We start from the raw sequence: 72,089 nt of genomic DNA on the forward strand, positions 1-72,089 counted from the left end.
GGGGGAGAGAGAAAGCACTGTGGGGAGCTGAAGAGCATGGGGGGGGGCTAAAGAACAGGGGGGTCTAGTGCACTGGGGGGGCTAAAAGCACTGAGGGAGGGATTAGGAGCACTGGAGGAGGTTAAGAACTTTGGGGGGCCAGCAAAGAAGTTGTATAGGAGGGGGATGGGGCAGCTGCATATAGATGAATTGATCTTTCCCTATTCTTCCTGCTGGAGGGAGAGGAGGAGAATCAGTTATTCCGCAGGCAGCTGCAGGAAGAATAGAGAAAGATTAATTCCTCTATAAGCAGCAGCCCCATCCCCCTCCTATCCAGCACACACTTTTGCAATGGGCACTCACCTTCTTCCCGCCGAGGCTCCGCCCCTTCTTCCAGCCGAGGCTCCGCCCCCTTATTCCAGCCGAGGCTCCGCCCCCTTATTCCCGCCGTGGCTCCGCCCCCCGCTAGTAGCACAGACTGAAGGAGCTGCCACTGCAGCTGCCTTCACACTGAGGGATCTGTCTGAACACACAGGCAGGATACCGGCTGACACCCCCCAGTGAGTGGCACCCGGGGCGGGCCGCCCCCCGCCCCCCCCCATTGGTACGCCACTGGGAGACATGCTTGGCCAGTCCATCATCTTTACCCTCAGCTTCTTCAGCAAGGCAGTGGTCGTCTTGGAGGTGTGTTTGAGGTCATTATCATATTATAATACTGCCCTGCACGCCAGTCTCCAAAGGGAGGGGATCATGCTCTGCTTCAGTATGTCACAGTACATGTTGACATTCATGGTTCCCTCAATGAACTGTAGCTTCCCAGTGCCAGCAGCACTCATGCAGCCCCAGACCATGACACTCACACCACCATGCTTGACTGAAGGCAAGACACATTTGTCTCTGCACTCCTCACCTGGTTGCCACCAAACACGCTTGACACAATCTAAACCAAATAAGTTTATCTTGGTCTCATCAGACCACAGAACATGGTTCCAGTAATTCATGTCCTTAGTATGCTTGTCTTCAGCAAACCGTTTGCTGGCTTTCTTGTGCCATGCAGAACAATTTGATGCAGTGTGTGGCGTATGGTCTGAGCACTGACAGGCTGGCCCCCCACCCATTCAACCTCTACAGCAATGCTGGCAGCACTCATACCTCTATTTCCCAAAGACAACCTCTGGATATGACGCTGAGCACGTGCACTCAACATCTTTGGTTGACCATAACAAGGCCTGTTCTGAGTGGAACCTGTTCTGTTAAACCGTTGTATGGTCTTGGCCACCATGCTGCAGCTCAGTTTCAGGGTCTTGGCAATCTTCTTATAGCCTAGGCCATCTTTATGTAGCGCAACAATTCTTTTTTCAGATCCTCAGGGAGTTTTTTGCCATGAGGTGCCATGTTTAACTTCCAGTGACCAGTATGAGAGAGTGAGAGATTGAGAGTGATGACACCAAATTTACCACATTCTCCCCATTCACACCTGAGACCTTGTAACACTAAGGAGTCACATGACACCGGGAGGGAAAATGGCTAATTAGGCCCAATTTGGACATTTTTACTTAGGGATGTACTCACTTTTGTTGCCAGCAGTTTAGACATTAATGGCTGTGTGTTGAGTTATTTTGAGGGGACAGCAAATGTACACTGTTATACAAGCTGTACACTCACTACTTTACATTGTAGCAACGTATCATTTCTTAACAACTGTCACATGAAAAGATATAATATAATATTTACAAAAATGTGAGGGGTGTACTGACTTTTGCGAGATACTGTATTAGGTGCAACAGCCAAGGTGTTGGGGCTTGTGGAAATATGAGATCTAATAATAATGAGGTAATATGGACTCAGACTGTAACTTAACTTTAGATTTGATTTGATCTCAAAATGAACTTGGTGACTTATATCAGCAGGTTTAGGCTACTTCGTATTGTAATACAGGAGAGGTCTTCAATGTTTCTAAAGGGCGAGTAGAGTGCTACAGCATTGGTTTCAGTGGTAGGTAATGTGCCCATCGTTGGTGTCAGTGCTTGGAAAAGTGCCCCATCATTGGTGTCAGTGGAAGAACTAGTGCCCCATTGTTGGTGTCAGTTGGGGGAATAGTGCCCTGTATCAGTGGGAGAAACTGTGTTCCAAAGACCTAATACAGGCAACAATAAAGCAAAGGACCAGCCCATTAGCTGCAGTTTGGAGAGGGTGGCTACATTTTAACATACAATGGGACCATCGAAAACAAACATAGCCTCCCTCTAACAGAAATTTAGAGCAATTTTTTAATCAGAGTTTAGTGCCACTTTAACTACCTCCCACCCAGGCCATAGTACATATACGGCCGGACGGGAGTCTCGTCCTTCTGAATGGACGTTCCAGAACGTCCTTCAGAAGGAGAGAGATCGCGCTGCCGCGGGCACGCGCAGCGGCGCAATCTCGATGTGCCTGTGTCCCTCGGACACAGAGCAACATCATTCGGCAGGAGGGCCCTGTGATTGGCCCTCCTGATCACATGACGGCTGTGTCCAATCACAGCCGTCATGTAATGTAAATAGAGCCATTGTAACGGCTTCGATCTCTTCTCCTCCTGACAGATCCTGTCAGTGAGGAGAAGATCAGAGGATCGGTTCTGCAGCCGGGGGGGGATCAGTGAGTATTTCTAATTACTCACTGATCACAGGGGGGGTCTGTGCTGGTAATCAGATGATTGATTACCAGTGCAGCCCTGGGGGGAGGGGGTGCCACTAGATCCACCAGGGATGCCCACCCATGACCACCAGGGGTGCCCACTATGGCCACCAGGGATGGCAAACTGGGCTCAGAGAGCCCTCCCTATCAGTGTTGCCCACCAATGCCATCTATCAGTGCTGCCCACCAGTGCCGTTATTGCCATCTATCAGTGCCGCCCACCAGTGCCCATTATTGCCCACCAGTGCTGCCTATCAGTGCCCATCAGTGCCCCCCATCAGTGCCAATCAGTGCCGCCCATCAGTGCTGATCAGTGCCGATCATTGCCGCCCAACAGTGCCACCTATCAGTGCCCATCAGTGCCCATCAGTGCCGCCAATCAGTGCCCATCAGTGCTGCCTATCAGTGCCCATCAGCGCTGCCTATCAGTGCCCACCAATGCTGCATATCAGTGCTATCTATCAGTGCCACATATCAGTGCCCATCAGTGCTGCATATCAGTGCTACCTATCAGTGCCCATCAGTGCTGCATATCAGTGCCACCCCATCAGTTCCACCCCATCAGTGTCTCCTCATCAGTGCCTGTCAGTGCGGCATCATCAGTGCTCATCAGTGCAGGAAAAAACATATCTATTTACAAAATTTTATAACCTAAACAAAAAAACTTTTTTTTTTTTTTCAAACTTTTCAGTCTTTTTTTATTTGTGCACCAAAAAAGAAAAAACCTGACGGTGATCAAATACCACCAAAAGAAAGCTCTATTTGTGGGGAAAAAATGACACAAATTTGGTTTAGGTACAGCGTTGCATGACCGCGCAATTGTCATTCAAATTGCAACAGCGCTAAAAGCTGAAAATTGGTCTGGGAAGGAAGGGGGTTTAAGTGCCCAGTATTGAGGTGGTTAACCAAAGTTTTACTGCTACAGGGCAGCCGTTCTGTGCAGAATCACGTATATATATATACATGATTCTGCACTTCTGCCTAGGGTGCGCAGCTTCTGCAATGATTTGTCACAGCAGAAGCAGATCAGCAGGTGCTGGCCAATGGATGTCCGCCAGCATCCACCGATCGTCAGGAAGAGAGGCTGGAAGGAGCTCTACCTATGTAAACAAGCCAGAGTTCCGTTCTGACAGGGGGAAGTGATGGATTTTCTTTCCCCAAAAGGCAGGGAATAAAATCCATCACATCCCTTAGTAAAAGCACCACACAAACTACACAAAAGTACTGTCTAGGCAAACATTTAACCCTTTGATCGCCCTAGATCAGGGATCTCCAAACTTTCTAAACAAAGGGCCAGTTTATTGTTCTTCATACATAAGAGTGGCCAAAGTGTAGCCAGTGGGAGAAGAAATGTCCTAGCAATAGGGCAATAGCAGGGGTAAGTAATGCCCCATCTTTAGTATTAGGGGGAGGATTAGTGCCCCGTCATTGGTGTCAGTGGAAGAAATAGTGCCCCATCAGAGCCAGTGGGAGAAATAGTGTCCCATTGTTAGTGTCAGGGAGAAGAATAGTGCCCCATGGGCTGAATAAAGGCAAGCAAAGGGCCACATCTGGCCCCCGGGCCACTGTTTGGAGACCCCTGCCCTACGCTTTCCAGCCAGTGTCATTATTTTTAGCACTGATCACTGTATATGTGTCAGTGGGTCCCACAAAGTATCAAAAGTGTCAGTTAGTGTCCGAATGTCTGCTGCAATATTGCAATCACAACCATTACTAGTAAAAAAAAAGAATAAATAAATAAATAAAAATTCCAGTATATATACCATAGTTTGTAGACCCGTTAACTTTTGTGCAAACTAATCAATTATTGGGATTTATTTACCAAAAATATGTGGCAGAATACATATTGGCCTAAATTTTCGAAGAAATTCGATTTTTTTAAAAGTCTCTTTATTGGGTATGTTTTATAGCAGAAAGTAAAACATGTTTTGTTTTTGTTTTTTGTTTTTTTATATTGCAAAAATAAAAAATACAGAGGTGATCAAATACCACCAAAAGGAACTTTCAAATTGTGAGAAAAAAAAACAACATAAATGTTTATTGGGTACAGTGTTGCATGACCGTGCAATTGTCAGTTAAAGTAATGCAGTGCCGTATTGCAAAAAAAGGGCCTGGTCATTAAAGGGGGTAAATCTTCAGGAGGTCAAGTAGTTAGTCTAGCCTCACACAGCTTGGCTTTCTCTTGTTCAGCCTACAGGCTAAATGGGAGAAAATGAATGGATTCTCCCATCCTCGTTTAGAGTGGGGCACGTGACTACCTGAATACCCAAAAAGTGACTGCATTTGATAGGATGCAGTCACTATTCGGCTGATAATTTTCCCTAGAGCGTCTATGGCTGTATATTTTGGGTATACAAGTATCTGCCTAAGTGTTTTGCTGGGTTTGAAAAACCTAGCAACATGATGCTTGTTGAAAACCCTGTGGCTATTTTGCTTCTCTTCTTTGCTTGTTGATTCTTTTGTTCTTCCTGAATCTTGTTTTGGAGTTTAACGAAGAACTCAGCTTAAACAGCTAAACACTTTGGGTCCTTTCACACGGGCGCTCCGTGTGTCCGCAAATCATCCTATTTTTTTGCGGATGATTTGCGGACATTAATGTAAGTGAATGGCACTGCGGATGTCAGCGGAATACCATCCGCTGACATTCGATTTTCCTCCTTTCAGTTCTGTTCCGTTTTTACGAATGGAACAGAACCCCATTTTTCCATCCGTGTAAAAAACGGAAAGGAAGGAAAATCGGATGTCAGCGGTGTCATCCGCTGACATCCGCAGTGCCATATACTTACATTATGTCCGCATATCATCCGCAAACGGATGGGATGATATGTGGGCACACGGAGCGGATGACAGAAATGTCATCCGCTCCGTGGAAAAAAAAAAAAAAAAGTCCCGCAGCGGACTTAAGCAGCGGAGCGGCCATCTGAAAGGAGCCTTTAAATACACTACTGTGTTTATACTTGCCAAAATATTTGTAATTCAGTTCAACCAGTCTTGTGATTCTGCCACAATGGATATTCAACATGGCGATACCAAAGCATTCCATTGTAGCTTTGAAACTGCGCATTGAACTGTGTGCATTGAATGATGGAAGAGCATCATTGCACTTTACAGGAAGTTCCTGAGCCCTCTCCTGCTGTATTCTGCCTCTAGTACCTCTACCTCTAGCTCCCAGTGCCTGAAAACAAACAATGACATTTCACAGTACATAACCTCCCAGTATCAGTCTGATTCCACTATGGAGGGGTTTGTGGAAAGAAAATATAAAGATACATTTGGCTATACACTAAAATAAATTTTGCCGGTTCAACAGGGATCGGAGGAATTTCCACCAATGTGTGGGCAACCCTGCTCAACAGAAGCCAATCATTTGGTCATGTTGGAAAATGTTATTCTATCAGTAGCTGCAGTCACTGATCAGTGTATTCTAACAAAGTATTTCTCAACCCTTTTTCAGTTGTGGCACCCTTTAACCGCTTGCCGACTGCTCACAGTATATTTACTGCGGCAGTCGGCCCCTCACAGGCAGAGTGACGTAGGTCTACGTCGCTCGCCTGTGAGGCTCTGGGGAGCGAGCGCGCGCCAGCGGAGGCGCGCTCCCGCGCGGTCACGGACCCCCCCGCGCGTGTGACCAGCGGACCCGATGTCCGCCGGTCACTCGGCGATCGGCGGGGGAGAGGGAGAATGTCAGGCAGCTTGTGTAAACAAGCCACCTGTCATTCTCCTCGCTGTAAAGACACTGATCACTCGGATCTAGTATGTAGATCCGTTGATCAGTGTCCTTACAGCTCAAGCCACAGCCAATCACAGTAGAAAGCACGCCCCTAGGGACACACACAGCCCCTCCCTCCCAAATAAAGTTAACCCCTTCACTACCAGTGTATTTTTACAGTAACAGTGCATATATATAGCACTGATTACTGTAGAAATGTCACTGGTAACCCCAAAAGTGTAAAAAATGTCAGTCAAGGGTCCGATCTGTCCGCCCCAATGTCGCAGTACCGCAAAAAAAATCGCAGATCGCCGCCATTACACGTTAAAAAAAAAAACACCAAAAATGACAGAAATCTTTCCCTTTGTTAGTAAACGCGATAACTTTTGCGCAAACCAATCAAAATACGCTTTTTGCGATTTTTTTTACCAAACATAGGTAGCATAAAACAAATTGGCCGAAAATTTTAAAAAATTTTGATTTTTACATTTTTTTTTTGGGGAATTTCATATAAAAAAATGTGAAAAATATTGTTATTTTTGCAAAATGTACGCTCTTTTTTTGTTTATAGCGCAAAAAGTAAAAATCGCACGGGTGATCAAATACCACCAAAAGAAAGCTCTGTTTGTGGGAAAAAAAGGACGCCAAATTTGTTTAGATACAGCGTCGCACGACCGCGCAATTGTCTGTTAAAGTCACGCAGTGCCGAATCGCAAAACACCCCCTGGTCGTTTAGCAGGAAAATCCTCCGGGGCTTAAGTGGTTAAAATTCTGCACAATCTCGAGGCACCCCATTCTAAAATGTAAAAAAAATCTAAACTAAAATAATAGATTTACATATTAATAATAGTATCAACATCCAAAACATGGGCCATCCAACATTAGAAGTGTTTTTTTCCTGGTAAACTGGTACTGACTTGTATTCTAGCGTTTTATTTTCTCCTTCAATTTCTCTTCTTCTACTTGCCAATGTGGCCCAAGTGCTGATGAAGAGGGTAAAAGTAAACAAGGATGCTACGCAAGCACCCGTCATTCTCCTTATCAACCAGCGATGTAATTGGTTATCAGGGTGCCAGTGGCTTGACCTGCACAATGCCCAAGGTTGTCAGAATGCCAGTGGCTTGACCTGCACAGTGCCCAAGGTTTTCAGGATGCCAGTGGCTGGACCTGCACAGTGCCCAAGGTTTTCAGGATGCCAGTGGCTTGACCTGCACAGTGCCCAAGGTTTTCAGGATGCCAGTGGCTTGACCTGCACAGTGCCCAAGGTTGTCAGGGTGCCAGTGGCTTGACCTGCACAGTGCCCAAGGTTTTCAGGATGCCAGTGGCTTGACCTGCACAGTGCCCAAGGTTTTCAGGATGCCAGTGGCTTGACCTGCACAGTGCCCAAGGTTGTCAGGGTGCCAGTGGCTTGACCTGCACAGTGCCCAAGGTTGTCAGGATGCCAGTGGCTTGACCTGCACAGTGCCAAGGGTTGTAATGCTGCTAAGAAAAAACCTATGGCAATTTGTTGCCATGTTTAGGCATTTTTCCTAGGCACCCCTGAAGAACCCAGGAGACGCATCAGGGTGCCACAGCACCCTGGTTGAAAAAGGCTGTTCAAACAGCTGCAGAACACAATGTTGTGGTGGGGGTTCCTGCAAACCCAGGGGGGGGGGGGAAGGGGGGATTCCTGCATCCACATGATTTATGTGGATGAAGGAATCTGCTCTTTTTTCTTTATTCAGCCGGTTGACTGAAAAAAAAAAATCTATTTATGGCCTGCTTTACTTTCTAAGCCCTTAGATAGCATGTATTATATTCATGAACAGCACAGTTCTGTCACTGTGGGCATTTGTACAATTGGCAATTATGGACTTAGGCTAATTATCCTCCTTGACCCCAAAAATAAACAAAATTCAGACCCCGATCACTTAGTTCCTCCATGGGAAATAAACAATTTTCTTTTTAAACAACTATAATGTGTCTTAACGTGACTTACGCCAATGATCCCCAGAACGGTTGGTGACAAACAGATATAATTACACAACTCTGAAAGTCACTTAGTACCTTTTAAATTATTCAAGACGTTCGTGTCCCATGACTTAAAATAGCATAAAGTGTAATTCTTCTGAAATTATAGCTAAGCAAGAAATCCATCCACTGGCTGCTAGACAAGGCTCCGGAACACAGTGTTCCATATAGACATCATACGTGTATGGAGAATAGTGGAGTTTAAGCAGACGTTGAGAGAAGCAATTGTTTTGATATTGCAACATCTGACTCTAATGGCTGAAAATGTAATTATTCCCCTATTTACATTTATTTTATTCATTTATATAAAGCCAACAAATTCCTACACCACTTTATTGATTACATAGAGCCCTTCACATCCCTCCCTACACCAGTGGAGTTTAGAATCAGCAGTCAGATAGACACCAACTCCCACATCGTGACACCTATGCTAGCCATAGGCAGCTTCAATTTCATCTGATTCCTACTAAATGGACCCAAATTTGAGCGATGGCTTGCCCTGTCGGCACCACAAATCTTAAGATCAATGGAGCCAGATGTAAAATCATTTGTCAAAGAGTCACTGCAGCCTATTAGGTGCCGCAGCTGTTGGGGTATTCTGACAGCCGCTGCTCCCATGACTGTCAGACTACAATAGCCGCTTGGAAGAATTCCTATATCCATGCTGTTTAGAGTGGATGGGTGAATCTAGTGATTTTTTTGGGGCTTCGCAAGAGAAATATTGACATGTATGGCTAGCCTAATTTGCAACATGGTGTATGAAGAGTCTGGTTTGCTGGTGCCTAGATTTAGCAATAATTCTACAAGTCATTAGTGAATCCTGAGTTCCCTTAGCAGATGCATCTACTGTAAGGAAGCCAAATAACCTATAAGCTTGTACTTGGGTTGGAAGAGGAGCACCAAAGCACCTGGAGGAATTCTATTCAAACTTGGAAAGACTGGACGAACTCCAAGCATGGATGTGGAAAGGGCCCCAGAAGCCCAGTGGTGCAAGGCTTCATACTAGTGATCGACCAACATCGTTTTTTTAGTGCCAATATCAATACCGATACTGATATTTTGGTCATCGGATATCGGTATCGGCCGATAGTGGCCGATATTTTTGGACATTTAAAACATTTTTATTTTCACAGGTACAGTTGTGGAGGGATTTGGGAGTCTAAAGGACCCCAAACCCCTCCTCTGCACTTCAAAGCATGCAAAACAGCCTAGTTTGGCTGTTTTGAATGCTGTCATTTTTTTTAAATCTGGCGCCGAATACCCGGAATTGATATCACTTCCGGGTTTTTACATGGAGACCCTATCAGAGCCGAATGCGGCTTTGATCGGGTCTTCTCTTTGATGGCCGGGGAGGTAGGATGCCCGGGTCTCCCAGTGGACCGGGAGACCCGGGCGAGCCTCGGAAGACGGCGGGAGGGGGGACGTCCCCTCCCGCTCCTTGTAATGACAGCTGAGCGGCTTCTCAGACGCATCGGTTGTCATTACAAGACAGCCGACCGTCGGCTATGGATGCCAGTACCGGGGTGCTGCCTCAAGCTGCAGGCATCACTCCGGTACAGCCCTTTCCTGGTATATAGGCAATATCAGTAACCTCAGGATCCGATTCTGATATATCGGGGAAAGTGCATATCGGCCCCCCAATATATATCGGCATTGCCGATAAACGGTCGATCCCTACTTCATACTAATCAACATCCTAAAATCATGATCTTATTTTTTTAGGGAGCCAAAGAGCAATGCAAGCACTATATTAGGCAAGATAAACCATGTTTTGTTGGTTTGCTCACTCTAATCTTTTGCAAGCTGAAATATTGCACATTACGCCTCAATGCACTTAAAAGGGGAATTGAACACTGGAAGCTGTGCCACAAAAAAGGCAGATAGAAGGCAAATGACTAGTTACCAGCATTGCCCGTGGTCTCCCTACAACTAATCCTTCCCTATTACTGACTTATCATTCCTTTTTCTGCACTGTGTCCCTGTATGGAGGTGGCCATATTGTTAGGTTTTGCTTCCTTAAAGAGGAAGTTAAGTGCTACCTTTTTTTCTGACCTGCAAAGTAAAGGCATAATGTGCTAGTATGCATCGCATACTAGTACATTATGTGAAACCTACCTGCAAATGAAGCCCTCGTTATCACCGCTGGAGGCTGCACCATCTTCACCCGTCTTCCTTCTTGGTCCGCAGACTCTGGCTGTGTGACTGGCTGGAGCAGTGTGACGTCACTCCCGCATGGGAGCCGCCGGTCACAGCAGAGGGCTCTGAAGAAACAGTGCATGCACCGATGACGTAATCGGCTGAAAATATAGTAAATATCTCCTAAACGGTACACTTTTAGGTGATATGTACAGTACCTATAGGTAAGCATTATTATAGAGACATGCAAAAATCCAGAATATTGAAATTAAAAAAAATCCAGAATATTGCTGCACTCCTTGGTAACTTTAAAAATCACATCACAGGTATGACAGGAACATAAAAGGTAACGTGTTTAGTGCTAAAGTCAGCGCTTACTTAAATCACATATGAGGTTTTAATACTTCAATAAAGTTACCAAGGAGTGCAGCAATATTCTGGATTTTTGCATGTCTCTGAATCTCACAGATAAGCTGTGCAGCACCCTGGGTTCCTGTTCACAACGTGTGAGAGCCGGTCACTCACCTAGAGCGGCATTTCTTTGGCTTTACTAAGCCTTATTATAGGCTTACCTATAGGTATAAGCAGTTTACTTGCACTTTAAGTAAGAGCCTCCAGCAAGGAGAACAGTGAGCAGAATAGTAGTGACATCACCAATTCTCACTCCAGATATCCTGGGACTAGCATTAACCTCCCTGGCGGTATGATTATGTCAGGAATTACATACCAAAAGCGGTACAATTGTTTTCATGGAAATTTGGCGTTATGTATTATAGGCCTACAATTCTTAGTAATTACTGACTTAAACCTGACCAAAACAAGACTCTAGTAGACATCCCAGATGTGATAAATTTCAAACACAAACACGTGAATTATAATCGAATCAATAATATTATTTTATTATTTAATATATAATATATATAATAAAATTATATAATTGATTAGATTATAATTCATGCATTATATATTATATATAGATATATGTGTGTATATATATATATATATATCTATATATATATATATATATATATAATATATAACGCATGAATTATAATTGAATCAATAATATAATTTTATATATATATGTGTGTGTGTGCATATATATATATACCGGTGTATATATATATATATATATATATACCGGTATATATATATGCGCATATATATATATATATGCATATATATATATATATAATATAAAATGTGTTTTGTGTTTTGTGCAACGTTTTTTTTTTTTTTTTTTTTGAATTTCCCTCCCTAGTTCCGCTCCCATGCAGGGAACGGAACTAGGAAGTGATCACACCGACGGAGAGACGGAGGAGCGGCGGGACTCTCGGCTGGCGGTCACAGCAATGAGAGATCATCGCTGGATCGCCAGGATAAGGTAAGAGAACACCGCTGCGCTCTCTGCAATCCACCCCGAGCGTGACTCGGGGTTACCGTTCCTGATATGAAAAATCAACCCCGAGTCACGCTCGGGATTACCGCCAAGGAGGTTAAGAGGCAGCAGTGCCTTAGATCGTACACTGCAGATATATAGCTTTGAAGGTGTAGGCACTTACTAAGAAGCGTACTATCAATTTTCAGGAGAAATTTGCGACAGAAGGTAATTTGAGCACAAATAACACTTCCAGATGTTCCCTAAAATATAGCAGATCTCCACTTTTTGAGTTCACTTCTACTTCAAAGTGTATGTCTAGACAATTTTTTCAGGTTTAGATGACATAGGTTAGAACTCTGTTCATTTGTTTTTATGCTATGTCCCCACTGGGAATATTTTTTCCCACTTCTTGTCCTGGGGATGCAAGAAGTGAGTTAAAATCTCCGCAGAATGAGTCAGCAGAACAGGAGATACTCTTTATGTCTTTTTTTGGTTTGAATGGGGAAGAGCAACATGGTCAAAAACACAAGAACATTATTTTATTCTATCCTGTTCTGTTTTATTTTATTTTGTTTTTCCTATTCTTTTTTCCTATGATACTATCTTTGTAATGAGACATTTCTTAGAAATCATTTATCAGACAGTTTGTAAGAACACAAAATGATCTAATTTAGATGTAATTTGTAAACTGAGCACGTACAGAAGAGATGTCTTCTAATTCAAATCACTCAGTCTGCTCCCACTCACAGAATTTTGTTTTTACATAATGAATAACCTAAGTTTTAAGCCAAATACATTTTACTTACAAAATGTCTTTCATTTCAGAACTTTTAGAAGAGACACGACTAATAACTGTTGGATCTTGTCAAAAGAATTTCATCTTGAACATAATATCACCACCGGTGTGGCCGTCATTAATTAAAGGATACACTATCCTTATCTACCTCCTGTCCCAATGCTGGTTCTATTTGTAATGGTTTATATTTACCCAAACACAGCTCAATGGAGATCTTCAGTGGGTGGCATTGTCCCAGACTTAAAGTAGAAGAAACGCCTAACTATAACTATTCGTGATTCAATTGTTCTCTCCCTCCTCCTCCTACCTATCCTGCCTAAACTGTATAAAAAAGACTTGTGTACTTCCCTATTTTTAATCCACTCTGGTCACCTGATCCCATAGCTCCGACTCCCCTGTGTCACTGAGCGGCTCCTGAAGGGGAGAGGAGGAAGCACCAACAATGGCTGGGCAATAGGAGCCTATGGATAACATCACAGCTCCTGACAAGCGAGGCGCAGTACGCGGCTCGCTACATGGGATTGTGGCTGCCGCGTTATTATAATAAAGTTTGTTAAAAAAAAAAAATTGAATATTTCTTTAAGCACGCACTGGTCTTCCGGGCGGGAAAAACGTGACTTCGCGTCACATAGGCGGACATGTGACCTTCTAGAAGCTTCCGTCACGTGATCAAATAGGCCTATATAAGCGGCTGCGTGAGGGCTCCGGGCACAGTTGGTCTAGTACGGCGTAGCGAGCTCCCCTCCCCCCCACCCGTCGTCTGCACTTTTATGTGGCTTGTCACCCTCATTATGAGGGGGGACTTCTGATTTATTTATTTATTTATTTATTTATTGATTCGCTTGAGTTTTTTATGACTAAGCGATAATTTTATTTGCATATTTATTTGGAGTTTGAATTTATTCAATATTTATTAGAATTTTTGAATTAATAAAGTCATTTGAGTTATTTATTTATTTATTCAATTTATTTATTGATTCATTATTTATTTATTTATTTATTTATTTATTTATTTATGCCAATAAAAGTGCCGCGGCCATTTAACTACCAATGGAATTGTGTTGGGTTTTTATTTTAGATTAAGTTATATTTAAATGATTAGTGCAGCCTACATTCCCATGGAATTCACAGGTGTTGGCGAGCGCTCCCTTACACAGAGCTGCAGAATCACATAATTGGATCGGAGTTGATTAAAGAAAATAGGTAAGTACACAGATCTTTTTTATACAGGATAGCCAGGATAGGTAGAAGTTGGGGGAGGAAACAATTTTAGGAATAATTATGGTTAGGGTTTTCTTCCAATTTAAAATCTTTATGATTCTGCACTGCATCATGATAGACTCAAATGACTTCATCATCACTAAAGTCTTGACAATGGCACAAAACATACAGTCAGGTCCATAAATATTGTGACATTGACACAATTCTAATCTTTTTGGCTCTATACACCACCACAATGTATTTGAAATGAAACAAACAAGATGTGCTTTAACTGCAGACTTTCAGGCATTAATCTGAGGGTATTTACATCCAAATCAGGTGAACGGTGTAAGAATTACAACAGTTTGTATATGTGCCTCACACTTTTTAAGGCAATTGGCTGCTCAGCTGTTCCATGGCCAGATGTGTGTTATTCCCTCACTATCCCATTTACAAGGAGCAGATAAAAGGTCCAGAGTTCATTTCAAGTGAGCTTTTTGCATTTGAAATCTGTTGCTGTCAACTCTCAATATGAGATCCAAAGAGCTGTCACTATCAGTGAAGAAAGCCATCATTAGGCTGAAAAACAAAACAAACTCATCAGAGAGATAGCAAAAACATTAGGTGTGGCCAAATCAACTGTTTGGAACATCCTTAAAAAGAAAGAACGCACCGGTGAGCTCAGCAACACCAAAAGACCCGGAAGACCACGGAAAACAACTGTGGTGGATGACCGAAGGATTCTTTCCCTGGTGAAGAAAAAACCCTTCACAACAGTTAGCCAGATCAAGAACACTCTCCAGGAGGTAGGTGTATGTGTGTCAAAGTCAACAATCAAGAGAAGACTTCACCAGAGTGAATACAGAGGGTTCACCACAAGATGTAAACCATTGGTGAGCCTCAAAAACAGGAAGGCCAGATTAGAGTTTGCCAAACAACATCTAAAAAAGCCTTCACAGTTCTGGAACAACATCCTATGGACAGATAAGACCAAGATCAACTTGTACCAGAGTGATGGAAAGAGAAGAGTATGGAGAAGGAAAGGAACTGCTCATGATCCAAAGCATACCAACTCATCAGTGAAGCATGGTGGTGGTAGTGTCATGGTGTGGGCATGTATGGCTGCCAATGCAACTGGCACATTGCAAAAGGGTTCTGCGTGTGTTTGGGGCTGGTTCAGGTGAAAATTCATGCAAAAATTTTGACCTTATTTGCACCTAAACCGGTGAGCAGACACCCTCTGGACCCCAGGCACGAACCCGCAGCCGTACATATGTGAATGCGGCCTAAAACAGCCTTACAATATGGTACTCTGCCTGGTCCTGTAAAATTGTCAACTGTCACCTGTCCTTTTTGGAAATCTGTAATCTATAATAAACCCATGCCTCCTGGCCTTAAATTGAACTAAACCAAAACCTTTAATCTTAACCATGCAAACCAAAAATCACCTTAAAGCAGAACTAAACTCTCAATCAACATTAACTATTTTAACCCTTATTCTGCCAGCATTAGTAAATGGGGAGTAAGGTATACAGTATTATATTTACTTGTTTTAACCTTTTTTTTTTACTTTTCTTCAGTGGCTTCCTGGTTTCTGGCCTAAGACAAAATGGAGTCATACATCCCAGGAGTCCTCAAGGGCATTTTTTTTCTTTAATCTGGAAGAGGGTGGAGGAGGGGCTTTCTCAGCTAAGCACACCTTCCTGCCTGCATGCCTGAGCTAAGGACAGATGGGTTTCAGGAAGTAAATGCTGCATAAATCATCACCCTTACTCAAGACGGCCATGGCAGAATTGCTAGGGGGCATTTTTCAAAATAAATTCTCAGAAAAATAAAGCATGGAGACATGGATGGAAGGCTGAGTTTGCTATGAATATTAAAAATGAACTAAATAGCGTTTTCAGTTTGTGGTGCTTAGATACAATGAGGTCACTAGGACCCAAACAGCAAAAAAGAAACTGACAGAGGTTTAAAACTTATTGTACTCTATCCAAAACTAAAATAAAATAGTTTGCAGTACACATACACTTTAAAATATTAAGAGCGCCCACATTGATAAAAGAAAAAATATAAACAAATTTATGCAGCGCTAGCAATAAATAAGTGAAAATATAAAATTATGATAAAACCAATCTATATCATATAAATTCAAAGAATAATAATATATTGTATCAATCACATTAAGTGCATAAAATTACTGCAATAATTATATAAAGTGCATGATAAAGTGCATCAATAAGGACTTTTTTCACCAAATTATTTATTTATGCACTTTAATCTCTTCACTTGAAAATTATATTCAATTTTTTTAGTTTATCATGCACTTTATATAATTATTGCAGTAATTTTATGCACTTAATGTGATTGATACAATATATTATTATTCTTTGAATTTATATGATATAGATTGGTTTTATCATAATTTTATATTTTCACTTATTTATTGCTAGCGCTGCATAAATTTGTTTTTATTCATTTATTCTAAGAATTTTCTTAGTGTTTGCAGCAGCTGCACACTTTCACAGTTCATCACTAATAATTTATCACTATTGTGCAGCGCGGGTTTAAATTTGCTTTTTTCAAAAGAAAAAATATGCATTTATTTTTTTTTTTGCATTCAGGCCCGTAGAGCATTACAACCATGATCAATGCATTGGAGGTGCAATGCACGGGCTCCGTCATTGTTTACATCCCAACGCCAGGTCTGTATGGAGGTAAGGACCTTCCGTTTTGGGGCTGGAGGAAGTAAACAATGGAATAAACGTGTGGTGAGGTGACATCACCATACTTGTGCTCTATTGACATCTACAAGTCCATGTGCCACTGTGGCATATGGGCCTTGTAACCTTTCTATTCACACATCCCTATAAACTGATGGCACAGCCTTGTGGGCAGAGCCATGCACAGCCGCACCAAACTTAAACACAGACAGTGGGGAGAAGCTCCCCACCATTCAGGTAGGTGGTGGGGGGCAGTTTGGGGGTGGGGGGGGGGGGGGTAAGAGAATGTGACCACATTTCATGTATACTCTAAACATTCATGTAGCATGAAACACAGTCCCAAAGGTGAACTAAGCCTTTAAAGCTAAACATACAGATAAATTACATATTTGCCAGCCATTTTTGCCAACAAAGAGAGTTGTATTTCTGTCTATCCAATCCAGAGATTTACACAGCTCTGCCATAGAACAGCCAGGCTTTTTTACAGCAAGTAAGAAATATAGCTAAGGTTACCTCCCTTCCCCACCTGTGATTGCATCATGCCTCTGCTCTCCCCTCCTGTCAGTATGTTCCTGGTAATATGTTTGTATACAGCACACATGATTGGCTCCTAATGCTGCCCCTTCCTCTGGCAGTCTGAATTCTACTCTACAGATTAATAAAAAAGGGTCATCCCAATTAAAATTAGGTACAGGCAGTTCCCAGGTTACGAACAAGATAGGGTCTGTTGGTTTGTTCTTAAAGGATATATTCAGTTTAAAAAAAGAAATAAATAAATGCACATTTTTTTTTGCAGGTAACAAAATGTGCATTTATTTATTTTATTTCTTTGGAGCCTGTAAAACATTGCACCAGAGATCAGAAGATTGCTGGTGCCATGCAGGTCTCCAGCTGATCTGCCAGTGTATCTGTGTACCCATACATCCCATATGGGCAAGCAGAGACACTGACAGGAAGAATCAATGAACTACCACAGCGCTGTCGTAGTTCATTGAGAACTACAAGCCAACATCTGCAAAGGATGTCGGTACTTGTAGTTCATTCATTCAAAGAACTCTGTGATTGAATGACACGGCGGTGTGGGCGGAGCCCCGCACAGCCACGCTGATATACAAAACTGACAGCTAGTATGGGCGGGGAACTTCTCCCCATACTGCTGCCACAGAAAGGGGGGGGGGGGTGCGAGCATGTAACATGTTCCTAAAGTGAACTTATCCTTTAAGTTGAATTTGTATGTAAGTTGGAACAGGTACATTTTTTTAAGTGTAACACTTTTTTAGGTGTTAACCCCTGTAATGTTTGTTTTGCTGTATATGCCCCTGTTCAGAAGATTTCACCTCACTTCCGTTTTCTCCTCCCCCGTTTGTATGAGTTGCTCATAATAGTATGAGTTGTATAAAGTACTCGAAGACCCATACTTGAGTACAAGTGCTCGATCAAAAAGTGACTTGAGTAGAAGTACTAAAGTATTCAACATTTTTTGTACTTAAGTATTGCAAGTAGTTTTTTTTTTTAAATTTTGCTACTCAAGTACTGAAAGTAAAAGTACCAGTAGTTTTGAAAAAGAAAAATTGCTACTCAAGTACTGAAAGTAAAAGTACAAGTACTGTGTTATGTAGTTATTAAAGAAAGAAGTCAAAAGTTTGAACATCATATTGTTTTTTATTATTTCAAATGCAGCTTTTATTTATACATATAGTATCTTTTATTTTCGTATGCGCTGATAATACACATGTTTTGAGCTTCATGAAACCTGCAATCTACTGTTCTGGCAGTGGTAATTTTTATAATTGTAACGAGTAACTATGCAGCACAAAAAAAAAAATATCAGAGTAGAAGTATTGAAATCATCGAAAAAATGTAGTGCAGTAAAAGTGGAAGTAGGAGAAAAAAATTCTACTCTAGGAAAGTACAGATACCACCTTTCCGTACTTAAGTACAGTAGTGAAGTAGTTCTACTTAGTTACAATACATCTCTGACTGCCTGTAATACACAAGTTGAATTCATTAGTTTGCACAGGACTTTTTTTCTCAGAGAATAGGTGCAGATGCTCCTCCTTTCTGAGTCACCCATTGTCTCCGCCCCCTAACCACCTGTAAGCACCATCCCTTTGTTCCATCCCCCAGCACTACCCCATTTAGAGATTACAGAACCAAATATAATTTTGTGGTGCTATTGATTGTTGCTGACAATAATAGGCCCCAACCAGCAACAATAAAGACCCCTTGCAACAACCCCCCCCCCCCCACAGCAACAATAAATGCCCCCAGCAACAACAAACCTCCCACAACAACGCCTCCAGCAACAATAGACCCCCTGCAACAACCCCCCCAGCAACAATAGACCAGCAACAATAAATCCCCCCTGCAACAATAGGCCCTCAGCAGCAATAGATCTCTCTCTCTCATCAGCCAGCATCAATTCACCCTCCAACAGCCAGCAACAATAGATCTCTCTTTCTCATCAGCCAGCATCAATTTTCCCTCCAACAGCCAGCAACAATAGATCTCTATTTCAACAGTAGATTCCTACCAGCAACAATTGTCCCCCCCCCCTCCCGTTCCCCGTAATAATAGACTTCCCAAACAACAGATCCCTCAGCAGCAAGCATCAAAAAGCCCTCCAGCACACCCCCAGCGCCCAATGCTATTACATACATTCAGTGCAGGAGGTGCTGGAACTGCGTTCCCCCACGTTCCTGCTGAAAAAAAAAGCCCTGAGTTTGTATTTCTATAGCACTCTTCTTCCTGGGGACTCAAAGCGCATAGAATGTGTGGCAGCCATCTTGAGCATGCTCATTTGGGCCAAATAACCTACCAGTATATCTTTAGATAATGGGAGGAAATCAGAGTACCCATAGTAATCCCATGCAAGCACAGAGAGGACATGCAAACTCCATGCAGATAGTGTTCCGGTCAGGATAAAAAATGAATTGCTTATGAATACACAACTGTTTGCAACGGTGATGTTTTAAATCATCCCAAAGTCCAGCTTTATCTATTAGCCTGATACTTCACAAAAAGATTAGGCTAATAGTCCCATGCCTAGAATGCTTTTGCTGAAATAGCAGCTCCCGAAACGTTTGATCAGAGTGAAATAAAAGGAGTAGAATAAATGATTAAAGTGAAAATGAGCAGTTATACAGTTTAGTTTTCTAATGATATCTATTTCAAGGCGCACAGTATTTCCAGAAACACGTCACACATGGCGCTGACGCTTTGTCCAGCTTTGTCGGTTTGTGCAGTGTGTTGGAGATACCTCTTCACAGGACTCTAAAGTAAACTCACCAAGTTTAGGTCACACTTTGTAGCTTTGAACAAAGAAAGAATTCAGCTGCAAATGTGGGTAGATGTGCAGCATGGAGGAAATGCTGACAGCTCCTATTTGATGTTTAATGCCATTTTCTCTGGGGTGTGACTGCTGGAAAGATCAACAGGCAAATAGCCAACAAACCTGAAAGGGTCTATGGGGAGCGTTAACCCGTTTTTAGCTCTGTTGGATGTGCATTCCAGGGAATGTGTAGCATCTTTGTATATCTTTTTGTATTTCTTTTTTCAGGACTAAAACTAAATTCTAAAACGGTTAAATTTCTATAAAAACCAGGTATAAGTGTCGGTTCACATTTATGCAATCACAGAGATCGCATTTAATTCGGAGCGCACTGCTCCTAAATTACATGCGATCTCTGTGCGGTGCAAATTTCAGCCATACAGTCTGTATGGCTGAATTCGCACCGCAATCGCACTAAACACGCACAGGACCCTTTTTTTAATCCGCAGGAGAATCGGATCGCATAGTGGTTCACACTAGTGCGATGCGATTCTGTGCGAACTTGCAGATCGCACTGCGATATGCGATCTCAAATGGGGGTGTCGTTAACTTTTAATTGACACCCCCTGCGTATCGCATATGGCAGTATGAACTGCCAGGGGTGCGGATGTGATGCGGGAACACGCTGTATATTCGCAGTGTTCCCGCATCAAACAAATGTGAACCGGGACTAAATGTAATATTGCATTTAAATATTTATTAGCCATCCAGCAAGGAGGGCTCTAATCTTCTTTTCACAAGTTTTCAAGTCTTGTTAACGTTTGAAGTCTGGTCTGTTTCCCCTGACTGGTTGGTCTGTGCTTCTGTGCCCTTTCACCTCTGTCTTGTCTACTTGTGTCTATGTAGTGGTGGTCCAGGTAGGCTATGAGCGAAAAAAGAAAGAAAACACATAGGTGAAGGGCATGCATGACTAGGTGGACAGGGGAGACAAAATTTGAAAGGGTTGAGGTTAGGCTTGGGAGTTAAAATTGTTTATTATAATTATACAGGATTTATATATTGCCAACAGTTTGCGCAACACTTTGCAAAATATAGGAAGACAATATAGCAACAATACAATTTACCTGGTTGTTTCAAGTACAGGTTTCTGATGGGCTTCTGGGAGTTCAGGAATGGATGAAGAGCTCTAAACCCAGTTAGTAGTGAACAGGCAGAGAAGTAACTTAAAGTGGAGTTCCACCCAAAGTGGAACTTCTGCTCTTTTGCTTCCTCCCGCCCTCCGGTGCCACATTTGGCACCTTTCACCTTTACTGGGATACAGCGCCGCAGCGCCGTCCCTCTGAAGTTTGGCATCCTCCTCCTTCCCCTGCTGCTGAGCCAATAGGAATGCACAGTGCGCTCCGCACATGCACAGCAGTAACCCGCCCGCAAGGCTTCACTGCCGGGTTCTCTCACCAGGAATGGCGGCGACAGCACCCGACAGCTGATGAAAACATCGGCTGCGGTGCCGACATTGCTGGATTCCAGGACAGGTAAGTGTCTTAATATTAAAAGTCAGCAGCTACACATACTGTAGCTGCTGACTTTTAATATTAGGAGGGGGTGGCGGGGAAGGCGGAACTCTGCTTTAACCACCCTGTTTTTGAATCTTTATTATATTGGATATTATATTGGAAGTCACTGCAGCCTAGTGGTTATGGACTTTGGAGGCAATAAATAAAAATCAGTGTTAGTCTAATGGCTGGAGACACATCTGTGGTATGGCGTCCTCAGGCGCATTCATGTTAATAGTGGGTTAACCAGGAGTTTGAGACATGGAGGTCTCTGTAGTTAGTTGGGATATTGTCCCCTTGCCGGTGTGTTGCGGCTGGGGGCCTATTATAATTAAAGCGGAGTTACCAGTTTAAAAATGTTTTATACTGATATTTTGTTTATTGAACTCTAGTTATACAGTATTTATGTGCTTGTGTCTGCTCATTTTGCTGATTCAGTGATTTTGGCTTTACCCTGTTAGCAGAAAAAAAATTGGGAGGTTTGGGACTTTAAATGAGAGACATTGCAAGGCTGGTTGGACAGAAGATAAAAACATTTATTGATACATACATACATACATGATTGGTAACGTAAGATACAGAATAATAAAATAATAAAGAAAACGGGTAAGTAGTCCCCAAATCCCAGTACATCTCAATCAACAAGGCAGAGATTCCAGAAGGTAAAAAATTATTATACAAATCATGACATCATGGGACTCTACGCGTTTCGTGGACTTTGTGTATGCCACTTCTTCAGGAGTAGATGTGTGATATGTATCTAAAAAATAAATAAATATAAGGAAAATTGCAACTATGATGATGAAGGGAACTAACCCTGTTAGCAGGTATAGTTAGCTTGCCTGCTACTAGGTGGCATTTGGTTCCCACATCTATCCATTTGTAGGCCCACTTCACCCCATTCACACACAGCAAATAATTTACTTGTGGTGAATTGTGTCATTTTGAGTCCCTATGATCACCTACCAATTTAACCACTTCAGCCCCGGAAGGTTTTACCTCCTTAATGACCAGGCCATTTTTTTTGCAATTCGGCACTGCGTTGCTTTAACTGACAACTGCATGGTTGTGCGACACTGTACCCAAATAAAATTGATGTTCTTTTTTTCCCACAAATTGAGCTTTCTTTTGGTGGTATTTGATCACCTCTGCGGTTTTTAGATTTTGCGCTAAACAAAAAAAAGAGCGATAATTTAAAAAAAAAAAAAAAACAATATTTTTTACCTTCTGCTATAAAACATTCCCAATAAAAAAAAAAAACAAAAAAAAATTAAAAAATCAATTTTCTTTTATCAGTTTAGGCCAAATTGTATTCTGCTACATATTTTTGGTAAAAGAAAATCCCAAAAAGCGTATATTAATTGGTTTGCGCAAAAGTTAGAGCTATCAAACTATGGGATAGATTTTTGGACTTTTTATTTTTTTTTATTGATTTTATAAGTAATGGCGGCGATCAGCGATTTTTACCGGGACTGCGACATTGCAGCTAACAAATCTGACACAGGTAAGTGACACTTTTTGGGGACCAGTGACACCAATACAGTGATCAGTGCTAAATAATACGCCATGTTACTGTATAAATGACACTGGCAGGGAGGGGCTAATACTGGGGGTGATCAAGGGGTTAAGCGTGCTCCTAAATTGTGCTTATTAACTGTGGGGGGGGGGGGGGGGGGCTCTGTGACAGGCACACAGAAATTGGTGTTTAAGCTTAGCTGAGAAACATAATCTCATTGTGGCTGTCTGACAGGAGAGTAATCTGCCTTGTTTACGGTAGGCGGCTCTCCTGTCAGTTTATCTAAAGATTGCGGGAGACCAGCGGCAATCGCGCCCGCTCTTTCCTCGGTCTGGCTCCCGCTGTGTCTAATCACTCTCGGGCGCTGCCATGATAGCATGCACATATTCACATGGATCTACGTGATTATTCGCAGCCGAGCTGCCCTTGCCGCAGTTAATCTGCGTGGGGCAGTCAGCAAGTGGTTAATTTGCTCTTTCCCTGCATGCTCTGTGCAGGTACATATAGTACTGTGCAAAAGTTTTATGCAGGTGTGAAGAAATGTAAGAAGTAAAAATGCTTTCAAAAATATATATTTTAATTGTTTATTTTTATCTATTTTAGTTTACATTTTGCCCTGATATATGCTTTAATGCATACAGTTTTCCCTTATCCTAACCACAGGTTTAAGGAAGAAAATTGCTTGATTCCCCCATAAACACAGTCACTATTGATGAGGAAATCCCCCTGCAGCGCTATTGTGTTCTGCCAGCGGGGAGCGTAGGCAGATTTCCCCACTGGCAGAATACAATGATCACTGTTAGCGGCTATAGCAGTGATCAGGTGAAAAAGACCAGCAGCCTGCCCATATATGGATCGAAATTTGACAGGCTCCTGCTGAACCAGCCAAATTTCAATCTGTCTATAGCCAGCTTAAGACGTAACCATATCACTGGTTCACTATTTTTAACCCTTTTCTTAATACTAAAAAATAATTAATTTCCCTTGTGTTTAACCCTAACCATAATATAACTTTTACATTTCTGCCTCACCCCAAATTAACCAATTCAATCTAACTGGTGAACTTTTAGTTCCAAAAACGAGTGCCTCTTTAAGATCTATTGGTCTAGAGCAGCTTTTTTCAACCAGGGGTGCCTTGGCAAAATACCGAATAATTGCCCAAAATTTGTATACAAGCCAACGGGTAGATGAAGCCTTCCTATTAGTTACAAAAAAGCCACAGGTTTCCAGTGTGCACCATTACAACCTTCTAGCCACTGGTGTCAGAACAACCAATTCCATCGTGGGCTGATAAGGAAAGGCTGCACAGCATCCTTGTTTGCCCCTCCACTGCACTTCTCCATCAGCACTGGGTGTCACATTAGCACAGAAAGGGAAAGAAACTGCGGTAGACGGGAAACATTAGAATACTAGTCAGTACCAATGTGCACACTAAGGTGTATTTACTTTGGAAGAATAAATCATCGCTAATGTTGGGTGTCCTATGTGTGTGGATGTGCTACGATATGTAAAACTATTACTTTCGTTTTTTATATTTTAGAATGGGATGCCTCGAGATTATGCATAATTTGAAAGGGTGCCTTGACTGAAAAAAGGTTGGCAAACACTGGTCTAGAGAGCTAGACTTCTGAAAGCTCCCGTTGTACTGAGCAGTTTTACATTTAGTACAAAGTGATAGGTCCTCTTTAACATGACTTAAAGTTGCACTTTCTGTCTTCTCTGTAATATTGTCTTTCTGTGGTGTGTAAAGAATTTTCAAAATCTCTGTAATTTCTCCACCCTGATCCCTTTCTGCTTCTCAGTAACACAGCTAGAGGTCATTGAGAAGTGCAGCTCCTTCTTAATTTACTCTTGGTGCAAGTCTGTTAGTAATGAATCCTAGATAAGAGATGCTGATAGCATTGGCTCAAGCACAGTTGGAACATCCAGGCATAATCTCTGTGCAGCACAGCCTAGTTTGGAGAGGGACCCGCCTTGGAGTATTTCATTAATTTTTAACTGTTAGCTATGCACACGTTGCTTATCTTCAACAGAAGCTCCAGTCAGTTGGAATCACCAGAGGCATTTAAACCAGTTGCACCTGCACAGAGGTCACAGTCTGTTAAACAGCTTCCCAAATGAGTCTTGTATCGCATGTCTAAATTTATTAGGTCTCATCCTCACTTGGACTGCACTGTAACTGAAGCCTCATACTCAGCCAAATATTAGTTGGGAACGGAACTCCACCCTAAACGTTTTTTTTTTACTTTGGCAGGTTTTGGTCCCCCACCATGTCTTTACTATTGTAGGAGATTCTGATGCAGGAACAATATTTTACATAATAATCCATTGCACCTGCTAAAGTTATGCTGAAAAAGTTGATCATGGCTCCTGGCACTGAGCCCACCTACTGGTGATTAGCCTTGCCTGTCCATAACTTATGCCTCGTACACACGCAACGATTATCGGCCGATCGATCGTCCAACTTTTGTCCAGAGTGGTGCTTTGTTGGTTGGAATGTGCCTAGACTGCACACGAATTTTCTCGGCCAACAAAAATCTACTTCAGAAGAGATGTCATGTGCTGGTTTACTTTCCGTGTGTTTTTTCTTCTCTGAGAATGCCCAGTCTTGCTCACCAGATTTTTGTCTGCCAAAATCTGTACTGACTGACGGAAAATCGGCCGTTGTGTTGACAGCCAACAAAAATTTTATAGCCTGCACACCAGATTTTATTGTCGGTTGTCGAAAGCATCATACTAACAAGCCGAAAATCGGCCAATAATCGATGCGTGTGTACGAGGCTTAAGAATCCTTGTAAGGATGCAATGTATGCTTAGCTTCCATAACAGCTGCTAACTTGAGGTGAGGTGATAGGATAGTCTTATGTCTCCCTTGAGATAAAAGTTTCATCATTCTTCATTGTAGAAACCGCTATGCCATGGTGGGGGATATCTACTCTCAACACCTGTCCTCGTATGTTTTTATGACTTGGTTCCCCCCTCAAGCTCTCTATATTTCATGGGATGAGGCTGATCCTCTGTGTCATTGAAGGGTGAAAGATAACTGAATGTAGTAGAGATCCACAAGGCAGGAAAATAATAAGACAAGCTCAAGGTTAGGGCAACCAACAGGCAAGTATGGGTAGGGAACAAGCCGAAGTCAGGGTAGGAAGCAGGCAAAGGCAACCAAGGTAAGTCCAATTTGAAATAGAAGAGTTATCCCCAAGCATGGAGCACTAGACATTTAGCAAAGACACACCTACAATCAGGGACTGACTGTATGTTCTGAACTCCATTTAAACACTCCAGATTTAGGCCACGTGTACAGTTGTAGTGTGACCACACTGCTGTACTGAGTATCTGTAATGTTCCGGTACCTTTGGTACCCTAAATTACACTTTCCACAAGTGTATGCGCCCCACCATTTACTTTTGGAAAGGTGCGCATACACCTTTAAGACTGGAGCTGTCATCACCCAGCGCCGGACTAGATGGCTATTTAAAGCGCCGGTTCTCACTCACATGTGTTCGTTCAAACACCCTTACCTGGATGCTAACCTTGCTTGAAGCTTCCATGCTTGCAAGCTTACTTCGCTGACGGAACCTCGCTGCGCTGATCCCTGTATCCCGCTACTGGATCATCCGCCTCTCCTGAACCACCCTTCGGCTGTATCGCTAATAGTGCTAAGTACCCCGCAGGGGAATTCTCTATAAACTTATACTAAGCTTACACTATCTAGCTCTGCATAGTAAAGACTGTTTATCACATCTGCATAACTAGATTGCTAGCTCTTGAGACTACTGCTACTTTTCTGCACTGGGTTGATCTCTTTTGTATGTCCACCTGCTATTCTATCATCTGCTATCATACAACATTGCTAAACCTTCCTGCATCCATCTGCTACTGTCTCACCTTCAAGTGTCTATCACCTACCACCTCCACTCAACCTATCCCTCAACCTTCATCATTGTGTTACCACATACATAAAGTCACTCTAGGAACCAGTTTGCTAATTGTGTGTATTTACTGGCTGAAATAAGACCTTCCACACATGATGAGTCATTGAGGTTGGGAATGGTATCTCAGCATATCTCTTACATGACTACTGACGTGGAACTATTTCTGCAGCTGAAAATCCACACCATATAAGAAACGCAGGAGCGTTACAGATTGAACGAACCAAAAAATGGATTCAGCAGAAATAACCACTCAGGTGACACAATTAAAACAGCAAGTATCTGCGTTAATACACGCACTTGCTGAATTAAAAGAAGACAATCAGGCTCTGTCGCAGCAGGTAATTAGACTGACACAACTTACCTCTGCTCAGTCCCCTGAACCCAAGATAAATCCCCCTTTGGTATTTACAGGCGATCGCAAAAAATTTCGCGAATTTAAAAACGCATGTGAGTTACTTTTTTTGCTAAAACCTCGTACCTACCTTACTGATCACATTAAGGTTTGTACTATTATTTCTTACCTATCAAACGATCCTCGAGCCTGGGCAGATTCTCTTTTTGAGAAAAACGACCCGCTTCTCAACTCCTATGCCTTGTTCCTGGCAGAGCTCACTAGCCTATATGATGACCCCAATAGGCAGAGTACTGCTGATCTTCAGTTAAGATCCTTGAAACAAGGAAGGAGGCCTGTAGAAGACTTTGTCGCAGAGTTCAAGAGATGGACCCTTGATTCAGAATGGAATGATGCATCTCTGAAAACCCAATTTAGGCTTGGCCTATCAGAAACCGTTAAGGACGAGCTCGCCCGAGCGGATCTGCCAAAAACCCTGGATGCACTAATACAACTCAGTATTACCATAGATAGAAGACTACGAGAAAGAAAGGCTGAAAAGATGGGAATGCCATTATCCGTTTCCTCTCGGAGTCTGGCCGTTGACCACGTTCCTATGGAGATAGGAACCATACGCCCACCGCTATCAACTATGGAAAAAGCCAAAAGACGAAATGAAAATCTCTGCTTGTACTGTGCATCCCCGGATCACAAGATAAACGTCTGTCCCCTAGTCAACAAAAAGAAGGGTGAGTGTTCACATGTCTCCCTAGGAGGATTGACAACTTCATTCACTAACCCCTACATTTCTGTTTTTTTGACATTACAGTGGGACCAGAACAGGATTACTACTAAGGCCATGATTGACACAGGATCTTGTGGAAATTATATGGATATATGTTTTGCTGCTTTAAATAAAATTCCTATTATTTCTAAACTCAAACCTGTCTCAGTAAGTCTTATTACCGGTGTTCCGTTATCCTCTGGTCCGATCACCGATCAGACACAAGCACTTCTAGTCTCTATTAACGAGTCTCATAGGGAGACTTCTACCTTCGATTTAATACCATCACCCCACTTTCCCATTGTGTTGGGACTTCCCTGGTTGCACATACACCAACCAACCATAGATTGGAAGAAACGGTCCTTGACCTTCCCTTCTTGTTATTGCGAGGAAACGTGTAACCTCCCGTTTTCCGGGAAGATTCTGTCTGTGGTGACAGATGAGATTGCACCACTATGTTATCAGGATCTTTCTGAGGTTTTTCTTGAGAAAAATGCTCAAGCATTACCTCCTCATCGAGACTATGATTGTAGCATTGATCTACTCCCAAATAGCAAATTGCCGTTCGGTCATGTTTATCCTCTTTCACAGGATGAACTTGCCCATCTCAAAACCTATTTGGATGAGAACTTGGAAAAAGGTTTTATTAGACCTTCCACTTCTTCCACAGCAGCAGGACTCTTTTTTGTTCGCAATAAAGATTCAAGTCTCAGACCTATCATCGACTACAGGAAATTGAATGCTATCACAATAAAAGATCGCTATCCTCTACCGCTTATCCCTGAGCTCATTGAGCAGGTGCGTGGAGCTACCTATTTTTCAAAATTAGACCTGAAAGGAGCATACAATCTCATTCGAATCCGTGATGGACACGAGTGGAAGACTGCATTCAGAACTAGATACGGATTGTTCGAATATCTTGTGATGCCATTCGGCCTATGCAATGCCCCTGCAGTTTTCCAACGATTTATAAACAATATTTTTAAAGACTTACTAGATGTCTGTGTTGTGGTATATCTGGACGATATACTTATATATTCACGGACCCTGTCTGAACACATAAGACATGTAAGACTTGTATTATCGAGATTGCTTGCACATAATCTTTATGTGAAGCTGAAGAAATGCTTGTTCCATAAAGATGAGGTACTCTTTCTAGGCTACATCATATCCAAAACAGGAATCGAGATGGACATGAGTAAAATATCCTGCATTCAGGATTGGCCTACACCAACTACACGCAAGGCGCTACAGCGATTCCTGGGATTTTCAAATTTCTACAGGAAGTTCATAAAAAACTTTTCTGCTATTGTGAGACCCCTCACACAGCTCACTAGCATAAAAATACCATTTAAATGGTCAGAAGAAGCAAATAAGGCTTTCCACTTGTTAAAGACAAGGTTTACTTCCGCTCCCATATTACGCCATCCAGACCCATCCCTCCAATACATTCTGGAGGTAGATGCGTCAAACATGGCAGTAGGAGCAATACTCTCCCAACGACCTACCCACACTTCACCACTTCATCCAGTCGCTTTTTTTTCTAAATCCCTGAGCAGTCCCGAGATAAATTACCCCGTGGGTGAAAAGGAACTGCTTGCTATAAAATTGGCTCTGGAGAATTGGCGACATTTACTCGAAGGCACCCAACTACCAATAATTATATACACGGACCATAAAAACCTCCAATATCTTCAGACTAGCAAAACTCTCTCGCATCGACAGGTACGATGGTCACTATTCTTTCTAAGGTTTAACTTCCTAGTGACCTACACACCTGCAGATAAGAACAAAAAGGCGGATGCACTATCACGACTAACTGAAGAAAACTACTTTGAAATCCCTTCCGTTCCTATAATACCTCACAAACGCATTATTGGAGTTGTCCGTTCCTTAAAGGAAGAGGTTCTGCATGGTATAAGTTTGGATTCACCCCCACCACAACTAAATACTGATGCAGAAGGCTTCCTCTACTACAACGACAAACTTTACATACCACCTACCCTACGCACCAAGATCTTGGAATTATCGCATGATGTGCCTATGGCAGGACATATGGGTATGACAAAGACTTTCAATTTGATTTCTCGACAATTCTGGTGGCCTGACATGAAAACATCTATACAAAAATTCGTCTCTTCATGCAATGTCTGTGCCAGGTCCAAAATTGACACTACGAGACCATCCGGTCTACTATGCAGTCTACCAATACCCCAAACTCCATGGGAGGTTTTCTCATTGGACTTCATCGTAGAATTGCCTCCTTCCAAAGGATTTAATACCATCTTGGTGTCAGTGGACCATCTGACAAAGATGGCACATTTCATTGCTATTCGCAGACTACCTTCGTCCAAACAAATGGCAGAACTCCTGATGAAACATGTCTTCAGATTACATGGTATCCCAAAAACTCTTCTGTCTGACCGTGGATCCCAATTTATTTCTAAATTCTGGCAAGAACTATGTCACATACTACGGATTGAGCGGAAGCTCACTTCTCCTTACCATCCGCAGACCAACGGACAGACTGAAAGAGTCAACCAATGCATCGAGCAGTATTTACGTTGTTACACTTCTTACCAACAGGACGATTGGTTGGATCTTCTCCCCCTGGCAGAATTTGCCTACAACAACGCAACTCACAGTACAACCAAGCAGAGTCCGTTCTACTTGAACTATGGGTTCCATCCCTCTATTTTCCCTCCACGCATCCTTCCTTCAAATAACCCAGTAGCCTCAGACTATCTTACCCAAATAAAGGATTCTCTGGGTTTACTAAATACTACCATTGCACACGCTCACAGTCAACAAAAGAAGTACTATGATCTTCGTAGAAGACCTTCTCCACAGTATACTATCGGGGACCTCGTTTGGCTCTCAACAAAAAACTTGAGACTGAAGATCCCTAGCAAAAAGCTTGGACCTCTGTTCTTGGGACCTTTCCCAATCAAGAAACTTATTGGAAAAGCTGCAGTGCAGCTTACATTGCCAATGGACCTAAAAATCCATCCCATTTTCCATGTGTCGCTACTAAAACCCCATGTTCCGGACCAAGGAATAAGGCCTAATATTCCACCTCCCCCTCCTGTACAAGTTGAAGGTGGAGAAGAATACGAGATAAAAGAGATTCTGGATTCTCGTATCTACAGAAGAAGACTTCAGTACATGGTTAGATGGAAGAACTATGTGCCCCAAGACGACACCTGGCTAAACACCTCTGACATACATGCCCCTAGATTAATCCGCAATTTTCATGCGAGATACCCAGACAAACCAGCTTCAGAGGCCTTCAGGAGCAGGCCTTAAGGGGGGGGGTATTGTAATGTTCCGGTACCTTTGGTACCCTAAATTACACTTTCCACAAGTGTATGCGCCCCACCATTTACTTTTGGAAAGGTGCGCATACACCTTTAAGACTGGAGCTGTCATCACCCAGCGCCGGACTAGATGGCTATTTAAAGCGCCGGTTCTCACTCACATGTGTTCGTTCAAACACCCTTACCTGGATGCTAACCTTGCTTGAAGCTTCCATGCTTGCAAGCTTACTTCGCTGACGGAACCTCGCTGCGCTGATCCCTGTATCCCGCTACTGGATCATCCGCCTCTCCTGAACCACCCTTCGGCTGTATCGCTAATAGTGCTAAGTACCCCGCAGGGGAATTCTCTATAAACTTATACTAAGCTTACACTATCTAGCTCTGCATAGTAAAGACTGTTTATCACATCTGCATAACTAGATTGCTAGCTCTTGAGACTACTGCTACTTTTCTGCACTGGGTTGATCTCTTTTGTATGTCCACCTGCTATTCTATCATCTGCTATCATACAACATTGCTAAACCTTCCTGCATCCATCTGCTACTGTCTCACCTTCAAGTGTCTATCACCTACCACCTCCACTCAACCTATCCCTCAACCTTCATCATTGTGTTACCACATACATAAAGTCACTCTAGGAACCAGTTTGCTAATTGTGTGTATTTACTGGCTGAAATAAGACCTTCCACACATGATGAGTCATTGAGGTTGGGAATGGTATCTCAGCATATCTCTTACATGACTACTGACGTGGAACTATTTCTGCAGCTGAAAATCCACACCATATAAGAAACGCAGGATCGTTACAGTATCGTGCATCAGATAGCACAGCCATATAACATTTTCAACGTCATATTTGCTAAACTGAATTTGAACTCTTCATCTCTTATTGTTGTGCTTGTCGAGGGTACTGATTACTCCAACCACTTCTGTAGGGAATATTTTATTTTGGGCTCCATCCAGCCTGGCAGGTCTGGGATCAATTGCTCACACTACAACTGCTATAGCCCTACTAGCAATCAGTGAGATACCAGAAATCCCCAAAGGAACATTCCATCCAAAACTGATTTTTCCACATGGACACGAGAGGGTTGAATTTTCCCTCGGACCACCACAGTTCTCTGAGATGCCTATGGTGACATTTACCTACAATTGTTTGTCTTTTCATTCTTCCCACCAAACCATAGTAAAGGCTCCACAATTGTACAGTTATACGCCCAGTTATTTACTTATGTAGCAGTTTTTTCAGGCCTTGTGCCTGACGTGAGTCTGCCATTGTTAGCGGGGACACCTTCAACCCTTTTGAGTTGTGAACCCAGGTGTGAGAACTGAGACAATGACCATTCCGGCATCTTTGGTTTGTTTTGTTTTATTGTATTTAGAGGATGGGTGAAGAGAATGAGTGGGATACTCCTCTGGCTCAACTAGGTACACTTTGGGACACTTGAAGAAAAATGCCTGTTGGCGCTGCCTTGATGCCAGCTGAATGCCGACCAGTGCTTCCTGATGCCTAAAGATACTGTAGTACTGAAACTAGGCTGGAACCTCGACTTTAACTCAGAAGATCCAGGACTGTAGAACACTTGACTCCTGACACTGCTTTAGCTCAAAAGTAACTGAACAGCTCCCTCCAGCTCTGCACTGGCTGAGGTAGCTCTGTGTAGATACTTGTGCTGCTGCAACTCTTAACTTGTACACTTCCCACTGTACACTGACTCTTCAGGGCCCAACTACAGGTGCCCCCTTTCACACTTCAGGGTCCTTTTCCTAGGTACCCCCTCTAATACTTCAGGGTCCTCTGACCAGGCACCCCCTTTAACAGCTAGCTGACTCCTGGATCCCTAGAACCTTCTCCGGAGTGGTCCCCTTTGACACTAGGCAGACCCCCAGGGGCAGTCCGTAGTACTCACGACCTATGTAGGCTTTCCTGGAACTGGACCCCTCTCTCTCTCCGCTGGTTCTCGGCACACCGGATCCCCTCTGCAGCTCAGCTTCACACTCATTGGATTCCCAGGCCACCACCCGGGACACCCGCTTCCTCTGACAGGAGGAGAGACAGCCGTACTCTCCCTCCTGGGACTCTGCTCCCGCCAAAGACGCTGCGTCATGCGTTCCCTTCAAAGTTATACCCACTCCCAGAATCCTCTGTGGCAGAATCTGCCTTCTGGGGTAGATACAAACCTGACTGAGCCACTGATAGGGTTTCCTCCACTGCCCTATGAGAATCCTCTCACAGAGCCAGTGGGGAGACTCCCCTCTCAGTAACCTCACCTGGGAGACATGACAGTCCAGCTGAAATCATGGCCCTGCTGTCAAGCAACCAAGGCCCACGATACTTTAACTAGCACTTACCTGTAGGGTGCTACACTTAATTATTTTTTATATTAGTATGAAAAATCTTTACTAAAAGCATGACACTATCATTTGTGCAGAAACAGGAATTCTATCAGTGTGGCAGTACCCAAGAGACATAACCATGTGAATCTTTGCAGGGCCCAAGCAAAACTACAATAACAATTGTGGTTTAAAGGGCCTTTCATTTTAGTTATTGGCACATTCTTTGACACATTCAGCAAAGGCAAAACAAACTTGAGAATTCTTATGAGGCTATTAAGCTTCAATGAAAGAGCTATAGGACTTACAAAGGTGTAGGGGAAAATGTATGGAATTCCAATGGAAAAGATTACGAATACTAGCTCCTCTGCTTGGTAAGAGTCTGCTCTTCCAACACAAGAGTTGAAAAGTGACAAATATGAGTCCTTTCATCCTAACATTGAGCCAATCCCATAATCCCACTTGTATCCAGGGCTCTCTTTTTGAGTTTCCAAGGTACAGAGTGACCTCTGCAGACCCAGGGGGACTCATTCATTCAGTAACAAAAGATCTGAATTTAGGTAAAGGGTCCTACATACAGCTAAACTTTCGATTCCCACATAAGCTTGCCACAAATTAGAGACCTAGATGGACTGTTTGAAAACAATGGCAAAGAGGAAGAATTATTTTCATGAATAGACCCTTCAGAGTACAGGCTTGAGGCCAAGTGTGGCCTAGCAATAAAATGGGCTCTAAGCTCTAAGCAGAAGAAGTTGATTGGGTTGTTTATTTCTAATGTTTAAACGGTTGGCTTTTTTAAAAAAAACAGAATACACAGGGCATAAAAGTATAAGACTCGGTTCACACTGGGGCGGCACGACTCTGTACTACTTCGGGGGCGACTTGTGCATTCCCATGCACCACGACTTTGGAGCGACTTGCAAGGACTTCACATAATGGAAGTCTATGCAAGTCGCTCCGAGGTTGCCCCGAAGTAATACAGGACCCTTTTTCTAAGTCGGAGCGACTTGTGTCGCTCCTATTAGAACGGGTCCTGTAGCAGTCAAAGGACCGTGAGGGAGCGCGACTTGTCAGGCTGACAAGTCGCCTGACAAGTCGCGCTGGTGTGAATGGAGCCTAACAGTTATAAAATAAGAATGAAAAAAAAAAAGACACAAGGAAGTGGAATGTAACCTATTCAAATTTTAATACTGCTAATCCAGTGTAGCGCTACCCCCGTAGGAGCCGCTTGATGATGCTTGTCCTCTGATGTTGCCCTGACCTTGCAAGCCCCTCGGACACTCTACGTTCATGACATGATTTAGACAATCGGATTTCAATAAATGAATCACCAATAATAACCAGCTCAGAGTAAAGGGCAACAGAAACGGATTTTAATACCCACAAGTGAATAATTCAATGTGGCATACATTGTTATTCAAGTGGTTACAAATGGTTTGAAACAATATGCACATTCAAAAGAGGACAGATAAAGGTAATCCAAATCAGACAGCAGTAATAATAACACCAGCAACTGTAATTACCAGGTAGATGTCAATATTGACTACGTGGTTGCAGCACTGGTTGTAGGGGAGGAGGGCCCAGAATCAGCCTACTCTCCAATAGCCATTGGCACAAGATAGAGGAAACAGATGATGAATGTTATATATATATGCATATATCTAGATAGAATCAGGGTGCCTCTTGAAACGAGCAACGGACAACTGTGGTCAGAAACAGAGTAAGTCCTGAAGTTGAAGCTAAGATCTTCTGCTAGCGAGTTGGGGCCCTTTAATGTTGAAAAGTGATGGTAACTAACAGTCAGGTCTGCAGATAGGTTTTCCCAACTGGCCTGGATATACTGTATGTAGATGATGATATAGGTGTCTGCAGGCAGCATTCTTATTCAATAGAGTGAGTACAGGGTGCAATTGACCTCTCACCTATCCCGATTCAGATTTGACTGTTGGCACTGCAGGATGAGCTGGATGAGGCTGGCACCCCTCAGCAGGAGAATAAGTGTTTTTGCAGCTGACAGTTGTGATGGGTGATGTTGAGGAGAACCGTGACAGTCTTTGATCCATTGAAACCAGCTGTGAGCATTCAGCATAGTATTAAATGGTGAAGCTGTGCAGATGCATGCGTCGCTAAGTGTGTGCGCAGCAGACCTGACCGTCTTCACGTCTGCCTGTGGTCCTCAAAGTTGACTTCCAGCTACAGTTATGTAATCTTCTGTAAATAAAGGGGTACTCAGACATGCATTGGAATAGGGTTGTAACATCAAGGTCGGCTGACGCTGAACCTCTCAGTCATCAAAAAGTATCAAAAGTAATACACTTTATCAAGTGTCAGTGAATGTTTCCATATGTGTGTAGGGAAAAAAAAACTGCTTCCTGACCATATCAATAGTTTTATATCTCTGGGTCACTCCTTCCCCTAGTTGTGTGGGGGTGTAGTTAGGTCACCATGTCTTGTAAGAAAGGTTTGAAATCCACAGTCTGCATTTTTTACTCTTTTTATACTTACCTTTTCTGATGTCTCCAGACCAGTCACATGATGGCACAGGGTCCATTTCCTTTTTCCTTTCTTCTCCAGGGCTTGACAGTCCTCAATGGTGCAGAGAGTGGTGCTGATCTGATTATGTTAGTGCTGTTGCAATAATGTAGATGCAAGTTCAAAGGGATATATCCAAGGAACACTGGGACTTCCATGTTTATTAATCCAGAGTAGTGAAAGGAAAAAACAGGCTTTCAATGAGTTCACCGGCTGGAGTGGAGGCTCACATGAAACCAGGGCTACCCTCCTGTGGGTACTCAGGAACGTCACTTAGTGCCTGAAGGAGCACCAGGCCAAATTCATAAAGGAGTCCAAAACAACTTTAAGGATTCACGAAACAGCCAACACGTTTACCGCTTCAACCCCAGAAGGTTTTACCCCCTTACTGACCAGGCCATTATTTGCGATATGGCACTGCGTTCGTTACTTTAACTGACAATCGCGCGGTTGTGTGATTCTGTACCCAAATAAAATTGATGCCCTTTTTTTCCACAAATACAGCTTTCTTTTGGTGGTATTTGATCATCGCTACGTTTTTTTGTTTTTTTTTTTGCGCTATAAACAAAAAAGACCAACAGTTTAAAAAAAAAAATAATGTTTTACTTTCTGCTATACAACACATCCAATAAAAACATTTTAGAAAATCTAATTTCTTTATCAGTTTAGGCCATTTTGTATTCTGCTACATATTTTTGTTAAAAAAATCCCAAAATGCCTATAATTATTGGTTTGCGCAAAAGTTATAGCTTTTACAAACTATGGGATAGATTTATGGACTTTTTATTTTTTTTTAGTAATGGCGGCGATCAACAATTTTTAACAGGACTGCGACATTGTGGCGGACAAATCTGACATTAAGTGACACATTTTGGGGACCAGTGACACCAATACAGTGATCAGTGCTAAATAATATGCACTGTTACTGTATAAATGACACTGGCAGGGAATGGGTTAATATCAGGGACGATCGAGGGGTTAAGTATTCTCCTAGGAAAAGCTTTCTCATTGTGTGTGTGTGTGTGTGTGTGGGGGGGGGGGGGGGGGGTGGTTGGGGGTAGTAGGGATGGTTCGTGGCAGAACTTTTGAACATCTCAAATGTTCTGAACCGAATAACAAACCCTATTGAAGTCTAGGGGATCCGAACTGGTAAAATCAAAAGTGCCCATTTAAAAGGCTTATATGCAAGCAATTGGGCATACAATGGTTATGGGGGTCTGGGTACTGTCCTGGGGGACATGTATTAATGAAAAAAAAGATTGTAAATAAACCATCATTTTTAAATAAATAGTGATTTACTGATGCCTAAAGTGTGAGCATAAAATGAGAAATAACAGTAAAAAAAGAAAAATTCCTGGTGCCTGTTTGGATAGAAGTAACAGGTGCAGAAAAATTAGGCTTTGGGTGTTGGTGGTACCTTCATACCGCAACCCTATAGAGGTACTGTTGATGAATCAAGTAATACCTGTGCATAGTCAAGGATCAAGTGGCTGACACTGTGTTCAAACAACTCAGCTGATTCCTCCATACCTGATGCTGGGGCTATGGCAGGAATAGTTGTGGACAAGGAGGAAGAATAAGCCATTCTGGCAGCTGCAGTGGAATGCGCACTAGTCTCTGCATGGGTGACAGAGAATGAGAAGGATGAGGATGGTTTAGTAGGCTAGTCCACCACCTTCTCTGAATGCTGTGGCTGGATAGCACAGGCAACATCACTAAACAGTGGAAATTATGCCCTGCCTTAAGACTGACCACGTCCACCTTTGCCTGTGTACACATATGCTGCTGGCCCCCTCAAAGTGCCACCATGGGAACATCTGCCTCTCCATGCTAGCCTTGATTGGGGGGGGGGGGGGGGGGTCGCTTATTAACATAATGTAATAAAGATGTGAAAATGTGTACATGGATGCGCTTTAATCAATGGATAGTGGTGTTTGGTGCACTATAACCTGAGCATTCACTACACAGACACACTCCACTGACACACTACAATAAACTGCAGTAAAACTGCACTGACGCACTGCAATATACTGTGTTAAACGTGCAGTAACGCACTGAAATATACTGCATTAAACCTGCAGTAACGCACTAAAATATACTGTGTTAAATGTGCAGTAACGCACTGAAATATACTGCGTTAAATGTGCAATATTGCACTGAAATGTACTATCTTAAACCTGCAGTAACGCACTAAAATATGCTGCGTTAAATGTGCAGTAACACACTGAAGTATACTGCGTTAAACCTGCAGTAATGCACTGAAATATACTGCTTTAATGTGCAGTAACGCACTGAAATATATTGTGGTAAACCTGCAATAATGCACTGAAATATACTGCGTTAAACCTGTAGTAATGCACTGAAATATACTGTGTTAAACGTGCAATAACGCACTGAAATATACTGCAGTAAACCTGCTCTGACAAAATAAACTGACACTAAAGTCAAAATGAATGGTCACACTACACTCACACTGAACTATCACTAGATTCACACTAAACTGATACTCTGCACTAACAATAGAATCACAATAGCACACTACTTACTTGCTAGCAGCACTGAACAGAGCCCTATTCTATCTCTCTCCCCGCCAATATCACACTGCAAATTGCCGCTAGTTAAAAAATAGTTTTTAGGTTTCCCCTTTTGGGGAGGGAGGCTGGGGGGGGGGCTTCGCCCTTTCGTGGACACAGTTTGTGCCCATTGGGGGTGTCTGGGGAGGGGGGAGCCCTCTGCTGGCTGATGTCTTATTGGAGTTTTGGGAGTCTTCTGGACTCTTGATGTATCCCCTGGGGAGGGGACTACGGCTGATGTGATTTAATGTATTTTGCTGTTTATTTTATCACTGTCTACCTGGTAGCTAATACTGTTTGGAGACGTACTCTGTTATGTATGGACCGGATATAGAGTGCCTTCTCGCAGGCCGACCCCTTTTCTCTTGCCTATGTTTTCTACATTTGCTGTTTATGCTGTTTTTCTGTAATATGCTGTTTAAAATCAATAAAAAACTATTGAATACTAAAAAATAGTTTTTATAGTGTGGGGTGGGACTAAGAGCAGTGAGGCATCATTGGATGGAGTCATCATGACAGTATCCAATCATGGCTCTGACAGTGCTATGTGCCCTGATTGGACAAAGCTTTCATTGCTTCAGAAAATCAGGGCTTCCAATGCACTATGCGGCAGTGCAGTGCAATGTGGTCGTTCGGCGGGCTGAAAAAATGGTCGAATGCCCTGAAAATTCCGATGTCCGTCGAACAGGCAAACAGCCAATGTTCAAACTTATGCTTGGGCCAAACTGTTCGCCCAACCCTATTTACTAGATAGCTTAGGTGGTCTTGTTCCTTGTTACCTGTAGTTGCTTATTCATCTCTAAGGCATCATGCTAAACTTTAGAGCTCATGATAAATTACTTTTCCGAACCCTGCTTGTATTTTCTTCGTCCGTTTCTACAACAAGATAGAGGAACCTACTTAATGGGAAATACATTACATTAAATTATTCTCAATGAACATGTCACATAGCGGCAACTGCGGGTGAGAGAAGTAAGTATTAACTGCGATATAAAGCCTAAGTCTTATTGGATAGGTATATTTAACAATCATAGTAACAGGATCTACTAAAGTCAAACAGAGACTTTTATTTGGGAAAGAAAGAGTCATCAGGCGGTAGGAGCCTTCCTCTAGCGCTTCTGTGTACTGGGTATAAACACCAGAGGTGTCACTGGCTCCAGAGTGTTTGTCTAAGTGTCCTACAAGGTTCCAAAACTTTTATTGTAATGAGCTGCGCATGTAGGATAAACAGACACCATTGGCCACACTGAGAGGCACGTCCACCGTCATCGAATTAAAGGGAACGGCGAGATTTACACATTCCAAAACATAGAAACACTACCACCCATTACTTTATATGCACGGAGACGCTGTCAGGGTCCTTGCTACAGAATTTATTTAGATTACCAGTCAGTTTGGTTAAACAATTGTGGAACGTTAAAACTTCCAATGTGCAGACAGTAAGGCAGCGTGTTACTACAATGGAATTGAGGAGCAAAATACCAGACCTTCAACTTGCAGCTACTTTCTTTAAAAATCGAAGGACATTAAAGGTTGATTGGACACGTTCTGGACAAGTGAAGCTGTGTTCACTTTATATGCCCAACTATAATCAAGGGAATTAAAAATAAAAGGGTAATTTTGCTCGTGATTGGATGTTTGAAGTAAATACATTTTGCAAACCTGTGACATTTGAACTTTATATTGTAGAGCAGGATGAAATAAAGAAATATTCCGGACAGCACAGTAACATCAGTGACAAGTAGTACAGCTTGGTCACTGACCCACCACTAGCCTTCATTAAACAGTGGAGTTTCAGCATGATAATGAGATCATCCCTGCTATACCTGCTTCCTCATCCAGTCAATAAGTTCCCAGATGTTAAATTGACAGTTCTCGTGTGCTGAGTATTACAGGAAGCTATCATGAAGTTTGATTTGGGCTCTTATACTGCCCTTTTAAAAAATAATAAATTATTTTTTCTATGGAATACCCAATGGGATTATTTAGAATCTAATTGGTGATCTGATACATGCTTAAACTGATACTAAATACACACTATTTAATTTATATTATCTCTTTTCATTCTGTATGTGGATGATAGCACTGGGATTATTAAAATAAATAAATAAGTAAATGTTCCTTCTTTCTTAATCGATATACAGCTGTAACATACATGACCCAGCTCTTTCCCAGCCTGTCTGCAGGGAAACATAAGCAGGAGGAGCTTCTAGTCCTCTGCTGCTGCTCACATATTCAAAATTAAAACAAAACAGCCTTTGGATTACAGAATAAAAATAATTAATATCAATAAACTGTTTGAAATTGTCATACAAAAATACAGTATATATATGAAATTAAATCTTTATTATTTTTTGGCAATAACATGGAGTTGGGCGAATTTCTGCTAGTTACAGGCTGTGTCACGCCCCTCCAGCCTGTGTCTTAGAATAATGAACCCTCCATGAATCAAGATGTTAATATCAAAGCCTGTGTCTTAGAATAACAGGGAGGTGAAGCCTCCATCAAAATGTAATATTGCACCCCATTTTGTTTATCTGTTTAGTGGGCATGGAAGAGGAGGGAGGGAGTGGGCTGTCATTTACCACTGTGTATATGCCCACATGTGTGACTCTATAGTCACATGGGTTACTTAAATGCTCAGGGTAGAAATACCCTGAAAAATGAGCATGTGCATAAGCTGTTAACACTGCTCTGCAAAATCCCTAACTGCAGTGGGGACTTGGAAAGGAGGGGGAGACAAAAAAATCAGGATCAACCAGGTTTTTTTTTTTTTTTTGCAGAATACAGAAAATGAATCCCATAGTGATTAAGTAAGTATAAGCAGCATGTAATACACCATTTATTGATAGTTTTCAATGATGTGTGTTTATTGACACAATACTCTTTTCCTGTTGATCGATTATCTTTAAAAATTAAACTTGGTGTTGTTTAAATTTAAATATTATATCTTATCCTTACACTATTGGCCAGTGATGCGTGTCAATCAGGAACCTTTGACAATTTTTTTTACATAAATGCAGAAGAAATGTAGTTTTCACCAATAAAATAATTGGTCTACCTAGTTACTGTTCACTTGTAAAAAAAAAATGTTGCCAGGTGAGTGTTTGCCTTTTTTTTTGCAAATCATGGACAAGTTTCCCACTTTAGTCTGTATATAATGAGACCCAGTTAATCTCCCCTGTCATACTCATCTCTAATATAAGAGGGTTTGCCCCTTAACTGATATGGGACTGTTAATTCAGCAATGAATTGTGGGATTTAAAAACAACCAATCACAGAGTGCTTATGCTAGACTCCAACGTATTCTGTTTAATATTATTTTTGTAATTAACAAGGCTTACTTATAAAAGATTTACAGTAAACTTACCCCCATATTTAGCTTTAATTGAACAAATGTTGCCCTTTCAACTGCCTGACTGCATGTTGATAACCCAGGCTGCTTGCCAGTTCCTCAGTGTACAGCACATGGCAGATATTAAATAACAGAATCCCTTAGTAGTTTACGCTTCTCTTTAATGTGGAGTTTAGTTATTTAAGGGCTTATTTACAAAGGGAACACTACTGTATGTGTAGCAATATTTCCAGGCATTGGGCCTGATATGGTTCTGCCATCGTTACTGGTAACACTTCCACAACATTAAAGTTGAAAACCCAAGTGTGAGAACTGAGACAATGACCATTCCGGCATCTTTGGTTTGTTTTGTTTATTTTGTAATGGGGATGGGAGAAGGGAATGAGTGGGATACTCCTCTGGCTCAACTAGGTTCAACTGGGACACTGTACAGAAAAATGCCTGTTAGCGCTGTCTTGACGCCAGCTGAATGCCGGCCAACGTTCCCTGGCGCTTGAAGATACTGTTCTGCTGAACTGTGCTGAAACTTCGACTTTAATACTCAGATTAACTCAGAAGATCCAGGACTGTAAGACATTTGACTCCTGACGCTCTGTTCAGCTCAAAAGTCCAGTGAACAGCTCCCTCCAGCCCTTCACTGACTGAGGTAGCTCCTTGTAACTGCTTGTGCTGCTCCAACTCTGTACACTTCACACTGTACACTGACTCTTCAGGGCCCAACCGCTGGCACCCCCTCTACACTTCAGGGTCCTCTTGCTAGGCACCCCCTCTAACACTTCAGGGTCCTCTCACTAGGCACCCCCTCTAACTCTTCAAGGTCCTCTCACTAGGCACCCCCTTGACACTAGCTGGCTCCCGGATCCCTGGGACCTTCACCGGAGTGGTCCCCTCTACACTTCAAGCAGACCTTCAGGGGCAATTCACAGTACTCATGAACTTGGCATGCTTTCCTGTAACTGAACCCCTCTATCTCCACTGGTCCTCGGCACACCGGATCCTCTCTGCAGCTCAGCTCAGCTTTCTCTCTGGACTCTCAGGCAGCCACCCGAGACACCCGATCCTTCTGACAGGAGACGCTGCATCAGGCATTCCCCTCAAACTTATTCCCACTCCCAGAATCCTCTGTGGCAGAATCTTCCTTCTGGGGTAGATACAGGCCTGAATGAGCCACTGATTGGGTTTCCTCCAGGGCCCAATGAGAATCCTCTCATGGAGCCAGTGGGGAGACTCCCCTCTCAGCAGTCACACCTGGGAGACCTGACAGCCCAGCTGAAAATCATGGCCCTGCTGTTAGGCAGCCAAGGCCCATTATGCTTTTACCTAGTACCTACCTTGTAGGGTGCTACATATGCATAACATACATGTACTAGCATTCATTTATTTAACTTAATGCAACCATGTTGCATTGCAATACTACCATGTGTTGCAATACATTTTTTTATTTTTCTCAATGCTTACACTCTGAGCTGCAGCGCATTGCAAAGCAAAACTCGCCACATTGTAAAAAAAATACTACATGTCCCATATTCTTTTAGCTGTGCATTAGTGTGAACTGAAGCTAAAGGACATAAGGCTTTTTTCCTTGTCCTTGCTTTGGAACTACATTGGGTAACACAAGCCCAACACTAATGGCCTGAATGAACCCCAAAACTGTAATGCACACCCAGGAGCTGATAGAAAACATGTAACATCAACTTCAATTCAAATCATCTCTCACCTCTAACTCGAAATTTGGGTTCAGGTTGGGTAAGGTTAAGAAGAGGTTTGTAATTATTTCATAAGTAAGACTACATGATTATAATAATTTATGGCTGGATATTCAGTTCTTTTATATGCCTAATTGTGCATCAACGCTTCATTGTTAATTTGCGGACTTCTAAAAGGGCAGGGAAGACATGTCGTGTGATACAACTTATGAATATAATTGGTAGGATGTCTGGAAATCACAAGAATTCTATAATAAGGGCATTTTGTACAGTGTAGGCATGGGATTATTGGAAAAAAAAAACTGAACTATGACCTCCTATTAAAAAATATGTTTTGCAGCATTTAAAGCATAACTACACTTTTGTTGAGAAAAAAACATTCCCCTCTGGGTGATCTCTGTACATTGCAAGGATTTTAACAAACTTTGTTGCAGACTCCAACCTTCTGTTATTCTGAAGAAATCATTGTTTGCTCCTCTGTGCTGAGTGGGTCTAATGGGAGTGGTTTCATAATTATCTGTCAGCTGTGGCAGTTGCAGGGCTCTAATGAGGAAATCTGCTGGGCCTGCTGCATCCCTTTAGATGTGTTCCAATTGGGAGTATCTCACCAAAAATGACATTTTTTTTGCATAGGATGCCTGAAATCTGACTTGTATCTTAGGCAGACTTCTGGGAAAATTAGTGAGCCAATCACACAAGCAGGAAATTATGTTTCTGGGGTGTGGTCAGTACACATTCTGTGTACAGAACATCTCTGGGTAGCCATATTTTATTGCATTTTCAGAAAATTACAATAGCTGCAGATTGAAAAGGAGAGGTCATTTTTAATAACATTTAATTACAAAATGATTTGTGACGCAATTGTATATGATATATAGTTTTTTCTTTATTTGCTGATTTTTCTCCCCACAAAAGTGGAGTTACCCTTTAATTATAAGTGTATCTGCACCAAGAGTTTTCTCTTTATCCAACTGCAAAATGCCACAAATGTGTATCCTTCCAGTCCACGTAAAACAGTTTATGATGACAATGCTGCATTGTTCAGAGCAGAGTTGCCACTCTTATGTAGGATATGTCTGCTTGCACTACCATGAAATTTGAATATGCTGCAGTAGGTGTGAGTATCAGCATTGTCAACGCTGATTCCCAAAATTGTAGGTTGTCAATCAACACCTTGCCATACCTAATCCTTCCCACTGCTTTCAGGATTGACAGCACTGCCTCTGTTACCGAAACCAGGGGTGGACTGGGCCGGGGGGCAGGGTGACAATTGCCCCCTGGGCCCATCTGATGCTCCCCAGAAACGGCCGCCGCCGCAGCAGCTCCGCTTTTCTCACAGTATGTCAGTATTAATGTCCAGTGACCTCACTTCGTCGCAAAGCAAGGCCGAGGCCCCAGCATTCAGAAGGGAGGAGGATTTTACCACCTCCGCGCCTTGTGCTCTTTTAACTCCACCCACCTTCTCCCTCTATCTTCTCCAGCGTGGCGCCGCAGTGGCATGTACAGAGGGAAGGGAACTGTCAGGATTAAAGCTCTCAAGAGTCAACCTGCCTGAGGTGAGGCACCGTGGATGGATTGTGTGTCACGAGGGAGCATTAGCTGGCAGCAGAGGATAGGATGGGAGGAGGTCACATCCTTAGATTTTACGGGTTCATGCTGGGACTTGTAGTCCTTCACTTTTGGGGGATGTAATTCCCCAAAAAATGAAGGCTTATATACTACAGGTCCCAGCATGAGCCCCCTCAGAGCTGAGGATATGTCCCACCTCCCCAGCCCCCCAACTAGTGAAGGACTACAGGTCAAAGCATGAACTCACGAGATCTAAGGTGTCACAAGCTTAGATCTCAGGGCTTCATGCTGGGACTTGTAGTCCTTCAATTTGAGCGCCGATTTTTATGCTTTTTATCTTTAGTCTTAAAATGTGATTTATTGTTTCTTTTTTTTTTCTTGTGTATAAGGCTCCGTTCACATACTGGCATCCCAAATCATTGCAAACTGCGGGACACCCCTGCGATTCTCGTGTTTTGCAACGGCACCCCAAATGCGACATGATTTTTTCGCAACTGTCACCCGACTAATTGCGGTAAAACTGCGCAAACAGAATCATGAGACACCTGTTGCCCAAAAGAAGCTCTTGTACTTTTTCTGGACGACAGGCGTTCCGCTATTCTGTTTGCGCAATTGTACTACGATTCGTCGGGCGACAATCGCGTCAACATCGCGCAGTGTTTGGGGTGGTCTGTGATTTAAAATCAATCAGTATAGTAGTGTGTCCCCAGTTATAGGAAATCCTGGAAGTGGGTTGCCAACATCCCAAATGACTATAGCAAGAAAAAGGTTCCCCCCTGGGGGTGGGACTTTAGCGGCAATCACACTTCCAAAAAGGAGTAAAATCAATAGTTTATTTATAACAAGATAAAATGCTGAGGAAGATGGTGTGTATGGACGGAGACTGGTTGCCAAACGATACCTTCCCCTCGAGGAGTTTCAGCGAGGATGCCAGAAAACGTAGGCCTTTTGGTGCCCCTTCTAGCGTGTGCCAGATCAGTGCCGGTGGGGAATGGGCTCCAACGGAGTTGTATGGGGTTCCAAGAGGGGTCTTTTGTTTTGGTAATGAAGTCACCAGGTCATAATATGTTCATCCAGAGAGGGCTCAAATGTCGGTTCTGTATGGATATGCCAGGAGGTGTCCAGGTCAATAGCCCAGGTGCTGGATCTGAGTAGGGATGGTAGGAGGTATCCAGGTCTTTGGCCCAGGTGCTGAATCTGGGTGGCGGTGCCGAGAGGTGTCCAAATCCTTGTGTAGCCAGTGGGGTACCTGGATAATGGATAATGTAGCCTGTAGCAGCAGCGGGTGCTGCTACAGGCTACATACACATATACTTTGACACCTCTCGACACCATTATCCAGGTACCCCACTGGCTACACAAGGATTTGGACACCTCTCTGCGATCTGAGACGCCAGTATGTGAACAGAGAATTAATTTACGTGGATGTTGAAAGTGGCAGGTGGGGTCGGGAGGAGGCAGGAAAAAGGGAGAGTGGGAGGGGGGGACGAGTCGCTGCAGTATTGGCCTCTAGGTTGTGCTTGCCCCCTAGGCCAAAAGTTGCCAGTCAGCCCCTGGCTGAAACCCTCCTACTGTTATCTGCAGTGTCCGGGAGGGAAGCATTTGACGCTTACTGTAAATAAAGCAGGATTTGGCTCAGTCAGGAAATGTACAGGAAGATTTTTTTTTTTTTGCTTTACAACGATTGTGCATCACATAGTAATAGAATATGGCATTTGTATAGACTGTCATACAGGATTCTTTAGCTGTACTTCAAAAGTGGCATTTTCCTTCATATGATCTGGTTTATCTGTGCTTTATTACCTTATAATGAATATGTAAACGTAATCCTTGTTTCTCATATTGTCCCATTTAAATGTATACATTTACATTGGTTTTACCCCCCTCCCGTCACCTTTGTGCCACTGCCTGATCCAGACTGCTGAATCGTGTCCCCTGGCTTAGCTACCGCAGATAGACATGCATAGCTTCAATGCTGCCCTTGTTATCTGATCAAGCTTCACTTGAATTTGAAATTTTAATGAAAATCAGACACCTGCTCTGCAACCGATCGGCACTCAGAGGATTAGACCCAGTATCATCCACCTTATCAGAGGAGGAACGGCAGAGCTGGGTGTTCAGTTACTGAAGCCTTTGCTTGTTATTTCAGATGTTCCTGGGAATAATGAGACCCTTTATCCTCCATCAGACACAGACCTTCTCAGATGGTGAACAAGTCAGGGATGGCGGTCGCTGCTGTAATGTTAAAGGCAGCATGGAGTTCACGTGTGGTGATGATGACCTGAATGTGGTCACCCATGAGATGCACATGCCTTAGCATCTAACACCCTGACCCTTAGGACTACACAGATCTCTCCCCAGTTAGCACCTACAGGGTTTTACTAGAACTCTAACTTTTTTTATATATATATATATATATATATATATATATATATATATATATATATATATATATATATATGTTTTTAGAGCCAAAAGCAGTGCCCTACCCTACTCCTCATCCACTATTGTCCTTGATGTAATGCTCCCTGTAATCCTCACCATAACCCTTTCCTGTCTATACTCTATAGGTGAGCTCCTGGTTCAGTCTGACCACAGGTTCGGACCCAACCTTGCTTGCTTGAGCATTCATCCGAATGCCAGACTCTCAACCTGTTTGGCAGGAGATGAACATCATACACGCCATTTGAATTGCTGACACACAGCAGGTTAACCCTGTTATATTGTGCCTCATGCTAACAGTAGGTTACACCTAGTTGCAGTAGTTGTCATTGCCAGTGTTACAGAATATGAAAATATGCAGAACTCTAGTGAGATGACCCAACAGAATTTTGTTGTATGCAAAATTTTGAGGGATCCCTCAGCATAAGTGTAATCACTTGTAGATATATCCCTACACCTTGAAGATAATACGAATATTGTCCTGACACACACATATGGTTACTACATCGTTAGCCTTTTGTTGTGGCCAGCTTGATTGGTTGGTCTGCTAGCCTGCCTGCCCGCCATGATCTTGATCGCAGTGGGAAATATTGGTCTGTCTTGGTCTCTCTGGCCCTGAGGAAGCCTTGTGCGAAACGTGTCGGCTTGCTGGGGACCCTTAGACCGTGCTCCATCAGAGACCTTATCATCATCATCTGATACCAAGTATCGGCATTCCCTTATGGGAATTTATTTCTACACATGTGTTCCCTTTTTTTGAATATGTTTTTAATGGTATATATGTCTTTTTATGTATATGTTTTAATATGTTTTCAATAAAGACATGTTTTGTATAAATTGTGTGGTACCTATGATCCTCCTCCTCCCACTGGCCATAAAAGCCCCATCTTTTCTTCTTTTTTGATTCTTTTCTACCCCCAAAACTCCACACATTCACCAGAACATGTGGCTGCAGAAATTGTTTTACCCCTGAGGATGCGCTAGAGCGCGAAATGCGTTAAGTGGAGTTCAGAGCACTGAGGTCACGCCGCCACATGAACTCTGTGGGGCAGTCACATTTGTAAGTGCTGGTGATTTTTTTGTTTGTTTTTAAGCTATGATTTGTACCATATGTGGAGATTTTAAATAAATACTACACTATGGAAGTTTTATCTGGAAGTTATATTTTATATATAGCATCTATCCCATACAGCAACACTCTATATTAATGCACCCCAGACCGTAAAAATCTGGTCAGTGGATTCGTTTAGGACCCCGTTCACACTGGTGCGGAGTGGGAACTGCATGTTATTTGGACAGGAATCGCATCGCATTCTTGTTCAAATCACGTGTGATTCTGCAGCAGTGATTTGAGCCATTCATTTTGTTCCAAAATCGTACATGACCTTTTTTTTGTGCTGCGCCAGAATCAGATGTGAACACCCATGCGATCCGATTTTGCAAACCGCACTTCATTTTGCGAACCGATTTTGGAATTAACTTGCACACCCTCAGCGGTTTGCATGAATGGGGTGCGAATTTGATGCTGTATGGAAAACGCACAAAAATCTCTGCAAATTCCGCACAGCATCGGTATGAATCGGGACCACTTCCGTGAGAGAGTTGTTGTTACCTGGGTGATTCCAGAGAGTGCTGTTGCTTATCATTTTTGGCAGCTACTGTATATTCTGGTGAGTGCGGAGTGTTGGTGGTGGTTTTGGCACAATGGGTTTTCAGTGTAATTCACGCATCTTGAATGAAGTTAAGGAGGAATTTATGTACCATATGTTCAGGAACCGGTGGACTTAATATACACATTGATATATGGATTCATGATTTGTCTCTTTTTTTGTGTAGCATTTTTTTTTCACATTTATGTTTCTTCTTGTGAATTTAGTTCAATATAACATTTTATATTTTTCATTGGTCCATATTTTTAAATGTTAAAATTTGTTTAGTGCTGTACCCATATGTCTTTACATACACTGAGGGTATTTGGGTATATTATTCTCTGGTGCTACCTGTTTTCGTTTGTCCACTAAGCGCTGCCGCAGTTTTCTTAACAAATAACAAAACAGCATGGGATTTCCTCCTTTAGGTCTGCTATAGATTTTAAAGGAGGAGCCCCCTTCTATACCCCCTGGCAAAACACCTTTTCCCCATATTTATGAGGACAAGGGACCCTGGTAGTTGTAGGGGTCTACAGGGGGGGGGGGCTTATTCGAATCTGGAAGCCCCCTTTAATAATAGCGTGGCACTCAGATACCACTCATGTGATGAGTAAGGGGTATATAGGGGCCACACCCGCAGACCCCCACAACCACCGGGCCAGGGTTAAGGGGAAGAAGTCTTTGTCCTCAGCAACATGTAACAAATTGCTTTGCCAGATGGGTAACCCCTGGCATGGTGCCCTTCCATGTTGATGGCATGTGGCCTGATATGGTTCAGAAGGGGAGGGGGCTACATGCTTGCCCCCTCCTTTCCTGGTTTGCCAAGCTGTATGCTTGGATAAGGGTCTGGTGTGGAGCTTTGGGGGTATACTACGCTTTTTTTTTTTTGTTGATTTTTGTTCTGAAGCAAGTTAGAAGTAAAGGAGCTGAAGCTGCCAATTGCAAGCAATTTAAACAACATTTTTTTTTTGGTCAGTTTTTCTGCAGTTGGTTGCATACATCAAACAGATGCACCAATTTACAGGCAGGATAAGCGCATCCCCCAGGAATGTTATTTTAAAGGAGTTTTGCAAATGTAATGTTTCACTTTAAGCGTAATTAAAATCTCCTCCCACCAAACAGGGCATTTCTTAATCCTCCATACAATCCTCCCTCCTGCAATGAGCCCAGCCCAGGGGCCAGGGGGCAGGTTCACGACAAGGCAATATGAAAAACAAACCAATGGCCAATTAATGCAATTATGTGTTCATTAAAAAAAATACATTTATTTTTAGAGTGTAACTCCAGAAATTAGACTCACAAAAGCTCACAAAGCCCCCCCCCCCCCACCCCCTCCACAATGCAACAAGAGTTAGCTGCTTGTTCATCAAAAGCATGCACACCCTATCACCCAGTGCGGTGCCCATTTCCCCTACTTTCTGGGGCCCCCCTGTCTCCCCCCTGCAATGCTGCCAGCTTCCCTCCTCTCCTCTACCGCTGTGGGGGATTTTTCAGGATGCAGAGAAGGGGTAGGGGCCCGTAAATATTTAATTTATGGGCCCCTTCCTTTTCTGAATGAACACAGTGAGTGATCTGTACCGATCGCTCCTGTGTTCATTCTTAACTGAAGCATAGTAAACTATGTTTACTATGCTTCAATTTGTGAATGAACAGGAAGCCGCTCAGCACAGAGTACTTTGTTCACCCTCTAGTGCAGCTGAGGCTGCAGAGACAGAGGCTGGGGAATCTCTGACCTCAGTCTCTCTCTCTGTCTCAAAAGTGAGACGTCAGGGGTCTGTTTAGACCCTTGACATTTAACCAAAGTTACCCCCCCCCCAATTGGGCTCTTAAAAAGACTGTAAAAAAACATTATAAAAATAATATTGTAAAAAATTATTTTAAAAATAATAAAAAAATAAAAAACTACTGACACCATTGTTTGCTTTACTGACAGGGTCCACTTCTCTGTTGATATACACGCATGTGTGTTTGTGCTCTGGGGTGCACACCCTAATAGGCTGCTCACACCAATGTTGTTCATTCTAGTGGTGCAAGAATAAAGAAGATTAATACCGACCTTGTTCCTTGCTCTTGTAGGTGCCCTGCAGTGTAGCAAAGTTGCCTCCCTAAGCCATTCTCAGCTGTGGTCGCACTGCTGCCTTCTCCACATACAATGAAGGGTTAATAGTCCCACATTGTACATGATGACACCAAGAAAAAGATTTACTAAAACCTGAGAGTGCAAAGTCTGGTGCAGCTCTGCAAAGAAACCAATCAGCTTCCAGGGTTTTTTTTTTTTTTTTTTGTCAAAGCTTAATTGAAAAAGCTGAAATTGGAAGCAGATTGACTATCATGCACAGCCGCACCAGATTCTGAGTGCTACAGGTATAGTAAATTTCCCCCCAAGGAACTGCCCACAACCCAAAGCGCTGGAAGGAAAGGAGGAGAGTGCTGGAGATACTGGAGCAGGGGTAAGGTAAGTGTCACCCCCACTTTAGCTCTGTATTTGTTTTTTGTATTACTATCAGAGGGAGGGGGAGCACTAGGAACCAATCAGCAGTGCTGCATGCACATATGCTTACAAACCTCATGTTGCTAAGGAAGTAGAACATAAAAAAGGAAAAAAATCAGCGCTAATTCAAGCAAAAAGAATGAAAAGGTAAGCAGTCACTTAACCAACTATGCTACCAGCTGTATATGATCAATACAAAATAAGAAGCGGGCTAAATCCTAATAGTGCAATCATGAATAATCATATAGTAAATAATGTGTCATGAAATCAAAAAATTGAAAAAATCAATCATATGAAAGTGATATAATTTGTGAGGCCATATCTCCAGAAGGATATAGATGAGGCCATATCTCCAGAAGGATATAGATACTCTAGAGAGAGTTCAGAGAAGAGCTACTAAACTAGTACATGGATTGCAGGAAAAAACTTACCAGGAAAGGTTAAAGGACCTTAACATGTATAGCTTGGAAGAAAGAAGAGACAGAGGGGATATGATAGAAACTTTTAAATACATAAAGGGAATCAACTCGGTAAAGGAGGAGAGCATATTTAAAAGAAGAAAAACTACCACAAGAGGACACAGTTTTAAATTAGAGGGGCAAAGGTTTAAAAGTAATATGAGGAAGTATTACTTTACTGAGAGAGTAGTGGATGCATGGAATAACCTTCCTGCAGAAGTGGTAGCTGCAAATACAGTGAAGGAGTTTAAGCATGCATGGGATAGGCATAAGGCTATCCTTCATATAAGATAGGGCCAGGGACTATTCATAGGATTCAGATATATTGGGCAGACTAGATGGGCCAAATGGTTCTTATCTGCCGACACATTCTATGTTTCTATGTTTCTATATGATGAAATAGGTGCAAAATCCAGTGTTAGGTGAACATAAAAAAGTCCTTTTAATGAAAAAGTCCTTTTCAATATTAAACAAGAGTGTCCATAAAGTGCAAAAAGTGTATAAGTAACATTGATTGATGGAATCCATCACCAAGCAGCTTTTCACCAGATAGCATAGACCATTAATTACAATAGTCATAAAAGCACAAAATAATCCGGCATCTGAGATAGGCGGTGGCTGCCCAGCAGCAGCTCCAAATGGATCGGGAATAGAAAAAATTAACAAGCATAGTGAAACCTGCTAACATTTAAGCCCTTTTATTTAAAATATATAAGAAGTACCTTCAATGTGTTGTAAACAGGCACAAATAAGTTAAAAACCAGTGATGGCTAAGCAAGAATGATGTCCTCAGTAACAGCCAACCCCGATGCGTTTCGTCATCAGTGATATTTTCCCAGGGGCAGGCCGAACGTCAGATGCATCTTATATATTTTAAATAAAATGACTTAAATGTTAGCAGGCTTCACTATGCTTGTTCATTTTTTTTTAAATTATTATTATTATACAGGATTTATATAGCGCCAACAGTTTGCGCAGCGCTTTACAGTGTGGGGGAAGACAATACAGTTACAGTACAATTTAATACAGGAGGAATCAGAGGGCCCTGCTCGTTAGAGCTTACAATCTAGAAGATGCCCGATCTATTTGGAGCTGCTGCTGAGCAGCCACTGCCTATCTCGGATGCCGGGTTATTTTGTGCTTTTATGACCATTATAATTCACGGTCTATGCTATCTGGTAAGAAACATATGCTAAGTATTGGTGCTTGGTGGTGGATTTCCTCAATCATCGTTACTTATGCACTTTATGGACATTCTTGTTAATATTGAAAATTACTTTTTCATTGAAAGGAAGGAGAACAGCCTACCACTGCTCCTTTATTGTTTAATCACAGATAGGGGGAGTGGGAAGGACCAGGCTGTATTGCTAAACTGCTGCAGAGAAAAGTTAGGTCACCTTCCTGAATGGGCCGTCTGGCAGAGCTGTGTATATCTCAGGACTGGTCAGACAAAATACAAATCCTTTGGAAGTAGAGCAGCTCTCAGAGATGCATTTCAATTGTGTATTTAGCGAATTGTCTGTAGAATAGCTTTAAATATAATTTTATTCAGTAGCAATCGGTCCCTGGTGTCTCAGGCCACTGCAAAACACATTATTAAATAAGTTCACGTATGACTTTTACGCTGTCCGGGGTAATGTTTTTTGGTGTGCGTTTTCTTTAAAACGTTAGTCACGGCCAAGACAAGAATTACCATTCTGAGCAAACTTGCAGCTGTTCTGGGGGAAGTTTCTCCTCTCCTTCCTTCTTGCTTTTATAGTTTGAGAGATTGTGATTGAATGCTTCAGATTTCCTTTAAAGTCATATGACAAAGACAACATATTTCAGGCCACGAATGTAAAACACATCTTGAAGAATAGCCCTACCAGATGCGTTGAGCTGGATTTCCATGTGTTCAGACGCAATTTATTTTCCCAGATACAAACATAATATAAATCACGCACTTTATGATTATTTTTTTTTAACAAAATTTGTCAAAAAGATTACCGTGTCTTCCTGGAGCATTAGATCTTTCTTAGAATGCAGTGAATATGGATTTGGGAAAGTATGTGGTTGGGACAATGCTGCTGATCTATGTATTTAAAGTGAAAAAACACAATGTTACACAATTGAAATACATATAGTGCCTTGCGAAAGTATTCGGCCCCCTTGAACTTTGCGACCTTTTGCCACATTTCAGGCTTCAAACATAAAGATATAAAACTGTAATTTTTTTGTGAAGAATCAACAACAAGTGGGACACAATCATTAAAGAGGAAGTAAACCCTCCTCAGGAAGTTGTACCTATAGGTAAGCCTATGATAAGGCTTACCTATAGGTACTGTAAATATCTCCTAAACTTACACCGTTTAGGAGATATTTACCTTTAATGCAGCCAGTGACGTCACTGGCGCATGCGCTCTGAAGGAACGGCTGACCGTGCCGTTCCTTCAGAGCCCCGTGCCGTGACCGTCGGCTCCCGTGCGCGTGCGCGGGAGTGACGTCACCGCGGCTCCGGCCAATCAGATGACCGGATGCCGCGATCCCGGAAGACGGGCGACATGTCATGTCGCCCGTCATACAGGTAAGAGAGCGGCACGGCGGGGGCTCGTTCTAAGGTAAGTATTTCATAATGAGCTAGTATGCGAAGCATACTAGCTCATTATGTCTTTCTCTTGCAGGTTGTAAAAAAAAAAAAAATTTTTTAAATGAGTTTACAACCTCTTTAAGTGGAACTAAATTTATTGGATATTTTAAACTTTGTTAACAAATAAAAAACAGAAAAATTGGGCGTGCAAAATTATTCAGCCCCTTTACTTTCAGTGCAGCAAACTCTCTCCAGAAGTTCAGTGAGGATTTCTGAATGATCCAATGTTGACCTAAATGACTAATGATGATAAATAGAATCCACCTGTGTGTAATCAAGTCTTCGTATCAATGCACCTGCACTTTGATAGTCTCAGAGGTCCGTTTAAAGCACAGAGAGCATCATGAAGAACAAGAAACACACCAGGCAGGTCTGAGATACTGTTGTGGAGAAGTTTAAAGCCGGATTTTGATACAAAAAGATTGAACACACCATCCCCACTGTCAAACATGGTGGTGGCAGCATCATGGTTTGGGCCTGCTTTTCTTCAGCAGGGACAGGGAAGATGGTTAAAATTGATGGGAAGATGGATGGAGCCAAATACAGGACCATTTTGGAAGAAAACCTGATGGAGTCTGCAAAAGACCTGAGACTCGGACGGAGATTTATTTTCCAACAAGACAATGATCCAAAATATAACGCAAAATCTACAATGGAATGGTTAACAAATAAACATATCCAGGTGTTAGAATGGCCAAGTCAAAGTCCAGACCTGAATCCAATCGAGAATCTGTGGAAAGAACTGAAAACTGCTGTTCACAAACGCTCTCCATCCAACCTCACTGAGCTCGAGCTGTTTTGCAAGGAGGAATGGGCAAAAATTTCAGTCTCTCGATGTGCAAAACTGATAGAGACATACCCCAAGCGACTTACAGCTGTAATCGCAGCAAAAGGTGGCGCTACAAAGTATTAACTTAAGGGGGCTGAATAATTTTGCACGCCCAATTTTTCAGTTTTTTATACAACTATTAAGATCAAAATGAGGGAAAAATGAAGAGGAAAAATGGACAGAGAGACTTTGTTCCAAATAAGCTATAGTCCCTTGAAATCAGGGACAGTTGGGAGCTATGCTTGTATGCAGGGACTACAGTTGTGTCTCCCTACACTGTGTGCATCAATAGAAACACAAAGCCCTATGGCCTAAGATAGCAAGTCACCCGTGTGTTCCTCCTTCTTTCACCCCTTCCCCCTCTCTTCTGCAAGCTAACAGACTGGCTAAAGATTGCATTGTCCAGAGTTAAAGTTGTTGTAAAGCCACTTGTCATGTCCCTACAATCCACTCTTAGATAATAACATGTGCCCCACTGTATGTCCTTTATTAAAAAAAAGCCAATTTCTACCTTATATCAGAGTGTCTCCCAGCGCTCACGTGACTCCTCGGCTCTCTCCTCTGCCAGTCTGCCAGCTACAGTGGGAGGGGTCAAGAACTAATGTCAGCCGGTGAAGGAGAGCAGGAGAGAGAGCTGAGGAGTCACGTGAGTGCTGGGAGACACTCTGATATAAGGTAGAAATCGGCTTTTTTTTAAAAATAAAGGGTATACATTGGGGCACATGTCATTTTCTAACATAGTGGATTGTAGGGACATTACACTATTATTTTACCAGCATGAGGGGAGGATCGTGGAACAGACAAAGCTGAAAAGGGGGGGGGGGGGTTTGGGAGAGAGAGGAGTCACAGTGGATGATGGAGGCAAATAAACTAACCATGGTGTCAGGGCTCAGCCGCCATGAAAAACCGTGGTCAGTTTTCAGGGGGGAGGGCCGAACCAGGCAGGATCAGCCAGGTACTTTAGGAGATACAAGGGGCCAAATGACACAGCACAAGCACTGTGCTGTATAAAATGCTTTAACCTCCCTGGCGGTATGATTATGTCTGGAATTACATACCAAAAGCGGTACAATTCTTTTCATGGAAATTTGGCGTTATGTATTATAGGCCTACAATTCTTAGTAATTACTGACTTAAACCTGACCAAAACAAGACTCTAGTAGACATCCCAGATGTGATAAATTTGAAACACAAACGCATGAATTATAATCAAATCAATAATATTATTTTATTATTTAATATATAATATATATAATAAAATTATATTATTGATTAGATTATAATTCATGCATTATATATTATATACAGATATGTGTGTGTGTATATATATATATATATATATATATATATATATATATACACACACATATATATATATATAATATATAACGCATGAATTATAATTGAATCAATAATATAATTTTATATATATATATATATATATATATATATGTGTGTGTGTGTGTGCATATTATATATATATATATATATATATATATATATATGCATGCATGCATATATATATATATATATATATATATATATATATATATATATATGCATATATATATATATATATATATATATATATATATATATGCATATATATATATAATATAATATAAAGTGTGTTTTGTGTAACGTTTTTTTTTTTTTTTTTGAATTTCCCTCCCTAGTTCCGCTCCCATGCAGCATTGCTGCTGCAGGGAACGGAACTAGGAAGTGATCGTACCGACGGAGGGACGGAGGAGCGGCGGGACTCTCGGCTGGCGGTCGCAGCAATGAGAGATCATCGCTGGATCGCCAGGATAAGGTAAGAGAAGCTCCGCTGCGCTCTCTGCAATCCACCCCGAGCGTGACTCGGGGTTACCGTTCCTGCAATGAAAAATCAACCCCGAGTCACGCTCGGGATTACCGTTAAGCGGTTAAAGGAACAGGATCCATTGTTTTTTCTAGGGTTACAGACACTTTAACCCTGCCCTGTAAGGACCGGACATTTAGGGGAACAGCACTGAGAGGCCAGGAGCCAGCATGTTGATAGTTGTAAGCTGCAAGTGTTGGGATAACAAATAGCTTACTTTGGAACGTTGATGTATTGTGTTTAATGTATTAGGGTCCTTTCACACGAGTGGTGCACTTGGCGGATTCCGTTTTGCTCAGCGGCGATCGATCCGCCGATCCCTGCTGAGCAGGCGAATTACAGCTCCGCCTCCGCTTACTTTGCAGAGACGGAGCCGTCAGAGCCCCGCTCTCCTCTATGGGAGATTGGATGAAAACGGACCGCCTGTCCATTTTCATCCGATTCTATCCGATCCGATCCTCCAGATGGATGAAAAATAGGGTTTCTATCCATCTGGATTTCACGGACAGGATCGGATCAGATAGCAGCGGGTGTCTGCGGACATGTCTCCTCTGACGTCCGCTGCTCCATAGGGGTGAATGGAGTATCCAATCAGGTCCGCCTGAAAAACTGACAGGCGGACCTGATCGGAAAGCCCGTGTGAAAGGGGCCTCACACTAAAAATGCTGAGCGTTTCAATACTTTTTAAAAATATACCATTGAAAGAGTTGTGTTATATTTGTTTGACATTTGCAAAAATTACCTGTTGATCATGCCAGAAATCTTGTGAACCGATTACTTCCTGTGCTCTCTGCTTGTGCTGCACTGTTATCAGTTGCTTTATTCCTAGCCATCTCTGAGGACTATAGAACCCATTCCCTTTAACCACTTGCCGACTGCCGCACGACTATTTACGTCGGCAGTCAGCCCCTCACAGGCAAAGCGACGTAGGGCTACGTCACTAGCCTGTAAGGGTTTTGGGAGCAAGCAAGCGCCGCCGGATGTGTGCTCCCGCTCGGTCACGGACCCCTCCGCGCGTGTGCCCGGCTGACCCGATGTGCGCCGGGCACTCGCGATCGTCCGTGACAGCGGGAGAAAGGCAGGCGGCTAATGTAAACAAAGCCGCCTGTCATTCTTCCCTGTGTAAGAATGGTGATCAAACGGTTCTACTATGTAGGACCGTTGATCTCTGTTCTTACACATCAAGCCACAGCCAATCACAGTTAGAAACACGCCCCTAGGGACACACTTAACCCCTCCCTCTCAAAAATAAGTTAACTCCTTCACTGCCAGTATCATTTTTACAGTAACAGTGCATATGTATAGCACTGATTGCTGTAGTAATGTCACTGGTAACCCCAAAAGTGTCAAAAATGTCAGTCAGGGGTCCGATCTGTCCGCCCCAATGTCGCAGTCCTGCAAAAAAATTTGCAGATCGCCGCCATTACGCGTTTAAAAAAAAAAATAACAAAAATCTTTCCCTTTGTTAGTAAACACGATAACTTTTGCGCAAACCAATCAAAATACGCTTTTTGCAATTTTTTTGACCAAACATAAGGTAAAAAAAAAAAATTGGCCTGAAATGTTAAAAAATTTAGATTTTTACATTTTTTTGGGGAATTTCAGATAAAAAAGTGAAAAATATTGTTATTTTTGCAAAATTTATGCTCTTTTATTGTTTATAGCGCATGATCAAAAAATCGCACAGGTGATCAAATACCACCAAAAGAAAGCTCTGTTTGTGGGAAAAAAAAGGACGCCAAATGCGTTTAGGTACAGCGTCGCACGACCGCGCAATTGTCCGTTAAAGTCACTCAGTGCCGAATCGCAAAATAGGCCCTGGTCAGGAAGGGGGTAAAATCTTCCGGGGCTTAAGTGGTTAATTTATGGAGAAGAAGAGAGGGGAAAGGTGTTTTGTAGTCCTGTCTTAGGGTAACTACGCTGCTTAGATATGGTATGGTGAATAAATGTTGTCACCCTTGGACAGGAAGCGTATTACTGAATAGATCACCAGGTGAAAATAAAGGAAAAAACTGAAAAAGAAAACGAATATTATTATGCATTATTATGTACAGGATTTATATAGCGCTAATAAGTTTGCGCAGCGCTTTACAACATGATACAACCACATCTAAGGACTGGTAAGCTGCAATATATTATATTTTGTTCCTGGGTTTCGATACACTTTAAGCCCTTTATCCTACGTTGAACTGCAGTTTAAATTATGAAAGTAATTAGTATCATAAATTGTTTTCAGTTTTCAAGAATGTACATTGTAGCTAATGTAATATTTATCTGGGTGGTAATTACAGCACACGGAGGTAGTGTACGGAGGAGAGCATCTGTGTTATTCAGGGCAGCTCATTAACAGCGTATTTAGTGCGATAAACTGTATTTGATATACTGGGTAACATACTGCTGCCATTATTATTGAGGATACTGGTGGTGAGGAAGAGATCATTAGCAGCAGTCCAGTAAAGGCACTACTGCCACCTATTGGTCAGAGATCTGACTGATGTGGCATTAGACCTGATTTACTAAAGCCTATGTGTGTATTCCGGATCATTGGTCACCCACAGACAAGACAATCGAATCCTTGCAGAATTTGCTGTGCGACGGTGTAGATATTTAGGAAAATAAAAATAAAAAATACTGTGCAGTGCTATAAATATACTCAATGAAAGCATAAGTGACAGGAAAATAAAGTGAATTATAAGCAAAAAAGTCCCAAGTGAAATAACACAATTAATCCAAGGTGAAGAAGGCAATCCAAGAAGGACATCTGATCCCAACACCAACAGGAAAGGTAATGGTTAAGCGTTCACCGGAACAAATGGACCCCACTTATCTTATGATAAAAGGGTCAAAAAGGCTCATGTGTATCCTGCGATTCTTCAAGCTGTAACACCGGATATTCAGGTTTGCAGTCAAGGGGTCAAAGTGAGACGAGTCTCCTCTTTTATGTGTGCTGCCCAGTGCCTGCTGCACTACCCTCTGCCACTGCCAGGATTCCTTACTTTTAGGGCCAGGGATATTTTAGGGATATTTAAGGCCAGTTCACACTTGAATTGCACAGAACGCAGTCGCAGTTCTGTGCAATTTTGATGTTGCTGTAAGGTGCAGTTTTGCTGCCCATCTATTTGAATGGGTTGGAAAGCACACGAGACCGCACAAAAAGTAGTGCATGCACTTCTTTTAACCACTTAAGCCCCGGAGGATTTGGCTGCTAAAGGACCAGGGTTTTTTTTGCGATTTTTTACTGCGTGACTTTAACGGACAATTGCGCGGTCGTGCGACGCTGTACCTAAACGAATTTGACGTCCTTTTTTTCCCACAAACAGAGCTTTCTTTTGGTGGTATTTGATCACCTGTGCGATTTTTTGATCACGCGCTATAAACAAAAAAAGAGCGTAAATTTTGCAAAAATAACAATATTTTTCTCATTTTTTTATATGAAATTCCCCCAAAAAAAATGTAAAAATCAAAATTTTTTAACATTTTTCATGCCAATTTGTTTTATGCTACCTATGTTTGGTAAAAAAAAATCGCAAAAAGCGTATTTTGATTGCTTTGCGCAAAAGTTATCGTGTTTACTAACAAAGGGAAAGATTTTTGTCATTTTTGGTGTTTTTTTTTAACGCGTAATGGCGGAGATCTGCGATTTTTTTTTCGGTACTGCGACATTGCGGCGGACAGATCGGACCCTTGACTGACATTTTTGACACTTTTGGGGGTACCAGTGACATTACTGCAGTAATCAGTGCTATACATATGCACTGTTACTGCAAAAATGACACTGGCAGGGAAGGGGTTAACTTTATTGGACAGGGAGGGGTTAAGTGTGTCCTAGGGGCGTGATTCTAACTGTGCAGGGACATTGCTATTGGTGTAAAAGCAAAGATCAACAGTTCTACATAGTAGAACGGTCAGATCTTCACTTTTACACAGGGAGAACTGACAGGCAGCTTGTTTAAACAAGCCGCTCTGTCTTTCTCCCTTCACAGGAGCGATCGTAGTGTGACTGGCGGACATCGAGTCCGCCGGTCACACGCACTGACTTGTCTGTGAACGAGCCGCGGCGGGCGCGCGCCTCGGCGGGCACGCGCCCGCCCGCAATAGGCTCGCAAGTCAGTGACAGGCGAGTGACGTATCGATACGTCACTCTGCCTGGCCGGGGCTGACCGCCGCAGTATATAGTCGTGCGGCGGTCGGCAACCGGTTAAAAAACATGACGGACCAAATTTCATGGTAATGAGATGCTATGCGATTTGGTGGCTGCAATCTGCATTTGGAGTGTCATTAGGAATTAATTGGCACCCGCAACAGATCGCAAAGGTGGTGCATTTGAGTGCGGTGTGAGAAACATGCACAGAACGCGCCTTTTCTGCACCACGTTCTGGTATGAACTGGCCCTTAGAATATTTATAAGGGCAAGTTCACATGTGCGTTTTATGCGCAATGCATTTTAGGTGTGTTTTACATGCACATTAGGAGCATTATCATTGAACTCTATATAATTTGCATTTTCAAAAATGTGCAAAAAAGATGCAGAAAGCAGCATCTTTTTAAACACACCACACCTAAGGCTGGGTTCACACTTGTGCGATCACAGACATCGCATGTGATTTTCACCGCATTGTTGTGCAGATCAAATGCGATGTCTGTGTGATGCGAATTCAGCCATACAAACTGTTTGGCTGAAATTGCATCGCATTCGCACCAAAATGGTGCAGGAGTCTGTTTTGGTCCGCTCTGGAATTGGATAGCATGGGTGCTTACACCGATGCCATCCGATTCTTGCACCATTTGACAGTTTGCACTGCAATCTGCAAACTGATCTGGGGGTGTCATTAACTTAATTTGACACCCCCAGCGGTTTGCAGATGTCAGTGTGAACCAGTGTGCTATTCAGGTGTGATGCGAGAAACGGCACTGAATTGCAGGGTTTCCCGCATCGCACCAGTGTGAACCAGAACTAACTTACACAAAACGTACAGAGGTGAATGGGGCCTTTGAATTTACATATAAAGATTAAAAATGTGCAATTCAGCATCCGAAAACATACTTGCCAACTGTCCCGTTTTTGCCGGGACAGTCCCGGCAAATAGGAGCCTGTCCCGGGTCATTTACATTGTCCCGGCAATGTACTTATTTACACCTTGCACTTTCTTTATATTTCCGTATTCCATTTTTTTGTATGGTCACACCTGAGCACATTTCACACTTTAGAATTACAGGGAATTGTGATGAAAATTTTAAACTTTAGGCAGAAGTAGTGCAGCTGAATGGGAGAATTATTCCAACTCTGCTACTTTGGCCTTAAGTTTAAAATTCCCTTTTCAATTTCCTGTAATTCTCTCTTTATTGAGTAGACCCTATAATCTGATAAGTAGGTGGAGATTAATTATGTGGAGTGGGTGGAGCTTCAGGGAAGTGGGTGTGGTAAGTAATTGATAGGTGTGCTGCAAAGTGTCCCTGGAAATTTTTTTTAAATGTTGGCAACTATGCGAAAATACATGCCTACATTTATTTTTTTTTTAATCTGTAACCGCTTCCCATCCACCCCCAGCATCCTTTTAAAAAGTTCTGAACGCCATGGGGTGGGAAAGATTGGCTGATCACATGACCACTATGATTGGTTGTCACAGTGGTCATATGATCAGAAGCTGGTTCTTCTTGCTATCGATCATCAGCGGGGAGTGAGAGTTGTTTTTCACAGCTCGGTCCCTATGCTGGGAGCATGCAGTGAAAGGGTTCTCAGCACAGAAATTTCAGTCATATATGTGCAACGTGTGGGTGTTAAGGTCCAGCCTATTGCCCCTGTTAATGTGTGTTAGCGGGTGGCAGTGTTGGGGTAGTTACTCAAAAAATGTAACTAGTTACTAGTTACTTCTGTAAATTGTAATGAAATTACTTTTACTAGTTACTGCATTTGAAAAGTAACTTCACTACTTATTACTTTACTTTACTTTTGAAAAAAAATATGAACAAATTCCAATGCGCATATTTATTTTTAGTGCACAAAAAAACAATACAATATTTATTGTTTTATTTATATATATATGACCACAGTGTGCCCCCTTTCAATGCCAGAGTGACCACAGCATGCCCCCTTTCAATGCCAGAGTGACCACAGCGTGCCCCCTTTCAATGCCAGAGTGACCACAGCGTGCCCCCTTTCAATGCCAGAGTGACCACAGTGTACCCCCTTTCAATGCCAGAGTGACCACAGTGTGCCCCCTTTCAATGCCAGAGTGACCACAGCGTGCCCCCTTTCAATGCCAGAGTGACCACAGCGTGCCCCCTTTCAATGCCAGAGTGACCACAGTGTGCCCCCTTTCAATGCCAGAGTGACCACAGCGTGCCCCCTTTCAATGCCAGAGTGACCACAGCGTGCCCCCTTTCAATGCCAGAGTGACCACAGCGTGCCCCCTTTCAATGCCAGAGTAACCACAGCGTGCCCCCTTTCAATGCCAGAGTGACCACAGTGTGCCCCCAGAGTAACCACAGCGTGCCCCCTTTCAATGCCAGAGTGACCACAGTGTGCCCCCAGAGTGACCACAGCGTGCCCCCAGATTGACCACAGCGTGCCCCCAGATTGACCACAGTGTGCCCCCAGAGTGACCACAGTGTGCCCCCTTTCAATGCCAGAATGACCACGCCAGAGAGACCAGTGCACTTACCTGCAGTGGCGGGCGTCTTCTCCTCAGTCCTCCTGCTCTCCTCCTCGGCCACACGATCCTCCGCGTCTCCTCGTCCTCCCGCCTCCTCCTCGCCCGCGCGCAAGATGTCAATGGCTTGGGTAACGCAGGAAAGCGCGTTACTCAAGCCGAATAAAGTAATTTAGTTACCGATGTTATGAATGTAACGCTACTACGTTACCAAAAAAAGTAACGTAGTTAACGTAACGCGTTACATTGTAACGCGTTACCCCCAACACTGGCGGGTGGTCCTAAAGGAGTTAATGTTTTGAGGTTTCTCTGGCCAGTCTGATCACTGGTGGTAAGGAAATCCTTCCCTTTACCTGCAGCATACTGATGACATCATCTCAGCCTTGAAGTAAGCACTGGCCTGGAGCTCAAGGACTGCTAAAGGAATACTAAAGCCTTGTGTTATTTTTTTAACCACTTAAGCCCCGGAAGATTTTACCCCCATTCCGACCAGGGGGTATTTTGCGATTCGGCACTGCGTGACTTTAACGGACAATTGCGCGGTCGTGCGACGCTGTACCTAAACGAATTTGGCGTCCTTTTTTTCCCACAAACAGAGCTTTCTTTTGGTGGTATTTGATCACCTGTGCGATTTTTTGATCACGCGCTATAAACAAAAAAATAGCGTCAATTTTGCAAAAATAACAATATTTTTCACATTTTTTTATATGAAATTCCCCCAAAAAAAATGTAAAAATCAAAATTTTTTAACATTTTCGGCCAATTTGTTTTATGCTACCTATGTTTGGTAAAAAAAATCGCAAAAAGCGTATTTTGATTGGTTTGCGCAAAAATTATCGCGTTTACTAACAAAGGGAAAGATTTTTGTCATTTTTGTTGTTTTTTTTTTTAACGCGTAATGGCGGCGATCTGCGATTTTTTTTGCGGTACTGCGACATTGCAGCGGACAGATCGGACCCTTGACTGACATTTTTGACACTTTTGGGGTTACCAGTGACATTTCTACAGTAATCAGTGCTATATATATGCACTGTTACTGTAAAAATACACTGGTAGTGAAGGGGTTAACTTTATTTGGGAGGGAGGGGCTGTGTGTGTCCCTAGGGGCGTGCTTTCTACTGTGATTGGCTGTGGCTTCAGCTGTAAGGACACTGATCAACGGATCTACATAGTAGATCCATGTGATCTGTGTCTTTGCAGCGAGGAGAATGACAGGCAGCTTGTTTACACAAGCTGCCTGACATTCCCCCTCTCCCCCGCCGATCGCCGAGTGACCGGCGGACATCGGGTCCGCTGGTCACACGCGCAGGGGGGGTCCGTGACCACGCGGGAGCGGGAGCGCGCCTCCGGGGGCGCGCGCTCGCTCCCTAGACCCTCACAAGCAAGCAACGTAGCCCTACGTTAGTTTGCCTGTGAGGGGCTGACCGCCGACGTAGATAGTCGTGCGGCGGTCGGCAAGTGGTTAATGTAGCACTGTCCCCATAGGGCTTGCTCTCTGATGACTTGTTGGGCCTCCTCTGATTACCAGCACACAGTCACTTAGGGAACAGTTCACACATCCATCCTTACTCCCGATGGCTCATCACACAATAAACAGTCCAGGGGTATTGGTTTTTAATGCTTATTTTGGAACTTGGATGGGAGAAGGGAATAGTGGGATACTCCAACTGTAACTATTCACAATGGATAAGGACAACTCTTACTTGGCCTCGCCAGGTTGCTTGTGGAAGCAGCTGCACTGCTCTTCAATTCACAAGCGTTACCACAACTCATTCACTATATTGCCAAAAGTATTAGGACGCCTGCCTTTACACTAGTGATCGACCGATAACGGTTTTTCCTTGCCGATACCGATACAGATATTTTGGCCAATGCATTTTGGTATCGGCCCGAAATTGGCCGATATTTTCGTACAAAAAAAATTTATTTTTTTTATTTATTTTTTTACTTGACAGGTACTCTTGTGGAGGGATCTGGGGGTTTAAAAGACACCAAACCGCTCCTCTGCATTTAAAAGCATTCAAAATACCAAGCTTGGCTGTTTTGAATGCTGTCATTTTTTTTTTTAATCTGGCGCCAGGCAGTACCCAGAAGTGATGTCGCTCATGACATCACTTCCAGTTTTTACATGGAGACCCGATCAGAGCTGAATACGGCTTTGATCGGATCTTCGGCGGCCGTGCAGGCTGGTTGCCCGGGTCTCCTGGTGGGATGGGAGACCCGGGCGAGCCGCGGAAGGAGGCAAGAGGGGGGGGGGGGGGGCGTACCCTCCAGCTTCTTGTAATGACAGCCAAGCGACTTCTCAGCCGCATTGGTCATCATTACAAGACAGCCAGCCGTCGGCTATGGAAGCCGGTACTGGGTTGATGCCTCTAGCTGCAGGCATCACTCCGGTACAGCACTTTCCCAAAATATCGGCAATATCGGTCACCTTGGTGGCCGATTCCAATATATCGGGGAAAGTGCAGATCGGCCCTCAATATATCGGCTTTGCCGATAATCGGTCGATCTCTACACGCATATGAAAGTGATTGTAAAATCTCGTTTTTTTTTTTAAATAACAAACATGGTATTCTTACCTCCTCTGTGCAGTTGGTTTTTCACAAAGCAGGCCGGATCCTCTTCTCGGGTCCCTCTTCACTGCTCTTATCCCCTCCCTCCTGTCCAGCAGCTTGCTATGAGGGCACCCGAGCCGAGCTGCAGCTCCATGTGTCCGTGACTGCCGTTCGGTCCTGTCCCTCTCTCTCTCCTGATTGCCTAACTGACTTTGATTGATAGCCATAGGAGCCAATAACACCGCTGCTGTGTCTCAGACAATCAGGAGAAAGAGTCTTGTATGGCCGATGAACTTGTGGACATAGCTGGATAGAGAGGGGGCTCAGGTAAGTATTAGGGGGGCTGAGGAGGCTGCTGCACACAAAAGGCTTTTTATCCTATTTCATAGAATGCATTAAGATAAAAAACCTTCTGTCTTTACTACTCCTTTAACTCTACTGGCATTCTAGTCTTAGTTTGTATAGTTCAATATTGAGTTTGCCCACCATTTGCAGCTATAACAGCTTCAACTCTTCTGGGAAGGCTGTCCACAAGGTTTAGGAGTGTGTCTATGGGAATGTTTGACCATTCTTCCAAAAGCGCATTTGTGAGATCAGGCACTGATGTTGGAAGAGAGGTGCTCTCATTCACCCCAAAGGTTGAGGTCAGGACTCTGGGGAGGCCAGTCAAGTTCCTCCACACCAAACTCACTCATCCATGTCTTTATGGACTTTGCTTGGTGCAGGTCCAAATCATTTGGTGGAGGGGGGATTATGGTGTGGGGTTGTTTTTCAGGGGATGGGCTTGGCCCCTTAGTTCCAGTTAAGGGAACTCTTAAGGCGTCGGCATACCAAGACATTTTGGACAACTTCATGCTCTCAACTTTGTGTTAACAGTTTGGGGATGGCCCCTTCCTGTTCCAACATGACTGCGCACCAGTGCACAAAGCAAATTCCAAAAAGACATGGATGAGCGAGTTTGGGGTGGAGAAACTTGACTGGCCTGCACAGAGTTATGATCTCAACCAGATAGAAAACCTTTGGGATGAATGTGATCGCCTTCTCATCCAACATCAGTGCCTGACCTCACAAATGAGCTTCTGGAAGAATGGTCAAACATTCCCATAGACAAATTCCTGAACCTTGTGGCCAGCCTTTCCAGAAGAGTTGAAGCTAATATAGCAGCAAAGGGTGGGCCAACTCAATATTGAACCCTACGGACTAGGACTGGCATACCATTAAAGTTCATGTGCTTGTAAAGGCAGGTGTACCAATAATTTTGGTAATATGGTGTATATGTGAACTTGGACATGAAGCAAAGATACTTTTGTATTCTTGTGCAAGGGAGAGATCTCTGGCAACTATGACCACTGTAGTCATTTTCACAGGAAGCCCAAAGATTAACCGCTTGCCGACGGTCAGCCCCGTGCAGACAAAGTGACGTATGGGTACGTCACTCGCCTGTGAGCCAATAGGGGGCGAGCGCGCGCCTCCGGAGGCGTGCTCCCGCCCCCGCTCGTTCACGGACACCTCCGCGAGAGTGACCGGCGGACCCGATGTCCGCCGGTCACTCGTGATCATCAGTTACAGAGGGAGAAAGGCAGGCGGCTAATGTAAACAAAGCCGCCTGTCATTCTCCCCTGTGTAACAGCAGAGATCATACGGTCCTGCTATGTAGGATCGTAGATCTCTGTTGTTACATGAAAAGCCACATCCCTGCACAGTAAGAATCACGCCCCTAGGGACACACATAACCCCTCCTTCTCCAATAAAGTTAACCCCTTCCCTGCCAGTGTCATTTTTACAGTAACAGTGCATATTTATAGCACTGATTACTGTAGTAATGTCACTGGTACCCCCAAAAGTGTCAAAAATGTCAGTCAAGGGTCCGATCTGTCCGCCGCAATGTCGCTGCCCCGCAAAAAAAATCGTAGCTCGCCGCCATTACTCGTTAAAAAAAAAAACAACAAAAATGACAAAAATCTTTCCCTTATTAAACGCAATAACTTTTGCGCAAACCAATCAAAATACGCTTATTTTTTTTTTTTTTTTACCAAACATATGTAGCAGAAAACAAATTGGCCAAAAATGTAAAAAAAGTTTGATTTTTACATTTTTTTGGGGGAATTTCATATAAAAAAATTTGAAAAATATTGTTATTTTTGCAAAATTGTCGCTCTTTTTTTGCTTATAGCGCATGATCAAAAAATCGCACAGGTGATCAAATACCACCAAAAGAAAGCTCTGTTTGTGGGAAAAAAAAGGACGTCAAAATAGTTTAGGTACAGCGTCGCACAACCGCGCAATTGTCCGTTAAATTCACGCAGTGCCGAATTGCAAAATAGGGCCTGGTCAGGAAGGGGGTAAAATCTTCCGGGCCTTAAGTGGTTAACAGGAGGAGGGGCAGTGACTTACCATCTGAAGAACTATATTCTGCAAAAGTGGTGGTCACCTTGATGGTGCAAAAGCAAAACAGCGTACATCACAAGAGCATGTGAATTACTATATAAACCCTTTGGCAGGTAACAGTGTTCCTATATGAGGTTCAAGTCTATGCTAGGCTGTTTGAACGAAGCTTCCATTTAAATCTGTACATTAAAAAGATTTCCTTTTGCTATAAGGGAATAATGCCCTGATCTCCAGGTCACAGGAAAAAACACGCCCTTGGCGTTACCATGGCAGTAATGCTACCCATTGAATTATGACACTTCTCAACATTTTGTGTCCCAGTGAAAAGGGGTCACTAAGGGTTTCCTTTACATAACAAAGCTCAATTCTCCTAAATTAAATGATTAATTCCTGCCATTACAGATCAAACGGCGTGCCTACAAAACACGATTGTCCGTATTCACATTTCCAGGCTGTTCATCGCCATTCTGACTTCCAATCATTCTTTCAACAAAAGGCTTAACTTTAGCATTTTGTGGCAGAGGAATTTGTGAAAGAGGCTGTGTGGGCAGCCATATACGTGTGAAATATGCTGCACAAGTGTTGGGGAAGGATCAAGACAACAGGCCCTAAGAAAAGCCTCCGATGGTCCCAGGACCACAGTTTGTTGAAAAATGCTTCTGCTGACAAAGGCCTCATTGTCCCAACGCAGAATCCCTCATCCTGCAAAGATGAAGTTTGTAGAACAATTCCTTTACAATAATGCAAATATTTCAACTGCTTACTGGCATATAAAGTCCTGTTCTGTGAATTTACGGTAAAAAAAAAAAATCACCTCTCGGGATTTTGGTAAAAGAAAAGCACATCTTGCCATCAAGTTGTATGTAAGAAACCTCATTAAGACCTGGTTCACACTAGTGTGATTTCAGATGCGATTTGAGTCGCAATGAACTACAAGGGAAATCACATTATTTTCAATGGTATCTGTTCACATCAATGAGACTCAGCACAGAGCGATTTTGCAAAAAGGTTCCTGTACTATATTGGTGTGGTTTCAGCACGATTTTGGCACCATAGAATATACAAACCCTATCAAACTTCCATCCAAGTTGCATTGAAGTAGCACTACATAACCACACTGTGAAGACTGCAGATAAATATGTATATTTTATGTAGGAGGATTTGTTTGATCTCTTTGTATCACCTGAGGCCAGTCACTTCACTGGGTATATGTTTACAACCACTTAAAAGAACCTTGTCCCACCACTGGTGGTCAAATGGTGTCTGCATGTCCAAAAGCTTTGTAAAATACAGGGGTTGGACAAAAATGTGGAAACACCAGGTAAAAGAACTAAATTGTTACCTAATATGGTATTGGACTGCCTTTGGCATCCAAGACGGCCTGAATTCTGATGGGAATTGAAAACTATAAGTCCTGGATGGTGGATAATGGAATGGGATACCACTCTTCATGCAAAAATCGTTCCACTCTCGCAGAGATGCTGGAGGTGGAAAATGAGCCCGAACCTTTTTCTCCAAAATTGACCATAGTGGCTCTAGGATATTGAGGTCCGGCAACTGTGGTGCCCGGGGAAGGTGCTGGACTTCACATGCATGCTCGTGAAACCACAATTTGACAACACTAGCTGTGTGAATCGGAGCATTATGATCTTGGTAAATGATGCTGTCTTCTGTAAACAATGTCTGCACCATGAGGGTTTACATGGTTCGCAAAATTTGTACATAATCGCTGCCAGTGACTCTACCTTTCAAGGTGATGATGGGGTCTGCAGAATATCAAGATATGGTTGCCCAAACCATGATTGTGCCACCCGCATGCTTTACTATTGGCAGGGCAGCAATGCTATGGGGGCACGCTCCCAAGCTGCTGCTCTGCATGTCTATTCACACACAGCGCTGCAGCTCGACCCCACCCCTCTCTCTCCTCATTGGCTCACTGGCTGTGTTTGACAGATGACATGATGATTGATCAGCCAATGAGGAGAGAGAGTCCTCGAAGAGCCAAGGCTCTCAAGCACGTCGCTGGATCGCAATGGGTCCCAGGTAAGTCTAACAACTTCCTCACACCTGTACGCACTCTGACCCCCCCACACCTGTATGCACTCAGCGCCACTCACACCTGTACATGCTCAGCTCTCCCTCACACCTGTGCTCACTCGGCCCCCACACCTGTATGCACCCATCTCCCGCACAACCTGTACACACTCAGCCCCCCACACCTGTTTCCACTCAGCCCCCCCACTCCTGTATGCACTTAGCCCCCCTCCCGCCTGTGCTCACTCGGCCCCCCACACCTGTACGCACCCAGCCCCCCCACACCTGTATGCACCCAGCTCCCACACACCTGTACACGCTCAGCCCCCCCACACCTGTCCCCCCCCCCCACACCTGTATGCACTTAGCCCCCCTCACACCTGTGCACACTATGCCCCCTTCACACCCGTACGCACTCAGCCCCCCTCACATTTGTACGCACTCAGCCCCCCCCACACCTGTACACACTTAACGCCCCTCACACCTGTACACACTCAGCCTCCCCTCACACCTGTGATCACTTAGCCTCCTCCACACTTATACACACTCAGCCCCCCCAAACACCTGTATGCACTCAGCCCCCCTCACACCTGTGTGCACTCAGCCCCCCCACACCTGTACACACCCAGCCCCCCCCCACACCTGTACACATCTAGCTGCCCCCACACCTGTACACACTGAGCCCCCCCACACCTGTATGCAATAAACCCCCCCTCACAC

The sequence above is a fragment of the Pelophylax lessonae genome (assembly GCF_965119305.1).
Source record: "Pelophylax lessonae genome assembly, chromosome: 8".
NCBI classification, from domain to species: domain Eukaryota; kingdom Metazoa; phylum Chordata; class Amphibia; order Anura; family Ranidae; genus Pelophylax; species Pelophylax lessonae.